The sequence below is a fragment of the Ranitomeya variabilis genome, chromosome 5 (genome assembly GCF_051348905.1).
Source record: "Ranitomeya variabilis isolate aRanVar5 chromosome 5, aRanVar5.hap1, whole genome shotgun sequence".
Taxonomy (NCBI): domain Eukaryota; kingdom Metazoa; phylum Chordata; class Amphibia; order Anura; family Dendrobatidae; genus Ranitomeya; species Ranitomeya variabilis.
This window is the reverse complement of record NC_135236.1, coordinates 527,743,789-527,815,877: the sequence shown is the minus strand read 5'-3', so window position 1 is coordinate 527,815,877 and position 72,089 is coordinate 527,743,789. Positions and strand designations below refer to the sequence as shown.

At 44.0% G+C, this 72,089-nt stretch overlaps 1 protein-coding gene across 1 annotated transcript; it reads left to right on the top strand.

Moving 5' to 3' along the window:
- The first annotated feature begins 35,350 nt into the window (after nucleotides 1-35,350).
- On the top strand, nucleotides 35,351-54,560 carry LOC143775085 (uncharacterized). The gene is made up of 3 exons (XM_077262923.1): nucleotides 35,351-35,621; nucleotides 40,829-41,991; nucleotides 54,524-54,560. Exons 2-3 carry the CDS (start codon nucleotides 40,835-40,837, stop codon nucleotides 54,558-54,560), a joined length of 1,194 nt encoding a protein of 397 aa, XP_077119038.1. The 5' UTR covers nucleotides 35,351-35,621; nucleotides 40,829-40,834.
- The last annotated feature ends 17,529 nt before the right edge of the window (nucleotides 54,561-72,089 follow it).

The following is a 72,089-nucleotide window of genomic DNA, read 5'->3' as shown; positions in this document are numbered from 1 at the left end:
TAAGGGTTTTTTATTGATCGCATAGACCCCTGCTCTATTTTCTGCTTTCTAGTACTAGTGGGCCTCTTTTGCTGAATCTGATTTCATCCCTACGTATGTGCCTTCTTCTTACTTCACCGTTAATATTTGTTGGGGGCTTCTATATCTTTGGGGATTATTTCTCTGGAGGCAAGCGAGGTCTTTCTTTCTCTTTAGGGGTAGCTAGTTCCTCTGGCTGGCTCGAGACGTCTAGGAATTTTTTAGGCACGTTCACCGGCTACCTCTAGTTGTGTTGGATAGGTTCAGATTTGCGATCAGTCCAGTTACCATCCCCCTAGAGCTTGTCCTTAGTTTATTCACTTGCTGGTCTATTCGTGATCCTCAGTCACTAGGGATCATAACAGTACAGCCGACCTCTAAAGTGTTAATTGCATGGCAGAAGCAGGAGAAAAGAAGCCTTGAGGATTTTTTTTTTTTTTTTGTTGCCGTGTGTCTAGCTGCTGTGGCTAGCTTCTCTCCTCCTCTTAATCTTGGTGTGGCTCTGAGTTCAGCTGCTGACATGGATGTCCAGAGCTTGGCTTCCAGTCTGGATCATCTTGCTGCTAGGGTTCAAAGTATTCAGGATTTTGTTGTTCACAGTCCTATGTCTGAGCCTAGAATACCTATTCCGGAGTTGTTTTCTGGAGATAGATCTAGGTTCCTGAATTTTAGGAACAATTGTAAGTTGTTTCTTTCTTTGAAACCTCGTTCCTCTGGTGATGCCGTTCAGCAATTTAAGATTATCATTTCCTTTTTGCGCGGTGACCCCCAAGATTGGGCCTTCGCATTGGCGCCAGGGGATCCTGCATTGCTTAGTGTAGATGCGTTTTTTCTAGCCCTTGGATTGCTCTGTGAGGAACCTAATCTTGAGAACCAGGCTGAAAAAATGTTATTGGCCCTCTCGCAGGGGCAAGATGAAGCAGAGGTGTACTGCCAGAAATTTCGGAAATGGTCGGTGCTTACTCAGTGGAATGAGTGTGCCCTGGCTGCAAATTTCAGAGAAGGTCTTTCTGAAGCCATTAAGAATGTCATGGTGGGGTTCCCTACGCCTGCAGGTCTGAATGAGTCAATGACTCTGGCCATTCAGATTGATCGGCGTTTGCGGGAGCGCAAACCTGTGCACCATTTGGCGGTGTCTTCTGAACAGACACCTGAATCTATGCAATGTGACAGAATTCTGACCAGAAGTGAACGGCAAAATTATAGACGGCAAAATGGGTTGTGCTTTTACTGTGGTGACTCAGCTCATGTTATCTCAGCATGCTCTAAGCGCAAAAAAAAGGTTGATAAATCTGTCACCATTGGTACTTTACAGCCTAAGTTCATTTTGTCTGTTACCCTGATTTGTTCCCTGTCATCTTACCCGGTTAATGCTTTTGTAGATTCAGGTGCCGCCCTGAGTCTGATGGATTGGTCATTTGCCAGGCGCTGTGGTTTTGATTTGGAGCCTTTAAAATTCCCTATTCCACTAAGGGGAATTGATTCTACACCATTGGCTACGAATAGACCTCAGTACTGGACACAAGTGACCATGTGCATGACTCCTGTTCATCAGGAGGTGATTCGCTTTCTTGTACTGCATAATTTGCATGATGTCATCGTGTTGGGTCTACCATGGTTGCAGACTCATAATCCAGTCCTGGATTGGAAAGCTATGTCGGTGTCAAGTTGGGGTTGTCAGGGAATTCATGGTGACGCTCCTGTGGTGTCAATTGCTTCGTCCACTCCTTCTGAAGTCCCTACGTTTTTGTCAGACTACCAGGATGTATTTGAGGAGCCCAAACTCAATTCTCTACCTCCTCATAGGGACTGTGATTGTGCTATAAATTTGATTCCTGGTAGTAAGTTTCCTAAGGGACGACTTTTCAATTTATCTGTGCCGGAGCATGCTGCCATGCAGAGTTATATAAAGGAGTCTTTAGAGAAGGGACATATTCGCCCGTCCTCATCCCCTCTTGGTGCAGGATTCTTTTTTGTGGCTAAAAAGGATGGTTCCCTGAGACCCTGTATTGATTATCGCCTTTTGAATAAAATCACGGTCAAATTTCAGTATCCTTTGCCATTGTTAACTGATTTGTTTGCTCGCATTAGGGGGTCTAGTTGGTTCACCAAGATAGATCTTTGTGGTGCGTATAACCTTGTGCGTATAAAACAGGGTGATGAATGGAAAACTGCATTTAATACGCCTGAAGGCCATTTTGAGTACTTGGTGATGCCTTTTGGACTTTCTAATGCTCCTTCAGTCTTTCAGTCCTTTATGCATGACATCTTCCGTGAATATCTGGATAAGTTTATGATTGTGTATCTGGATGATATTCTGTTTTTTTCGGATGATTGGGAGTCTCATGTTAAGCAGGTCAGGATGGTCTTTCAGGTCCTGCGTGACAATGCTTTATTTGTGACGGGCTCAAAATGTCTTTTTGGAGTCCAGAAGATTTCTTTTTTGGGTTTCATTTTTTCTCCTTCTACTATTGAGATGGACCCAGTCAAGGTTCAGGCTATTCAGGACTGGACGCAGCCTACATCTGTTAAGAGTCTTCAGAAGTTCTTGGGTTTTGCTAATTTTTACCGTCGCTTCATAGCTAATTTTTCTGGCGTTGTTAAGCCTTTGACGGATTTGACCAAGAAGGGTTCTGATGTGACTAATTGGTCTTCTGCGGCTGTGGAGGCCTTTCGGGAGCTGAAGCGTCGGTTTTCTTTGGCACCGGTCTTGTGTCAGCCAGATGTCTCACTTCCCTTCCAGGTGGAGGTTGATGCTTCCGAGATTGGAGCGGGGGCTGTTTTGTCGCAGAGAAGCCCCGATGGCTCTGTGATGAAGCCATGTGCTTTCTTTTCAAGAAAGTTTTCGCCTGCCGAGCGGAATTATGATGTCAGTAATCGGGAGCTGTTGGCTATGAAGAGGGCATTTGAGGAGTGGCGACATTGGCTCGAGGGAGCTAAACATCGTGTGGTGGTCTTGACTGATCACAAGATTTTGATTTATCTCGAGTCGGCCAAGCGGCTGAATCCCAGACAGGCTCGTTGGTCGTTGTTTTTCTCTCGTTTTGATTTCATGGTCTCGTACCTGCCGGGTTCGAAGAATGTGAAGGCTGATGCTCTTTCTAGGAGTTTTGTGCCTGACTCTCCTGGAGATTCAGAGCCGGCTGGTATCCTTAGAGAAGGGGTGATTTTGTCTGCCATCTCCCCAGATTTGCGACGTGTGCTGCAAGAGTTTCAGGCGGGTAGACCTGACCGCTGTCCACCGGAGAGACTGTTTGTCCCGGATAGATGGACCAACAGAGTCATCTCCGAGGTTCATTCTTCAGTGTTGGCGGGCCATCCTGGAATATTTGGTACCAGAAACTTGGTGGCCAGGTCTTTTTGGTGGCCTTCCTTGTCGCGGAATGTGCGTTCCTTTGTGCAGTCTTGTGGAATTTGTGCTCGGGCGAAGCCTTGCTGTTCTCGTGCCAGTGGTTTGCTGTTACCTTTGCCTGTCCCGAAGAGGCCTTGGACGCACATTTCCATGGATTTTATTTCAGATCTCCCTGTCTCTCAGAGAATGTCTGTCATCTGGGTGGTGTGTGATCGTTTTTCTAAGATGGTCCATTTGGTGCCCTTGCCTAAGTTGCCTTCCTCCTCCGAGTTGGTTCCACTGTTTTTTCAAAATGTGGTTCGTTTGCACGGGATTCCTGAGAACATTGTTTCGGACAGAGGATCCCAGTTTGTGTCTAGATTTTGGCGGACCTTTTGTGCTAAGTTGGGCATTGAATTGTCTTTTTCATCGGCCTTCCATCCTCAGACGAATGGCCAAACCAAGCGAACTAATCAGACCTTGGAGACTTATTTAAGATGTTTTGTTTCTGCTGACCAGGACGACTGGGTTACTTTTTTGCCGTTGGCCGAGTTTGCCCTTAATAATCGGGCTAGTTCTGCTACTTTGGTTTCTCCTTTTTTTTGCAATTCGGGGTTTCATCCTCGTTTTTCCTCAGGTCAGGTGGAGCCTTCTGACTGTCCTGGAGTGGATGTTGTGGTGGATAGGTTGCATCAGATTTGGAATCATGTGGTGGACAATTTGAAGTTGTCACAAGAGAAGGCTCAGCTCTTTGCCAACCGCCGTCGCTGTGTGGGTCCCCGACTTCGCGTTGGGGACTTGGTGTGGTTGTCTTCTCGCTTCGTTCCTATGAAGGTCTCCTCTCCTAAGTTCAAGCCTCGGTTTATCGGTCCTTATAAGATTCTGGAAGTCCTTGGCCCTGTGTCATTCCGTCTGGACCTCCCGGCATCATTTGCTATTCATAATGTGTTCCATCGCTCGTTGTTGCGGAGGTATGTGGTACCTGTGGTTCCTCCGGTTGAGCCTCCTGCCCCGGTGCTGGTTGAGGGAGAATTGGAATACGTGGTGGAGAAGATCTTGGATTCTCCTGTTTCTAGACGGAGGCTCCAGTATTTGGTCAAGTGGAAGGGCTATGGTCAGGAGGAAAATTCTTGGGTTGTCGCCTCTGATGTTCATGCGGCCGATTTGGTTCGTGCCTTCCATGTGGCTCATCCTGATCGCCCTGGGGGTTTTCATGAGGGTTCAGTGACCCCTCCTTAAGGGGGGGGTACTGTTGTGAACTCTGTTTTCAGGCTCCCTCTTGTGGTCACTGGTGGTATGGTGTGACTTTTGCTTTGGGCTCCCCCTGGTGGCTTTGTTTGTTATCCTGCTGGTCTCTGGCTATCAGCTGGTTCGTTATCCTCTGGGAGGTTCCTATATAGCTCTGTTTTGCTTTCACTTGTTGCCGGCTGTTGATGTAATCAGTGCTACTCAGATTCCTTCTGACTACCTTGCTCCCAGTCCATCCAGGACAAGCTAAGTTTTGTTTGCTCATTTTTTGATCAGCAGTGTTTATCATGTTTTCTTGTCCAGCTTGCTAAAATGTGATCCCCTCGCTTGCTGGATGCTCTAGTAGACTGAGTTTCTCCCCACACACCATTAGTTGGTGCGTGGGTTCTTGAAATCTCAGGATGGATATTTTGTAAGGGTTTTTTATTGATCGCATAGACCCCTGCTCTATTTTCTGCTTTCTAGTACTAGTGGGCCTCTTTTGCTGAATCTGATTTCATCCCTACGTATGTGCCTTCTTCTTACTTCACCGTTAATATTTGTTGGGGGCTTCTATATCTTTGGGGATTATTTCTCTGGAGGCAAGCGAGGTCTTTCTTTCTCTTTAGGGGTAGCTAGTTCCTCTGGCTGGCTCGAGACGTCTAGGAATTTTTTAGGCACGTTCACCGGCTACCTCTAGTTGTGTTGGATAGGTTCAGATTTGCGATCAGTCCAGTTACCATCCCCCTAGAGCTTGTCCTTAGTTTATTCACTTGCTGGTCTATTAGTGATCCTCAGCTACTAAGGATCATAACAGAGAACATCGATAAGGGAGGAAAAGTAGTTCGTAACCACACTGGACAAATGCTGTCTCCTGTCACTTTGAATCGATGCAGCAGTACCAGACGATGATGCTGGCTCAACACCTCCAGCCTTAGGTGCTATTGTGCTTTTGCCACTACCACCAGAGGCACCACCACCACCATCACCATCAGTACCAGCTGGCAACCACCACCCACGGGCTCTTTCACCAGACTTCCTCATTTTTTGGAAAATCTAACCAAAATAACAACCGTTATATGGTACTGTAAAACAAGGTAGAAGGTGTACATAAACTTGTTGAGAATTTAAATCTCCCTTTTTTGGGGGGGAGACTGAACCAAAACTCAGGCCCTGTGCATAAAACAACACAATGTAAGTGGCAGAAAGTGGCTGGCTGATATACGACAAACTAACAGGACTGAAATATATCCACTTTGTCAGAATTTGAATCTCACTTTTTTTTGGGGGGGAGACTGAAACAAAACCCAGGCCCAGTGTATAAAACAACACAATGTAAGTGGCAGAAAGTGGCTGGAAGATATATGAGAAAATACAAGGACTGTTGTTGTGAATTCTGTTTTTGGGCTCCCTCTGGTGGTTACTGGTGGTACTGGCTGACTTTTGTCTTGCACCTGTTTCCATCAGGAAACTGGGAGTTTCCTATTTAGTCTGGCTTCTCAGTCATTCTAGTGCCGGCAATAAATGTTACCAGAGCACCTCTGTTGCTTGCTACCTGCTCCAAGTCTGCAATTCAGCTAAGTTGGATCTTTGGCATTTTTTGTGTTTGTTTGTCCAGCATGCATTTATATTTCTCTTGCTGCTGGAAGCTCTAGTGATCTGAAATTACTACTCCGGTGTCATGAGTTGATAACGGAGTTAAGGTAATTTCAGGATGGCAGTTTAGGGTTTTGAGGTGACCGCAAAGTCCTCTTTTGTATTTTCTGCTATCTAGTCAGAGGGCCTCTCTTTGCTGAATCTATATTCATGCTGCGTACGTGTTTTCCTCTTACCTAACCGTTATTATATGTGGGGGGCTACTATCACTTTTGGGGTTTCCCTGGAGGCAAGCCAGGTCTGTGTATTCCTCTACTAGGGGTAAGCTAGATCTCCGGCTGGTGCGAGGTGTCTAGGGATAAAACGTAGGCACACCCCCTGGCTACTATTAGTTGTGTGTTAGGTTCAGCGTCGCGGTCATCTGAGATTCCATCATTCCTAGAGCTAGTCCGTTTTTGCCTGAGTCCCTGCCATTGGGAACCATGACAGACTGTAGTACAATTTCAATCTCCCTACAATGATCTCAGGACAAGTATGGCAGCAATAAAAAGGACTGCTGCACACAAAAGTGTGGACAAATAAACAAGATAACTGTGCAGAAAGGAGCAACAGGATTTTTGCTTTTAAAAAAGCAGTTGGTTTGCACAGCAGCGTGCAAACAGCAATGCAGCTATCAGGGAGCCTTATAAGGCAGCCTAATAAGCTACAGAGCTGATGCACAAAAATATAGCCTCCACTGTGCCTGCAAAAAAAAGGTGGTGTTGGACAGTGGAAATCGCTACAGCACAAGCAGTTTGGGGGTTAATCTTCCCTCCCTAACTATATCCCTTCTTCTGATGAAGCTGCAGCAACCTCTCCCTATGCTAAGATCGGCAGAAGTAAGATGGCGGTCGGCGTGCACGCCCCTTTATAGCCCCTGTGACGCAGCAGAAAGCAAGCCAATCAGTGTCATGCCCTTCTCTAAGATGGTGGGGACCGAGACCTATGTCATCACTCTGCCCACACTCTGCTTCCTCCTTCAATGGCTGAAAAATGGAGCTGAAAGCGCCGTATGAAACGCGACTTTTGCTCGCAGATCGCCGACCTCATGGCCGATCCCACACTAGGATCGGGTCGGGTTTCATGAAACCCGACTTTGCTGAAATTCGGCGATTTTTGAATTTGTCCGATCCGTTTCGCTCAACCCTATTCATGACGCCAGGTTATTTTGACCACACAATGTACAGTACAGACCAAAAGTTTAAAGACACCTTCTCATTTAAAGATTTTTCTGTATCTTCATGACCATGAAAATTGTACATTCACACTGAAGGTATCAAAACTATGAATTAACACGTGGAATTATATACAAAAAGTGTGAAACATCTGCAATTATGTCTTATATTCTAGGTTCTTCAAAGTAGCCATCTTTTGCTTTGATGACTGCTTTGCACACTCTTGGCATTCTCTTGATGAGCTTCAAGAGGTAGCCACTGGGAATGGTCTTCCAACAATCTTGAAGGCGTTCCCAGAGATGCTTAGCAGTTGTTGGCACTTTTGCCTTCACTCTGCGGTCCAGCTCACCCCAAACCATCTCGATTGGGTTCAGGTCTGGTGACTGTGGAGGCCAGGTCATCTGGCATAGCACCCCATCACTCTCCTTCTTGGTCAAATTGCCCTTACACTGCACGGAGGTGCGTTTGGGGTCATTGTCCTGTTGAAAGATGGTCCAACCAAATGCAAACCGGATGGAATAGCATGCCACTGCAAGATGCTGTGGTAGCCGTGCTGGTTCAGTATGCCTTCAATTTTTAATAAATCCCCCACAGTGTCACCAGCAAAGCACTCCCACACCATCACACCTCCTCCTCCATGCTTCACAGTGGGAACCAGGCATGTAGAGTCCATCCGCTCACCTTTTCTGCCTCGCACAAAGACACGGTGGTTGGAACCAAAGATCTCAAATTTGGACTCATCAGACCAAAGCACAGATTTCCACTGGTCTAATGTCCATTCCTTGTGTTCTTTAGCCCAAACAAGTCTCTTCTGCTTGTTGCTTGTCCATAGCAGTGGTTTCCTAGCAGCTATTTTACCATGAAGGCCTGCTGCACAAAGTCTCCTCTTAACAGTTGTTGTAGAGATGTGTCTGCTGCTAGAACTCTGTGTAGCATTGACCTGGTCTCTAATCTGAGCTGCTGTTAACCTGCGATTTCTGAGGCTGGTGACTCGGATAAACTTATCCTCAGAAGCAGAGGTGACTCTTGATCTTCCTTTCCTGGGGCGGTCCTCATGTGAGCCGGTTTCTTTGTAGCGCTTGATGGTTTTTGCCACTGCACTTGGGGACACTTTCAAAGTTTTCCCAATTTTTTGCACTGACTGACCTTCATTTCTTAAAGTAATGATGGCCACTTGTTTTTCTTTACTTAGCTGCTTTTTGCTTGCCATAATACAAATGCTAACAGTCTATTCAGTAGGACTATCAGCTGTGTATACACCAGACTTCTGCACAACACAACTGATGGTCCCAACACCATTTATAAGGCAAAAAATCCCACTTATTAAACCTGACAGGGCACACCTGTGAAGTGAAAACCATTCCCGGTGACTACCTCTTGAAGCTCATCAAGAGAATGCCAAGAGTGTGCTAAGCAGTCATCAAAGCAAAAGGTGGCTAATTTGAAGAACCTAGAATATATGACATAATTTCAGTTGTTTCACACTTTTTGTTAAGTATATAATTCCACATGTGTTAATTCATAGTTTTGATGCCTTCAGTGTGAATGTACAATTTTCATAGTCATGAAAATACAGAAAAATCTTTAAATGAGAAGGTGTGTTTTGGTCTGTACTGTATGTCATTAAAACAATTCCCAAAAAACAATGCTGGAATTGCAACTCTTTTTGAAATCTCATTTTCGAGTACGTTATTTGGTAAACTGAATTTTGTCTTTCAAAAGTACAACTCGTACTGGAAAATAAAAGTTCTCTTGCGGTTTTATGGACAGAAAAATATAAAGTTATGAAAGAACGGAAAGAACGAAAACTGTCCATGTTGGAAAGCAGTTAAAGAATATTATGGGAAAAAAAGTTGTGGATATATGGAAGGAATATATATGTAGGGCTAAAATCTGTCTATAGAGAATGAACAGATAAATGCAAATCATCCACAAAAATACTGATATTATATGTATCATATGATTTAAAAGCACACAGAAAATATAATGCAGTATTGGTCTTTTTAATACATATTCCGTATATCTGAACATACAGGAGTTTCTCGCAAAATTTCTTCAGCACCTCCTTATACCATACTTTTTCTTTCCACTTAACCTTCCATTAATATGCATGGATACAGCACTCTGTGAACAGCCAGCTTTTTTAACAATGACCTTTTATGGCTTCCCCTCCTTATGGAGTATGCCAATTACTGCCTTCTGGACATCTGTCAAGTCAGCAGTCTTCCCCATGATTGTGGAGCCTACTGAAACAGACTAAGGGACCTTTTTAAATGCTTAGGAAGCCTTGACAGGTTTTATTTTATTAATTATTCTAATTTACTGAGATTATGTCTTTTGGGTTTTCATTGGCTGTAAGCCATAATCATCAACATTAACAGAAATAAACACCTGAAATAGATCACTATATTTGTAATGACTCTATATAATATATGAGTTTCATTTTTTGTATTGAAGAACTGAAATAAATTTACTTTTTTATTTTAATTTTGTGAAAAGCACCTGTATTACTATCTCTGTGCCATTCTGGTTAAATCAAACGAAGCATCAAGATTTGTGTAAAAATTGGTCATAATTGCATTTTAGATTATTCTGTGCTGTTACATCTGTGGCCATCAGGTGGCTGCTATTTTATTGAGATGTGTCACAATAGATTAGCACAAGCCTTTAATGACATTTTCCCCTTTATCACGTCAATGGAATGTGTGATAGACATTGTCACAATAAATGCTTATCTTCTATCAAATATTGAATAGACCACATGGAAACAGGGTCACCAGGTTGAAGCGAGTAAAAAAAGCGTTCTTTATTGGTCCACAACATAAAAATCAGACAAGCCGGACAGAATGAATAACAACTAGGACACCGCAGTGAATATGCTGGAATGAAAATATAAGTGATCGATAATTCCAAGAATGTTTCACTCCAGTTTATCAGGTCAACCTGCTAACACGCCTGTGGGCAATTTCCTGATGAAAGGCCATAAAGTATGAACAAATGTAATTAAGAGAGCTGGTGATGGTAATGTGCTGTGAAAGATATGCCACTATGGTTGATTAAATATCAGCAGCTAATCAGCAGATTAAGGCCTACTGAAAACAAAACCAATAAAACTGGTTTATAATAAGAGAATAAAGACCATTTACGTGTCCATGTAATTTCATATACGCTTCTTTGACATGTAAAATCAATGCACATGCACTGATGAAAACTTAAAGGGAATCTATCAGTAACATTTGCCCTAGGCAAGCACAGGTACCGCAGGCTATGGAGGTCTAAAATCTTTCCAAACATACCCGTCTCATCGCTCTCTTGTGCTGAAATTCATCCCTTGTTTTTTCAAGATTTATTTTTATTTGCCTATAGGAATGTATAAAGGACTAAACCAATAATGGCAATCCAATAGTCCAATGCTGCCAAGGGCTCGTGCAAACAAGAATATAAATCAGGCATGCGCTATCTGATTTTTCATAAGGCAGCACACTGATCAATGTTATTCAATGGGTCAGTGCAGATAAACAATCATAGCAGGCTGCGATTTGAGTCTGAAATTTGATGAGACTCACCCATTCAAGTGTATGGGTGTGAGAAAAAAATTGGATGCCACAATATTACATCCAATATTGAAGGATACATTACAATTCTCTAACATAGGGAACTGTAAAGGGTTCTGTAAATGAATACTGTATTTTGCGGATTATAAGATGCACTGGTTTATAAGATGCACCCCAAATTTGGGGGAAGGAAAAATGGAAAAATATATATTTTCTAATAAAATGGTGCATGATGTAATCTGCTTTTGCTGTAGCTTATCTGGGGGGCAGCGGTGATGGAGCGAAGTCCCAGGTGGCAGGGTCGCTACTGGCGAAGGCAGGAGATCCTGTGTGCTCCAGGCTGGTAGGACGAGTTGTTCATCATCGGCAGGAGCTAGGCCATAGCTGCAGGCCTCACGCTGGTATGTCGAGGTGTTTAGTGGTACGGGGACTCCGCTGACATTTTGTATCAGCCCGGAGCCCCACACTTCCATAGTTGTCAATGCGGTGTACACCGGGAAAAAGGTCCCCGAATATGGCGCATGCGCCATTGAGATCTCAGGAGCCGAGATCTCGGGAGATGAAATCTCAGTGCCTAGATCTCATTTTGTGCATGCGCCGCCTCTGGTGGCCATTTTCCCAGAGTCCATTGCATATAAGAGTATGGAAAGTGCGGGTCTCCAGGCTTTCATAAAATGTTGGCGGAGCCCCCACGTCACAGGACACCATATCGTAACAGCCTGGTGCCCGCAGCCATCCCACGACTCCTGCTTCCATCGGCGGATGACTGTGGTACTGGGCAGTATATGTACATATATACAAACAGTAAATACACATATATAATGTGTATAGGTTCGCGCTGGAAACGTGACTATATATGATGGAAAAAAAGAAGAAAGTAGGGGGACTATTGGTGGTTTAGATATGGGAGAATATTCAATTAGTCCAAACACAGAGCTGTAAACAGCATAAAAAAAGCTAAACGCTCACCCGTCTTGTACAAATGGTTAGGAGCGTCTAGTAGTCCCAGCAGGTGCTAGAGGATGTCCGTCCAGAAGATCCTATCATGAAGGTAGATCCTGGTAGGATGAAGTCCGTAAATGCAGAGAAGATCGTGGCTACCCCGGCCGGTAGCAGCCACTGTTCACCTTGTGGCAGAGAGAGGCGGGGTCCAGTTGTGCCGGCGCCGCGTGAGTCGAGCGGTGCGTACGGCTAGACTGCAGGACCTGCGTGACGTAGCTATTCACGTGACCGCCGCTACTGCCCGGTGATAAGTGTACGGAGTGCGGTAAGGACCAATATCCAGGGATCCCTGAAGAAGGAGACAGGCGTCTCCGAAACGCGTAGGATATTGGTCCTTACCGCACTCCGTACACTTATCACCGGGCAGTAGCGGCGGTCACGTGAATAGCTACGTCACGCAGGTCCTGCAGTCTAGCCGTACGCACCGCTCGACTCACACGCGGCGCCGGCACAACTGGACCCCGCCTCTCTCTGCCACAAGGTGAACAGTGGCTGCTACCGGCCGGGGTAGCCACGATCTTCTCTGCATTTACGGACTTCGTCCTACCAGGATCTACCTTCATGATAGGATCTTCTGGACGGACATCCTCTAGCACCTGCTGGGACTACTAGACGCTCCTAACCATTTGTACAAGACGGGTGAGCGTTTAGCTTTTTTTATGCTGTTTACAGCTCTGTGTTTGGACTAATTGAATATTCTCCCATATCTAAACCACCAATAGTCCCCCTACTTTCTTCTTTTTTTCCATCATATATAGTCACGTTTCCAGCGCGAACCTATACACATTATATATGTGTATTTACTGTTTGTAATTTTACTTTACAATTCACTGTTGTGGGGAATTGTTGGTTTCGCTGCAGGACACCTCTGCTTGATACTTGGCGCCACTTTCTATATATATGTACATATATATCATAACTGAGCAGCACCAAATAGTAAGCAGTGGGTGAAAAACTTTTGTAACACATACTCATAAATCAAAGGGATTTCTGAAAAGAAATGAAGCAGCACTCTGATTAAATATGAAAAAAGTGGAGGATGCTTTTTTTAGACCATAACAGATAAATGTTCTATATTGGATCTGTAATATAGTCACATGGGCTAACAGAGTACCATACTTTTTTAACAATTAATCAGTGTTTCTTATTTTTCATATACACACACACTTAAATAATTAGAGCAGATACTGGGATGTACATCATTTATATAGGACATGAGAAGTATACACAATGTACACAGCTTGACAATATACAATGTGCTAAGCAATATAGAGTGCAGCTGTGTGTATACTATATATGTGCAGAGACATGGAAGTTAATATAGTGTGTATTCCACATTTTATACTATATATACAGGACCATACTATATATACATCTACACTCCCTGACAGACGTTATGTCGCTTATCCATGTTATCTAAATAAAAGCTTATAACCTGATGTTAAATTCATCCATTGGTTGTATAAATTATTCTTTTGAAAGCTGAAACCCTCTGAAATGTGGTTTAGGTTAAGAAAATAAATTGTCCATATAAAACTTGATGCTTTATTGAATTATCAAAAATACCCACATAAAAAAGAGAAAAAAACCCTATCAGAAAAGTCAGCTCAAAAAGAGGAGGAGTAAATAACCCCCCTACACAGATTATAAATATGTAATTAGGCAGTACACATACATTTAAATATCACAAATTGACGGTGATCAACACACGTGATAACTGATACTTGCTAGAAGGGTGTATAGATATACGTGGAGTATCCCTCCAATCTACAAAAATTACCCTAAGATTCAATATGCCTAGGTGCAGAGGTTGGCACCCTAAGAGGTAGCGAGAATGGCGCCCCCGCTCGTACGATGGCTATCCCTAATCTCCTACCTCTTCCCTATAAGGTAATAGGGCAGAAACAGAAGGCCAGATGGCTGATAATAACTTGAAGCAGTATGTGAATTAATCTACATAGCGTCTCAGGCCCTCCCCCTCCAATGTGCTGTAAGACAAAAAGACAGGGATGCTATATACACTGAGTATAGCCACCACAATATTTAGGGTAAAGCAGAACAGAATAATATGAATGTGCACCTAATCCTACTATACAGCTGACTGATAGTCTAGTATATTATAAAAGATATATTTACCATATATATACTAAGGTGCCACCACGCCTATCTAGAAAAGATAATGGCTAGACACAGCAGGGTAACCCAATGCCATAATTATAGATACAAATTGGAATGGTAGTATACTCATCTGCTGTATTCATGGTCCCTAGATGGATAACTAGTCCAGATACCGTGGTTCAAACACCAGTTAATAAACGAAGAAACCTTAAAAGACACTCTCGACGCGTTTCCCCCACATAACTGGGTTCATCAGGAGAGACTGGATAGAGATATGGCAGTATGGAGTTGTCCACGAAAATAGGGCTGCATTTAATTACCTGAGGGTCCCACTTAAATATCCGCGCTCACATACATTGATTTCCTGTTTAGTGATACATCATACCTCCGTCTTCATTATCCTGCAGAGAGGTTAAAGAAGCACAATACCCGCCCACGGCATCGCCATGATAATGAAGTCCGCACATGCCCCCATGCATAGAACAAGATACTCACATGCACTAGCCGCCGTAAAAGGCAGAAGTACGGAACACAGCCGTCTGGCAGAGCGCATGCGCTGATTACTGAAGGGCTGGTGAGACGGCAGGTAACTAAAGCGCACGCGCGACAAGCTCACCTGTGAAGAAAGGGCAATAACTATAACGCGCACGCGCTGCACAAATTCCGTCATAAAGCAAATGCGCAAAGAAAAGATAAACCAAAGCGCAAACGCACAGCAGCCATCTATAAAGAAAGAGCTATGGTATCTAACGCAAGCACTGCAGAATTTTAGCGCCTGCGTGGACGTAATAATATAATATATAAATGTGTTCAGAGAATGCAACACCAAAAAGCAGGAGACATCGCAAAAAATGCGATGTGTTATTAGGTATAACAGAAAAATATATAGATAGAAGCGTGTATTTACACAGGGTGCCAGATGAAAGACTATAGGCCGTCTATACAACATTGAATTCTGGTTGCCCAGAGCGGACTATTATATTAACAGCATACTGTTCAAGAGCACATGAAAAGTTGAGACCCAGTACGGGGCACTACAATTGAATACATATACACCATATGATAAAATACAAAAAATAAATAATAAAGGGACCGAGATAAAATAACTCGGTAAAAGGTCTGGCTAGTAATAGTGGATTACTGAATCATAGAAAACAGCAGAAATTTTGCTGTTCATTCAGACCATCCGGTACAAGAGTTCGCAGTTTGAAAATCTTTGGTAAACTGGTATTTTTCCCTTGATTTATATATTTCTTTAGTGAACTAAGAAAATAAATTGGCATCAATGCAGAAATATTGATCAGTTAATGGACACAGAATGGTCAAATTTTGGCAAGACAAAAGTTTTGTCGCCCACAGAAAGTAATGAGATATTCAAACAAATAATTAACTTAAAATACAAATATATGTTGCAAAACATAGGTGAATGAAGTTGTGGTGCTATTGGAGTCATATATAATATTTTGTGTGACTTCCATGAGCTTGAAGGACTGCATCCATGCGGTTCAACAATGATTCATACTATTTATTAATGAAGTCATCAGGAATAGCAAAGAATGCAGTCTTACATGCCTCCCAGAGTTCATCGAGATTCTTTGGTTTTGACTTCCAAGCTTCCTCTTTCATCCTACCCCAAACATGCTCAATGATATTTAACTGGTGACTTGGCTGGCCAGTCCTTGAGCATCTTGATCTTTTTTGCCTGGAGGAACTTTGTTGCAGAGATGGATGTATGAGATGGAGCATCATCCTCCTGCAGAATTTGACCACTTTTATGATTTGGAATATAAGAGGTAGCTAATACTTCTTGATATTTTAAGCTATTGATATTGCCTTCCACCTTGCAAATGTTTCTCACACCCCCATACTGAATGTATCCCTAGACCATGATATTTCCACCACCAAATTTAACTGTTTTCTGGGTGTATTTTGGATCTATACGGGCTCCAGTAGGTCTCCTGCAGTGGCTGTGGTGTAATTCTACTGAAGATTCATCAGAGAAATCCACCTTGTGCCACTTTTCCAGCATCCATCTGTTTAGCAGGCTGTGGGACTTTGCATATGCCACACGGTTTTCTATTAGCCTTTTGTTTTGTGCTGGTTTCTGGGCACTGATTCGACCATGGAGGCCATTTCGAGACAGAATCCTACAAACTGTTCTAGTTGACACAGGGACTTGAGGTGACCAGACTTTTTGGAGCTCTGCTGCAGTGGAAGAGGGGCTTGCTTTGGATTTTCTAACCAACAAACCTTCCTCCTGAGCAGTTGTCTTGCTTGGTCTGCCGGACCTGGGCTTGTCAAACACATCTCCAGTCTCTTCAAATCTTTTTTTAAACTCTTTGTACTTGACGCTGAGACACGTTAAAGGTGCCAGCCACCTCTGCAGTGGATCTGGTCTTCAGCCTCTTGATAATCCAGGCTTTGGTCGCAGGGTGGATTTTTGGCATGTTGTCAGAGCTCAAGTTGCAGTTCAAGTGAAGGTCTGGGCTGGGTTTCTTTTTATACACACACTAATTGACTGAGCATTTACTGAGCACAGGTGAGGATGTAAACTAGGGTTGGGTGCATTATATGACCAGGCGACAAAACTTTTGTCTTGCCAAAATTTGACCATTCTGTGTCCATTAACTGATCAATATTTCTGCATTGATGCCAATTTATTTTCTTAACTTAAACCACATTTTGGAGGGTTTCAGATTTCAAAAGAATAATTTATACAACCAATGGATGAATTTAACAACAGGTTATTGTTAGGGGTCGAGTTCCCACCTCTGCACAGGGGGAATCTCGAACCATCTCCGCTGCAGTCTCCCATTCTTCTCTACCCACAGTGGAGCCTGCTCAGTGGAGACAATGGTCCCAGCGTCTGGCTCAGCCTGATATGGTGCGGATAGTTACTGCTGCCTTTCCAGGCTCAGCCATTGTAGCCAGTACTGGTCAGCGGCGAGCAGACATCTCTGGGACTAAGTCCTGCTTTTCCCCTTCTGAGCATGGCCAGGGTAAGTCCTCTCATTGGAGGACAAGGTCACATGCTCAGGTACTGTAGCAGCCCCCATTGGTCCCCTAGGAAGGTCCTGTAGTTGCTGCAGCTATAAAAGGTTTGCATGGCCACACGGCCATGCGCTAGTATCCACTAAGCTGTGTGTTTTGAGCCAGTGTGGTCATGTGTATGTGGATTCAGGGCCCAGCTGAAATAAGCCCTTAGAATACGGGCACCTCCGGTGAGGAGTTTTGCGTGTGCTATTCTGACTGCATGACCACTGTTCGCTCTATTTGGTAGCTGTGTTCCTCTGTGAAGTTAACAGGGCACAGTGTTCTCTTGTCTTAAGTGACTCTGTGAAGTAACAGAGTTCACTTATACCGCCATATAGTACCGTCAGTTACTAGCAGCGGGTTTTACTCCTGCACGGTGGACCCCGGGTTGCGAACGCACCTATTACTCTATAAATATATATTTGGTGCGTTCCGCCAAACCCTAACAGTTATAAGCTTTTATATACATACAGTTATATGAAAAAGTTTGGGCACCCCTATTAATCTTAAGCTTAATGTTTTATAAAAAAAAATTTTTTGCAACAGCTATTTCAGTTTCATATATCTAATAACTGTTGGACACAGTAATGTTTCTGCCTTAAAATGAGGTTTATTGTACTAACAGAAAATGTGCAATCTGCATTCAAACAAAATTTCACAGGTGCATAAGAATGAGCACCTCACCAGAAAAGTGACAATATTTAGTAGATCCTCCTTTTGCAAAAATAACAGCCTCTAGTCACTTCCTGTTGCTTTTAATGAGTCCCTGGATCCTGGATGAAGGTATTTTTGACCATTCCTCTTTACAAAACAATTCCAGTTCAGTTAAGTTTGATGGTCGCCGAGCATGGACAGCCCTCTTCAAATGATCCCACAGATGTTCAATGATATTCAGGTCTGTGGACTGGGATTCCAGAACAGTGTAATTGTTCCTCTGCATGAATGCCTGAGTAGATTTGGAGCGGTGTTTTGGATCATTGTCTTGCTGAAAGATCCATCCCCTGCGTAACTTCAACTTTGTCACTGATTCATGAACATTATTGTCAAGAATCTGCTGATACTGAGAGGAATCCATGCATCCCTCAACTTTAACAAGATTCCCGATGCCGGCATTGGCCACACAGCCCCAAAGCATGATGGAACCTCCACCAAATTTTACTGTGGGTAGCAAGTGTTTTTCTTAAAATGCTGTGTTTTTTTGCCGCCATGCATAACGCGTTTTTGTATGACCAAACAACTAAATCTTGGTTTCATCAGTCCACAGGACCTTCTTCCAAAAAGAAATTGGCTTCTCCAAATGTGCTTTTGCATACCTCAGCCGACTCTGTTTGTGGCGTGCTTGCAGAAACGGCTTCTTTCGCATCACTCTCCCATACAGCTTCTCCTTGTGAAAAGTGCGTTGCATAGTTGACCGATGCACAGTGACACCATCTGCAGCAAGTTGATGCTGCAGCTCTCTGGAGGTGGTCTGAGGATTGTCCTTGACTGATCTCACCATTCTTCTTCTCTGCCTTTCTGATGTTTTTCTTGGCCTGCCACTTCTGGCCTTAACAAGAACTGTACCTGTGTTCTTCCATTTCCTTACTATGTTCCTCATAGTGGAAATTGACTGGTTAAATCTCTTAGACAGCTTTTTGTATCCTTCCCCAGAACAACTATGTTGAATAATCTTTGTTTTCAGATCATTTGACAGTTGTTTTGAGGAGCGCATGATGCCACTCTTCAGAGGAGATTCAAACAGGAGAACAACTTGCAAGTGGCCACTTTAAGTAGCTTTTCTAATGATTGCATACACCTGGCTATGAAGTTCAAAGCTCAATGAGGTTACAAAACCAAAAAAGGTGCTTTAGTAAGTCAGCAAAATGTAGGTAGGAGTATTTATAACAAGAAAATGATAAGGGTGCCCATACTTATGCACCTGTCAAATTTTGTTTGAATGCAGATTGCACATTTTCTGTTAGTACAATAAACCTCATTTCAAGGCAGAAACATTACTGTGTCCAACAGTTATTAGATATATGAAACTGAAATAGCTGTTGCAAAAAAACAATTTTTATAAAACATTAAGCTAGGGGTGCCCAAACTTTTTCATATAACTGTATATGCAGCACTAGCTTTATCACCTATATATTGTATATACAGCAGTCAATATATATTATACAGGTAAAACTGGAACTGCTGTACATGCATAAAAAGTGGAGTGGAGGAGGATGAAGAGCTATAGAGTGCCCTGCTGTATAGCGATGCTATTGAGATCCATCTGAGTCTGGCTGTATGCTTTTGATGCAAAACTGTGGCAATAAAAATAGCATATCTTATTTCCCTGTTCAAAAAAATTTGCAGGATTAAGAGCAAAAAGAATATTATTAGCCATGAGAAGGGGTTTTGTTATGAGTTGCAGACTGCAGTATAAAGGATATACAATTCACCGTATACTGTCCTACACTATACCTTCAGCACAATCTCTTCCTAAGTGCTGCTAACAGCAGTATGAGTTTTGATGATATTGATTATAGTTAACCTTAAGAAGGGCTATTGTACTTAAAAGAAATGTTAATGTGGTTGAATCTCTGGCTAACAAGCAGTTTCCATTATGTCCCTATTTAAGCAGCACCTCTTGCTAATCTACTTGTTTCTGGGGTACAGGGTGACGAGCATGATGTCACTGGTCTTATAAAAACCTAATGACGCTATGCGGCCAGCCAATCACAGTAATGCCACAAACAAGATGGCTACGGCATTACGCTGAGTGGCAGGCAATCCCCACAAGTTCATTGGCTGTCTAAAAAGCACCAAACATGGGGGTGAGGACTTGAGCTCCCGCTCAAACATTAGAGAAAATACTCACCGAGTAACAATCATCCCGAGCACACTGATGCTTGAGCGAGTAATGCATAGTGACGAGCACACTTTCTTATCACTACAGTGCATACATTTGCAATAATTGCAATGCCCACACTAGAAATTACCTTTCAGTTCATTTCTTGTCAGCCAGTCTGTTTTATGGGGTTGTGAAAATGTACTTTTAACTGAAATGTCTTTCAATTTTCTGTTCCTTCTACAGGATATTATCTTTTTTTTTAAAGCAATATTTGTCAGAATAACTATCATATATCAATTTCTATGTATGATGGTTTTGATGATGTTACGCTGTAAGAGGAATGGTTGATACCCTTGTGGAATACTGTGGGATGCGATCATAGTGAGGAAGGACCATCTTCTACTGGGTGGGCACAGGCAGGTGGAACCAACTTGTACCGGCAGGGTTTCATGTAGGGGCAGTTCCATATGCTGAACCTAGTCACGTGACTCACAGGGCGGTGCCCAGGGATATAAAAACCTTGCTCGCCAAACCTCGAAGAGCAGCAGAGAGGAGAGGCTGTCAAGAGGAAGCCTGTTTATTGGCAACACGGATCGGGCAGGCTCTGTGTCCGTCCACCCCTCTGTGACCTTTTCTTTTCCCAGCTCTATCCCGATATTTGATCTGCATTCACGGTGACTGAACTGCACATGGTAGGTGCATCTGAGGGCATTAGTAGCAGCATTGTACGTATAGTGATTTGTTCACACCCCTTGCTTTTTGATGTTCGCTTATTTGATTGCACTCATTAGGAGCTGTTATTCGGCTGCCTATTTGTCCTTTGTGCACACGTTTTCGGACACTTGATTTGGACATCTTCTTTGCATTGAACATAATTGATGCTGGTTCGCTACAGGCGCAGCTGCTTATGAGATATAATTTACATGTCCTAAATTTGGCAAACATCTACCATTGTGCATACTATATGTTTTATAGTGGATTGTAACAGGATATTGCTTATTAATCATTTATATATATATATATATATATATATATATATATATATATATATATATATATATATATATATATATATATATATATATATATATAAAAATATCTGTGTGCTGGGACAGGTCCATGAGTGTGGTGGACAGTTAGCCTTATTATAGGCTTGTTCTTGTTATGTAGGCTCTTATGGCTTTTTAAATGTTTTTATAATTGGAGTATTTTCTTGCAGATGAATAAAGGTACAAATATTTTATTTTCAATATTTCGGAGTGATCCCTGGTATTAGTTTGCCTCTTTCTCTTCTCTTGTATGCGGTCCCTTATGGCACGGGAGGCTCAGCGTACGTTAAAGACTACATCGAAGAGAGACTTGCAGCCTAATGGGAAACTCGATGTCTCAAGCTAGGGCCAGAATTCTTGAAAGAGAGCCAGAACAGCTACGTGATAACTCCCGTGAACAAGTGTATCACCTTCATGCTAGAGAACTTAAATTTTGTATGCTGAACAACTTTCGTTATTAATTAAGTTATAGCAGTCTCTGGTTTATTATTTTTTTTTTCTTGTTACAATGACTTACTATACAAGATTGCTGTAATATATTGTTTCATTTCAGCAAAGTTATATTGTTCACCCACTGTTCCCGCCATGTGTTCTCTGAACGTTGCATTGTGTCTCCTCCGTTACAACTCAGTGGACTATATTGGAATGATAACACAAATCTATTTGTCATTATCTTTCTTGCTACTATGAATCAGATGCTTGTCTATTTTTTTAATTCTCGGTGGAAACTGTTGTCAATAATGTCAGCAAGATAACCCTGCTGCTTTATTCTGTGTTTTAATCCTTTAGGTTGTTGTAGGAAATTACTTTAGGAGCTACTTATATGCCACAACCTTAAAAATTGACAATATGGCACAGATTTTTTATATGAAATCGATAGTAACTATTAAACCTCATTAAACTAGTTAGTGGCTGTAGGTTTTCAATATGCTGTATTATGAATAGAGCCCTCAATTATGTTTATTTCAAAATCCACACAGGGCCCCTCATAGTACGGCGGTGTGTTTGCACGGCGGGGGCGCCTCCCACCGGCAGCGACACTTTTGCGTACTATGAGGGGCCCTGTGCCAGTGACGTCGCTAACGAGTATGCCCCCCCACCTGATGAAGGAACCTGCACTTTCACCTGCACCTTCCTCTTTGTCCCCGTGTAAGGTGGTATAGTAAGCAGGAAGAGGAACCTGACTTTCAGCAGGGTCAGATTCTGGCTGTGTAGAGTGCAAGGGGAATGTAGTGGTCTGGGTCAATGTACCAGCGGACTCATCTAGCAGTGGCTGGGCAATGGGCAGGATGAGGAGGAAACACAGATCTAGGCCCAAATAATAAAGTGGGCTAAATGCAGTTCAAAATTGGTAACAGGACTAACCAGGCGGCATTGCTTTGTTCAGTGGAGGACAACTGTAATGAGAGGCTGACACAGTGAGTAGGGCCAAATAAGTAACTAGGCTAAATGCAGTTCTAAATTGGTAACAGTAGGAAACAGGCGGCACTGCTTTGTTCAGTGGAGGAGAACACCAAGCAGCGGCAGACACCGTTACTAGGCCCCAACCAAACTAGTAGGCCAACTGCAGTGTTACATTAACAACTATCTAATGAGAGCCTGAAGGTTGAAGCTCAAGAAAAACAAACAGGAGGAAACCCAGGAGCGGCAGACACCGTTAGAAGGCCCCAACCAAACTAGTAGTCCTGATGCAGTGTTATCTAAACAACTACTTAATGAGAGCCTGAAGGTTGAAGCTCAGACAAGGAAACCTGGAGGAGAACAGCAAGGAGGAGGAGAACACCAAGGAGTGGCAGACACCGTTACTAGGCCCCAACCAAAGTAGTAGGGCAACTGAAGTGTTACATTAAAAACTACTTAATGAGAGCCTGAAGGTTGAAGCTCAGACAAGGAAACCTGGAGGAGAACACCAAGGAGCGGCAGACACCGTTACTAGGCCCCAACCAAACTAGTAGTCCTGATGCAGTGTTATCTAAACAACTACTTAATGAGAGCCTGAAGGTTGAAGCTCAGACAAGGAAACCTGGAGGAGAACACCAAGGAGGAGGAGAACACCAAGGAGCGGCAGACACCGTTACTAGGCCCCAACCAAAGTAGTAGGGCAACTGCAGTGTTACATTAAAAACTACTTAATGAGAGCCTGAAGGTTGAAGCTCAGACAAGGAAACCTGGAGGAGAACACCAAGGAGTGGCAGACACCGTTACTAGGCCCCAACCAAAGTAGTAGGGCAACTGCAGTGTTACATTAAAAACTACTTAATGAGAGCCTGAAGGTTGAAGCTCAGACAAGGAAACCTGGAGGAGAACACCAAGGAGCGGCAGACACCATTACTAGGCCCCAACCAAAGTAGTAGGGCAACAGCAGTGTTACATTAAAAACTACTTAAGGAGAGCCTGAAGGTTGAAGCTCAGACAAGGAAACCTGGAGAAGAACACCAAGGAGCAGCAGACACCGTTACTAGACCCCAACCAAAGTAGCAGGGCAACTGCAGTGTTACATTAAAAACTACTTAATGAGAGCCTGAAGGTTGAAGCTCAGACAAGGAATCCTGGAGGAGAACACCAAGGAGGAGGAGAACACCAAGGAGCGGCAGACACCGTTACTAGGCCCCAACCAAAGTAGTAGGGCAACTGCTGTCTTATATAAACAACTACTTAATGAGAGCCTGAAGGTTGAAGCTCAGACAAGGAAACCTGGAGGAGAACACCAAGGAGCGGCAGACACCGTTACTAGGCCCCAACCAAAGTAGTAGGGCAACTGCAGTGTTACATTAAAAACTACTTAATGAGAGCCTGAAGGTTGAAGCTCAGACAAGGAAACCTGGAGGAGAACACCAAGGAGCGGCAGACACCGTTACTAGGCCCCAACCAAAGTAGTAGGGCAACAGCAGTGTTACATTAAAAACTACTTAATGAGAGCCTGAAGGTTGAAGCTCAGACAAGGAAACCTGGAGGAGATCACCAAGGAGGAGGAGAACACCAAGGAGCGGCAGACACCGTTACTAGGCCCCAACCAAAGTAGTAGGGCAACTGCAGTGTTACATTAAAAACTACTTAATGAGAGCCTGATGGTTGAAGCTCAGACAAGGAAACCTGGAGGAGAACACCAAGGAGGAGGAGAACACCAAGGAGCGGCAGACACCGTTACTAGACCCCAACCAAAGTAGTAGGGCAACTGCAGTGTTACATTAAAAACTACTTAATGAGAGCTTGAAGGTTGAAGCTCAGACAAGGAAACCTGGAGGAGAACACCAAAGAGGAGGAGAACACAAAGGAGCGGCAGACACCGTTACTAGGCCCCAACCAAAGTAGTAGGGCAACTTCTGTCTTATATAAACAACTACTTAAAGAGAGCATGATGGTTGAAGCTCAGACAAGGAAACCTGGAGGAGAACACCAAGGAGCGGCAGACACCGTTACTAGGCCCCAACCAAAGTAGTAGGGCAACAGCAGTGTTACATTAAAAAATACTTAATGAGAGCCTGAAGGTTGAAGCTCAGCTTTTTCAGTGGAGGACCGCGTGATTGAGTGGCGCAGACAGACAAAGGTAGTATGTGTTAACTCAAAAAGTTGGCTCTATGCAGTTTTAAATTGGTTACAGGGGTACACAGGCAACATTGGTGTGGTCAGCGGAGGACAATTGGAAGGAGGGACCGCAGACAGACTTCCTAGGCCTAAAATAAAATAGGCTCTATGCAGCTTCCTTTATGTGGCAGGGGTACACAGGCAGCATTGGTGTGGTCAGCGGAGGACAATTGGAAGGAGGGACCGCAGACAGACTTCCTAGGCCCAAAATAATAAAATAGGCTCTATGCAGCTTAAATTTGGCTACAGGGGTACACAGGCAACATTGGTGTGGTCAGCGGAGGACAATTGGAAGGTGGGACGGCAAACAGACTTCCTAGGCCTAAAATAATAAAATAGGCTCTATGCAGCTTCCATTATGTGGCAGGGGTACACAGGCAGCATTGGTGTGGGCAGCAGAGTACAATTGGAAGGAGGGACCGCAGACAGACTTCCTAGGCTTAAAATAATAAAATAGGCTCTATGCAGCTTAAATTTGGCTACAGGGGTACACAGGCAACATTGGTGTGGTCAGCGGAGGACAATTGGAAGGAGGGACCGTAGACAGACTTCCTTGGCCTAAAATAATAAAATAGGCTCTATGCAGCTTCCATTATGTGGCAGGGGTACACAGGCAGCATTGGTGTGGGCAGCGGAGGACAATTGGAAGGAGGGACCGCAGACAGACTTCCTAGGCCTAAAATAATAAAATAGGCTCTATGCAGCTTCCATTATGTTGCAGGGGTACACAGGCAGCATTGATGTGGGCAGCGGAGGACAATTGGAAGGAGGGACCGCAGACAGACTTCCTAGGCCTAAAATAATAAAATAGGCTCTATGCAGCTTCCATTATGTGGCAGGGGTACACAGGCAGCATTGGTGTGGTCAGCGGAGGACAATTGGAAGGAGGGACCGCAGACAGACTTCCTAGGCCTAAAATAATAAAATAGGCTCTATGCAGCTTAAATTTGGCTACAGGGGTACACAGGCAACATTGATGTGGTTAGAGGAGGACAATTGGAAGGAGGGACCACAGACAGATTTCCTAGGCCTAAAATAATAAAATAGGCTCTATGCAGCTTCCAATATTGGGCAGGGGTACACAGGCAGCATTGGTGTGGGCAGCGGAGAACAATTGGAAGGAGGGACAGCAGACAGACTTCCTAGGCCTAAAATAATAAAATAGGCTCTATGCAGCTTAAATTTGGCTACAGGGGTACACAGGCAACATTGGTGTGGTCAGCGGAGGACAATTGGAAGGAGGGACCGCAGACAGACTTCCTAGGCCTAAAATAATAAAATAGGCTCTACACAGCTTAAATTTGGCTACAGGGGTACACAGGCAACATTGATGTGGTCAGCGGAGGACAATTGGAAGGAGGGACCGCAGACAGACTTCCTAGGCCTAAAATAATAAAATAGGCTCTATGCAGCTTCCATTATGTGGCAGGGGTACACAGGCAGCATTGGTGTGGGCAGCGGAGGACAATTGGAAGGAGGGACCGCAGACAGACTTCATAGGCCTAAAATAATAAAATAGGCTCTATGCAGCTTCCATTATGTGGCAGGGATACACAGGCAGCATTGGGGTGGGCAGTGGAGGACAATTGGAAGGAGGGACCGCAGACAGACTTCCTAGGCCTAAAATAATAAAATAGGCTTTATGCAGCTTAAATTTGGCTACAGGGGTACACAGGCAACATTGGTGTGGTCAGCCTAGGACAATTGGAAGGAGGGAAAGCAGACAGACTTCCTAGGCCTAAAATAATAAAATAGGCTCTATGCAGCTTCCATTATGTGGCAGGGGTACACAGGCAGCATTGGTGTGGGCAGCGGAGGACAATTGGAAGGAGGGACCGCAGACAGACTTACTAGGCCTAAAATAATAAAAAAGGCTCTATGCAGCTTCCATTATGTGGCAGGGGTACACAGGCAGCATTGGTGTGGGCAGCGGAGGACAATTGGAAGGAGGGACCGCAGACAGAATACCTTGGCCTAAAATAATAAAATAGGCTCTATGCAGCTTAAATTTGGCCACAGGGGTACACAGGCAACATTGGTGTGGTCAGCGGAGGACAATTGGAAGGAGGGACCGCAGACAGACTTCCTAGGCCTAAAATAATAAAATAGGCTCTATGCAGCTTCCATTATGTGGCAGGGGTACACAGGCAGCATTGGTGTGGTCAGCGGAGGACAATTGGAAGGACGGACCGCAGACAGACTTCCTAGGCCCAAAATAATAAAATAGGCTCTATGCAGCTTAAATTTGGCTACAGGGGTGCACAGGCAGCATTGGTGTGGTCAGCGGAGGACAATTGGAAGGAGGGACCGCAGACAGACTTCCTAGGCCTAAAATAATAAAATAGGCTCTATGCAGCTTCCATTATGTGGCAGGGGTACACAGGCAGCATTGGTGTGGGCAGCGGAGGACAATTGGAAGGAGGGACCGCAGACAGACTTCCTAGGCCTAAAATAATAAAATAGGCTCTATGCAGCTTCCATTATGTTGCAGGGGTACACAGGCAGCATTGATGTGGGCAGCGGAGGACAATTGGAAGGAGGGACCGCAGACAGACTTCCTAGGCCTAAAATAATAAAATAGGCTCTATGCAGCTTCCATTATGTGGCCGGGGTACACAGGCAGCATTGGTGTGGTCAGCGGAGGACAATTGGAAGGAGGGACCGCAGACAGACTTCCTAGGCCTAATATAATAAAATAGGCTCTATGCAGCTTAAATTTGGCTACAGGGGTACACAGGCAACATTGGTGTGGTTAGAGGAGGACAATTGGAAGGAGGGACCACAGACAGATTTCCTAGGCCTAAAATAATAAAATAGGCTCTATGCAGCTTCCAATATTGGGCAGGGGTACACAGGCAGCATTGGTGTGGGCAGCGGAGAACAATTGGAAGGAGGGACCGCAGACAGACTTCCTAGGCCTAAAATAATAAAATAGGCTCTATGCAGCTTAAATTTGGCTACAGGGGTACACAGGCAACATTGGTGTGGTCAGCGGAGGACAATTGGAAGGAGGGACCGCAGACAGACTTCCTAGGCCTAAAATAATAAAATAGGCTCTACACAGCTTAAATTTGGCTACAGGGGTACACAGGCAACATTGATGTGGTCAGCGGAGGACAATTGGAAGGAGGGACCGCAGACAGACTTCCTAGGCCTAAAATAATAAAATAGGCTCTATGCAGCTTCCATTATGTGGCAGGGGTACACAGGCAGCATTGGTGTGGGCAGCGGAGGACAATTGGAAGGAGGGACCGCAGACAGACTTCATAGGCCTAAAATAATAAAATAGGCTCTATGCAGCTTCCATTATGTGGCAGGGATACACAGGCAGCATTGGGGTGGGCAGTGGAGGACAATTGGAAGGAGGGACCGCAGACAGACTTCCTAGGCCTAAAATAATAAAATAGGCTTTATGCAGCTTAAATTTGGCTACAGGGGTACACAGGCAACATTGGTGTGGTCAGCCTAGGACAATTGGAAGGAGGGAAAGCAGACAGACTTCCTAGGCCTAAAATAATAAAATGGGCTCTATGCAGCTTCCATTATGTGGCAGGGGTACACAGGCAGCATTGGTGTGGGCAGCGGAGGACAATTGGAAGGAGGGACCGCAGACAGACTTACTAGGCCTAAAATAATAAAATAGGCTCTATGCAGCTTCCATTATGTGGCAGGGGTACACAGGCAGCATTGGTGTGGGCAGCGGAGGACAATTGGAAGGAGGGACCGCACACAGCATACCTTGGCCTAAAATAATAAAATAGGCTCTATGCAGCTTAAATTTGGCCACAGGGGTACACAGGCAACATTGGTGTGGTCAGCGGAGGACAATTGGAAGGAGGGACCGCAGACAGACTTCATAGGCCTAAAATAATAAAATAGGCTCTATGCAGCTTCCATTATGTGGCAGGGATACACAGGCAGCATTGGGGTGGGCAGTGGAGGACAATTGGAAGGAGGGACCGCAGACAGACTTCCTAGGCCTAAAATAATAAAATAGGCTTTATGCAGCTTAAATTTGGCTACAGGGGTACACAGGCAACATTGGTGTGGTCAGCCTAGGACAATTGGAAGGAGGGACCGCAGACAGACTTCCTAGGCCTAAAATAATAAAATGGGCTCTATGCAGCTTCCATTATGTGGCAGGGGTACACAGGCAGCATTGGTGTGGGCAGCGGAGGACAATTGGAAGGAGGGACCGCAGACAGACTTACTAGGCCTAAAATAATAAAATAGGCTCTATGCAGCTTCCATTATGTGGCAGAGGTACACAGGCAGCATTGGTGTGGGCAGCGGAGGACAATTGGAAGGAGGGACCGCAGACAGAATACCTTGGCCTAAAATAATAAAATAGGCTCTATGCAGCTTAAATTTGGCCACAGGGGTACACAGGCAACATTGGTGTGGTCAGCGGAGGACAATTGGAAGGAGGGACCACAGACAGACTTCCTAGGCCCAAAATAATAAAATAGGCTCTATGCAGCTTAAATTTGGCTACAGGGGTGCACAGGCAGCATTGGTGTGGTCAGCGGAGGACAATTGGAAGGAGGGACCGCAGACAGACTTCCTAGGCCCAAAATAATAAAATAGGCTTTATGCAGCTTAAATTTGCCTACAGGGGTGCACAGGCCTCATTGGTGTGGTCAGCGGAGGACAATTGGAAGGAGGGACCACAGACAGACTTCCTAGGCCTAAAATAATAAAATAGGCTCTATGCAGCTTCCATTATGTGGCAGGGGTACACAGGCAGCATTGGTGTGGGCAGCGGAGAACAATTGGAAGGAGGGACCGCAGACAGACTTCCTAGGCCTAAAATAATAAAATAGGCTCTATGCAGCTTAAATTTGGCTACAGGGGTACACAGGCAACATTGGTGTGGTCAGCGGAGGACAATTGGAAGGAGGGACCGCAGACAGACTTCCTAGGCCTAAAATAATAAAATAGGCTCTACACAGCTTAAATTTGGCTACAGGGGTACACAGGCAACATTGATGTGGTCAGCGGAGGACAATTGGAAGGAGGGACCGCAGACAGACTTCCTAGGCCTAAAATAATAAAATAGGCTCTATGCAGCTTCCATTATGTGGCAGGGGTACACAGGCAGCATTGGTGTGGGCAGCGGAGGACAATTGGAAGGAGGGACCGCAGACAGACTTCATAGGCCTAAAATAATAAAATAGGCTCTATGCAGCTTCCATTATGTGGCAGGGATACACAGGCAGCATTGGGGTGGGCAGTGGAGGACAATTGGAAGGAGGGACCGCAGACAGACTTCCTAGGCCTAAAATAATAAAATAGGCTTTATGCAGCTTAAATTTGGCTACAGGGGTACACAGGCAACATTGGTGTGGTCAGCCTAGGACAATTGGAAGGAGGGAAAGCAGACAGACTTCCTAGGCCTAAAATAATAAAATGGGCTCTATGCAGCTTCCATTATGTGGCAGGGGTACACAGGCAGCATTGGTGTGGGCAGCGGAGGACAATTGGAAGGAGGGACCGCAGACAGACTTACTAGGCCTAAAATAATAAAATAGGCTCTATGCAGCTACCATTATGTGGCAGGGGTACACAGGCAGCATTGGTGTGGGCAGCGGAGGACAATTGGAAGGAGGGACCGCAGACAGAATACCTTGGCCTAAAATAATAAAATAGGCTCTATGCAGCTTAAATTTGGCCACAGGGGTACACAGGCAACATTGGTGTGGTCAGCGGAGGACAATTGGAAGGAGGGACCGCAGACAGACTTCATAGGCCTAAAATAATAAAATAGGCTCTATGCAGCTTCCATTATGTGGCAGGGATACACAGGCAGCATTGGGGTGGGCAGTGGAGGACAATTGGAAGGAGGGACCGCAGACAGACTTCCTAGCCCTAAAATAATAAAATAGGCTTTATGCAGCTTAAATTTGGCTACAGGGGTACACAGGCAACATTGGTGTGGTCAGCCTAGGACAATTGGAAGGAGGGACCGCAGACAGACTTCCTAGGCCTAAAATAATAAAATGGGCTCTATGCAGCTTCCATTATGTGGCAGGGGTACACAGGCAGCATTGGTGTGGGCAGCGGAGGACAATTGGAAGGAGGGACCGCAGACAGACTTCCTAGGCCTAAAATAATAAAATAGGCTCTATGCAGCTTCCATTATGTGGCAGGGGTACACAGGCAGCATTGGTGTGGGCAGCGGAGGACAATTGGAAGGAGGGACCGCAGACAGAATACCTTGGCCTAAAATAATAAAATAGGCTCTATGCAGCTTAAATTTGGCCACAGGGGTACACAGGCAACATTGGTGTGGTCAGCGGAGGACAATTGGAAGGAGGGACCGCAGACAGACTTCCTAGGCCCAAAATAATAAAATAGGCTCTATGCAGCTTAAATTTGGCTACAGGGGTGCACAGGCAGCATTGGTGTGGTCAGCGGAGGACAATTGGAAGGAGGGACCGCAGACAGACTTCCTAGGCCCAAAATAATAAAATAGGCTCTATGCAGCTTAAATTTGCCTACAGGGGTGCACAGGCCTCATTGGTGTGGTCAGCGGAGGACAATTGGAAGGAGGGACCGCAGACAGACTTCCTAGGCCTAAAATAATAAAATAGGCTCTATGCAGCTTCCATTATGTGGCAGGGGTACACAGGCAGCATTGGTGTGGGCAGCGGAGAACAATTGGAAGGAGGGACCGCAGACAGACTTCCTAGGCCTAAAATAATAAAATAGGCTCTATGCAGCTTAAATTTGGCTACAGGGGTACACAGGCAACATTGGTGTGGTCAGCGGAGGACAATTGGAAGGAGGGACCGCAGACAGACTTCCTAGGCCTAAAATAATAAAATAGGCTCTACACAGCTTAAATTTGGCTACAGGGGTACACAGGCAACATTGATGTGGTCAGCGGAGGACAATTGGAAGGAGGGACCGCAGACAGACTTCCTAGGCCTAAAATAATAAAATAGGCTCTATGCAGCTTCCATTATGTGGCAGGGGTACACAGGCAGCATTGGTGTGGGCAGCAGAGGACAATTGGAAGGAGGGACCGCAGACAGACTTCATAGGCCTAAAATAATAAAATAGGCTCTATGCAGCTTCCATTATGTGGCAGGGATACACAGGCAGCATTGGGGTGGGCAGTGGAGGACAATTGGAAGGAGGGACCGCAGACAGACTTCCTAGGCCTAAAATAATAAAATAGGCTTTATGCAGCTTAAATTTGGCTACAGGGGTACACAGGCAACATTGGTGTGGTCAGCCTAGGACAATTGGAAGGAGGGAAAGCAGACAGACTTCCTAGGCCTAAAATAATAAAATGGGCTCTATGCAGCTTCCATTATGTGGCAGGGGTACACAGGCAGCATTGGTGTGGGCAGCGGAGGACAATTGGAAGGAGGGACCGCAGACAGACTTACTAGGCCTAAAATAATAAAATAGGCTCTATGCAGCTTCCATTATGTGGCAGGGGTACACAGGCAGCATTGGTGTGGGCAGCGGAGGACAATTGGAAGGAGGGACCGCAGACAGAATACCTTGGCCTAAAATAATAAAATAGGCTCTATGCAGCTTAAATTTGGCCACAGGGGTACACAGGCAACATTGGTGTGGTCAGCGGAGGACAATTGGAAGGAGGGACCGCAGACAGACTTCATAGGCCTAAAATAATAAAATAGGCTCTATGCAGCTTCCATTATGTGGCAGGGATACACAGGCAGCATTGGGGTGGGCAGTGGAGGACAATTGGAAGGAGGGACCGCAGACAGACTTCCTAGGCCTAAAATAATAAAATAGGCTTTATGCAGCTTAAATTTGGCTACAGGGGTACACAGGCAACATTGGTGTGGTCAGCCTAGGACAAGTGGAAGGAGGGACCGCAGACAGACTTCCTAGGCCTAAAATAATAAAATGGGCTCTATGCAGCTTCCATTATGTGGCAGGGGTACACAGGCAGCATTGGTGTGGGCAGCGGAGGACAATTGGAAGGAGGGACCGCAGACAGACTTACTAGGCCTAAAATAATAAAATAGGCTCTATGCAGCTTCCATTATGTGGCAGGGGTACACAGGCAGCATTGGTGTGGGCAGCGGAGGACAATTGGAAGGAGGGACCGCAGACAGAATACCTTGGCCTAAAATAATAAAATAGGCTCTATGCAGCTTAAATTTGCCTACAGGGGTGCACAGGCCTCATTGGTGTGGTCAGCGGAGGACAATTGGAAGGAGGGACCGCAGACAGACTTCCTAGGCCTAAAATAATAAAATAGGCTCTATGCAGCTTCCATTATGTGGCAGGGGTACACAGGCAGCATTGGTGTGGGCAGCGGAGGTCAATTGGAAGGAGGGACCGCAGACAGACTTCCTAGGCCTAAAATAATAAAATAGGCTCTATGCAGCTTCCATTATGTGGCAGGGGTACACAGGCAGCATTGGGGTGGGCAGTGGAGGACAATTGGAAGGATCGACCGCAGACAGACTTCCTAGGCCCAAAATAATAAAATAGGCTCTATGCAGCTTAAATTTGGCTACCGGGGTACACAGGCAACATTGGTGTGGTCAGCGGAGGACAATTGGAAGGAGGGACCGCAGACAGACTTCCTAGGCCTAAAATAATAAAATAGGCTCTATGCAGCTTCAATTATGTGGCAGGGGTACACAGGCAGCATTGGTGTGGGCAGCGGAGTACATTTGGAAGGAGGGACCGCAGACAGACTTCCTAGGCCTAAAATAATAAAATAGGCTCTATGCAGCTTCAATTATGTGGCAGGGGTACACAGGCAGCATTGGTGTGGGCAGCGGAGGACAATTGTAAGGAGGGACCGCAGACATACTTCCTTGGCCCAAAATAATAAAATAGGCTCTATGCAGCTTAAATTTGGCTACAGGGGTACACAGGCAACATTGGTGTGGTCAGCGGAGGACAATTGGAAAGAGGGACCGCAGACAGACTTCCTAGGCCTAAAATAATAAAATAGGCTCTATGCAGCTTCAATTATGTGGCAGGGGTACACAGGCAGCATTGGTGTGGGCAGCGGAGTACATTTGGAAGGAGGGACCGCAGACAGACTTCCTAGGCCTAAAATAATAAAATAGGCTCTATGCAGCTTCCATTATGTGGCAGGGGTACACAGGCAGCATTGGTGTGGGCAGCGGAGGACAATTGGAAGGAGGGACCGCAGACAGACTTCCTAGGCCTAAAATAATAAAATAGGCTCTATGCAGCTTCCATTATGTGGCAGGGGTACACAGGCAGCATTGGGGTGGGCAGTGGAGGACAATTGGAAGGATCGACCGCAGACAGACTTCCTAGGCCCAAAATAATAAAATAGGCTCTATGCAGCTTAAATTTGGCTACAGGGGTACACAGGCAACATTGGTGTGGTCAGCGGAGGACAATTGGAAGGAGGGACCGCAGACAGACTTCCTAGGCCTAAAATAATAAAATAGGCTCTATGCAGCTTCCATTATGTGGCAGGGGTACACAGGCAGCATTGGTGTGGGCAGCGGAGGACAATTGGAAGGAGGGACCGCAGACAGACTTCCTTGGCCTAAAATAATAAAATAGGCTCTACGCAGCTTAAATTTGGCTACAGGGGTACACAGGCAACATTGATGTGGTCAGCGGAGGACAATTGGAAGGAGGGACCGCAGACAGACTTCCTAGGCCTAAAATAATAAAATAGGCTCTATGCAGCTTCAATTATGTGGCAGGGGTACACAGGCAGCATTGGTGTGGGCAGCGGAGTACAATTGGAAGGAGGGACCGCAGACAGACTTCCTAGGCCTAAAATAATAAAATAGGCTCTATGCAGCTTCAATTATGTGGCAGGGGTACACAGGCAGCATTGGTGTGGGCAGCGGAGGACAATTGGAAGGAGGGACCGCAGACAGACTTCCTTGGCCTAAAATAATAAAATAGGCTCTATGCAGCTTAAATTTGGCTACAGGGGTACACAGGCAACATTGGTGTGGTCAGCGGAGGACAATTGGAAGGAGGGACCGCAGACAGACTTCCTAGGCCTAAAATAATAAAATAGGCTCTATGCAGCTTCCATTATGTGGCAGGGGTACACAGGCAGCATTGGTGTGGGCAGCGGAGGACAATTGGAAGGAGGGACCGCAGGCAGACTTACTAGGCCTAAAATAATAAAATAGGCTCTATGCAGCTTCCATTATGTGGCAGGGGTACATGTAAAATCCAATAATAATATATATAATCACTTACATATGGATAATTACATGAAATCAAATAAAGAACCAAGGGTATAGGGAAAGTGTATGATACAGTTTCTGAAGGTCTTGTCATTGACCATCTGTCCTCTGCATGTCAAAAGCTAGAGGGTGTTTGTGAAGCCCAACCTATATTTGGATGTCTAGCGTTATTTCTAGCCGGTAAACAAGTGTAACTAAGCAACCTAACATGAGGTAATGCATAGGATCATCTACTTTTATGGTATAGACCATTGGCATGGAACTGGGTTACCTTATATGGATATTATGTAGGCGAAAATAGAAACCCATGAAAGTCTATGGGACGGATTTGTATATAAACCGTCTCTTCTCAGCATATGTTAGACTTCTCATACCTTGAGACTCTCTACATGGACGAACACATCATCACACAAGACCATATGTAAGATCAATGCTTGCTTTCATTTTCTTTTTAACCTAATACTTGAATTTGTGTGCAATGAACTTATAATTTACTTTTTCTTCATTTTTGTAATCACTCTTTTTGAATGGACATTAAATGAGTTCTGTTTTATCCAAACAATTCTATTTTTACTTTTCTTCCCAATCCTCACTAAGATACATTTTTTCTAACATTTTGGCGAGCCTTAGCCAGATCTGATTTTTTGTCTTTTCTGTGAGGAATTTCAGCCTTTTCAGGGGGGAGGTTGCTAAAACACCTGTTTTGAGTTGTTAAAAGGCACAGAAATTCTACTATATCGTGTTACAAAAGTCAGACTGAACCTACACACAGAAGTGAGGATACGTGATGCAAGTCCCATATACGGAGCTCTGAAGGATCCATAAAGACAGAGGATCTTCCATTGACTATTGGACCAATCCAGGAGGAAAAGAATTTCCATAGGTAAGAGAAATGGAGTTTATCCATGAATACTCTAAGAAGAGTAATATACAGTTTCAGTTTGTTCATAGCCATACAAATGCACAATTATGGTCTAGTCTGTATAACCAATGTGAAGCAGAGAATCTTAAAATTGATAAGAAGTTTTTTTCTGTAAAAAAGTTGCAAAGGAAGCTGCAGAATGTAATGCACATGGTCCGAGTGTACAATAATTTAGTTTTTGATAAAACTGAAACACAGACACAAATATGTACTATTACACAAGACATTGATCATACTGACATACAAGGTGTCACACAAGAAGCTGATGGAGATTACTTTGACTGTCCAAATTGTTTGATATTGTCTGAACATATTGAACAATTGGAAGATCAAATTGATACCAGAACAGAATTATTGTCCAAATTGAGACAAGATATTAAAAAAGCTTCTGTTGTTACACGATCAAAAGACCAAGAAGACAATGCTGCCGCATCATTTATACCTGACACACAAGAATTAGATGAATCAGTAGATTTACATGCAGAAGAATTGCAACGGAAAAAATTCCATGACAGAGCTGCACGCATTAATCTAAAAATACACGATCAGTTAATGAAAATTGCAAAAGACATTCCAAAATTCAATGACAAGATGGATGCCTTTTACAATGCAGACATTTTTGAATCAAACACAGACAAATACAATCTTAATGATGAACAGAAAAACAAGATTTTCAAAGTATGGTTACCCTCACATATGGGAAGAAGGTTACAGACCACACCCAGATTAAATGAGAATCATGAATTGACACATAGTACAAGAGAGGACAGACTTAGGCAATTAAATTCTTACATCACAGGAGAGGCCACTCCGAATGCTGAAATTTTGGAACAATTAAAAACTAATATTAATGAGGATCCATTTGTATTTTTGGTAAAATTTGAGCAGGCCTATAGAATGGTGATGGAAATTGGGCCTAATCAGTAACCAACATCCATGATCAGATTTTTTGTGAAAAAGTTCAAATGTTTGGATCCTGCCTCAGAACAGATGGCTAGTACTCAGCCATCATTGCAAGAAGCAACAGTTTTTATCGACAGAGTAAGGAGATCCATGAAGGCTAAAATAGCTGTAATTCATGAAAAAGAGGATAGTCAGCTGAAACCTAGACCCACAGTAACATTCAAGAGCAGAGATTACAACAAAGAACAAAGAGGTAAAAATACTACACAAAGAAACAATATCCATTGTTATTTCTGTGGTATACCTGGACACTTAAAGTGGCAATGCAGAAAATTCTTGAGAGCAGAATCAGAGACAGGTACACAAGGGACAGGTAATCTTGGAAGGGAAAATGGTCTCATGCCAAAATTATCCACCAGACCTTCTGCACCTCCATTACAGTCTAATGCCCCCACTCACACTGACAACAGACAAACGCAGTCTCCATATGCACCATTAATCAGACAGATCCGAGAGATGACAGTTAAGGAGACTGAGTCCAGAAATAGAATGCCGAGTGCTCTCAAAAAGGACACTGGACTTCTCCCATCTCCTTCATCCTTCTGACAATCACAGACAATTCCAACACCTCATCCACTGGAATTTGTGACTCGAGTTACATTAGATGAATGTGGAAGACCATTTGTCAAGGTAAATCTAGCAGGACAGAATGTTGTATTTCTCATTGATACAGGAGCTCAGTTAAGCGTCACAAATCTTGATCTGAAGCTACAACCAGATTCACCAGTTTGTACAATTGTTGGTTTTAGTGGAAAAGGTGGAACTAGAGCAACCTTAGTTACTGGTGTGATATTGGAAATACCTAGTTCTTTCAAAACAGGAATTGACATTTGGTATTGTCGTGACTCTGAAAATATACTTGGCACGGATTTTATGCAGAAATTTGGATGGGTTGTTGATCTAGGAAATCAGGTGATCTGGAAGGATTCTAATGGTTGTAAACCTGTAGTCATTGATCCTAGTGATTATAGCCATGTTGGAAGTATTTGCTTAAATGATGTTGTGTCAACAGATCATCTGTGGCCTGAAACTGGTGGTGATGAGGTATTGACAGAAATTGTACAGCTTTTTCCTTCTCTTTGGGCTCAGTTCAGGAATGAAGTAGGGACCATGAAAGATGTAATTGTAAATGTCGAGGGGCGTGATCCCCCACCTCAGCGTCAGTATAAATTGCCTCCAGAATCAATTGAGTCTATGTCAAAGATCATACAGGAATTGTTAAAACAAGGTGTCATCCGAAAGGCTAATTCTGTAAGTAACAATCCATTGTGGTGTGTTTTGAAATCTGATGGTTCTTATCGGATGATATTGGATCTGCGGATGTTTAATAAATATACTCCCAATGTAGCACCCATTGTTGCAGATACTCATGACATGATGGCAAGGTTGAATGCAAAGGCAAAATACTTTTCTGTACTAGACATCAGTAATGGTTTTTTCAGTATACCTCTTGAAAAGAGTTGTCAATACAAGTTTGCTTTTACTTTCTTGGATGAGCAATACCTGTTTTGCAGGTTACCTCAGGGAGCTCATTTGTCACCGAGCATCTTTCATCAGGCATTGGCAAAGGTATTGTCTAAATTTTCAAGGCCGGACTGTATTTTACAGTATGTGGATGATATTTTGCTATCCACAGAAGATAAGGAGTCACATGTTTCACTTCTGAAAGAGTTGTTTGAGCTGCTGCATGATGCAGGGTTGAAATTGAACACAAAAAAGGTCAAATTGCTGCAGACTGAGGTCAGATTCTTAGGGGTATTGTTGAGCCCAGGTAAAAGACAACCATTGCAGGAATGGATCGATGCAATTGCTTCTTTGCCAGTTCCAACATCACACAAGGCAGTACGACATTTCTTGGGTCTTATAAATTTTTCAAGGGAGTTCATTGAGAATTTTGCAGACAAAGCCAGGCCTTTGTATGCTCTTTTAAAAAATGAAAACAGTGAGTATTTTGGTCCTTGGGGTGATGAACAACAAACCTCATTTGAACAATTGAAAATGAATTTACAAACTGCACCTGCTTTGTCCACAGTAGATCCTACGGCTCCATTTGCTTTGCAAGTGCACACATCAGAGACTTCTGTGTCTGCTGTGCTGCTGCAGTTGCAAGGAGAAGAGTGGAGAATTTTGGGCTATTTTTCTAAGCTTCTCTCACCTGTTGAAAGAGGGTTTGAGACATGTGCAAGACACCTGGTAGGTGTGTACTTTGCAGTCAAAGCAACTGAACACATTGTTGGGTTCAACAAAATTACTTTGCAAACTCCTCATTCTACACTAAAACTTCTCTTTGAGAATAATATCCCAGGTGTGTCACATCAGAGATTTGCTCATTGGTTATTGTCATTGTCTCCCAAACAAATTGAGGTAGATTACAAAGCCAAATATGTTCTTCCTCAGTTGATGCAATATGAAGGACAAACTCATGATTGTTTGCAGTCTTTTCAGGATCCATGTCCATCGCTTTTCAGACGGAAGGCAGAGGCAACAGATGAACCAATTTTTGTTGATGGTTCCAGATTTTATGCAGATGGACATTACTATGCAGGATATTCCATTTTTTATCCTAAAAGAGAACAGGTAGTAAAACACAAATTACCAAGTCATTTTTCAGCTCAAAGGGCAGAGCTAGAAGCAGTGAAAATGGTGCTACAGCTGAACGAAGCTGATGATCAGTGTCCCATTGTAATCTACAGTGATAGCTCCTATGTTGTTAGATCACTGACAGATTATTTGCCAGTTTGGGAAAAAAGAGGCTATGTAGATTCTTCAAATAAGACTCTTGTACATAGTGACACACTGAAAACAATTTTCAAAATAGCATCAAAAACCCCTAATGGTTTTGCTATTGTCAAAGTACCAGCCCATAAAAAAACTGATGATGAATTATCTGTAGGAAATGCTACTGCAGATAGGTTAGCCAAAGAGGCAGCCCTGACAGGAGAAGAAGTGTTTCAACCAGAGACTATTGAGCTTTTAGCAGTTCAAAGAACGGACACGCATATCCCTTCTTTTGCGGAAGAACAGGAGAAAGACACATCTCTTGTTGCTTCCCGGGTTGATCCAAAACCTCCCTTTGTTTGTGAAAACGGGGTTTTGTGTCATGACTTAAACGGGGAGTTGCGTCCTGTTGTACCAAAACATCTACAGGCTGAGTTCACAAAATATAATCATGAAAGTTTGGGTCATTTGGGCCAACAGAAATTGTTAGACATTCTCAGAGAGAAATTTTACTGGGAAAAGATGGAAGAGACAGTACAAAGTATTGTCCAATCATGTCTCATTTGTGCCCAAATTAATCCAAGACCAAAAAGACAGAAACCGCCACTACTCCGAACCGCACCTGCAGATGGTCCATGGTGTACACTACAAATCGACTACATTGGTCCGTTACCATCAGGTAAAAATGGTCTCAGGTATGCATTGGTTGTGGTAGATGTTTTTTCCAAAAGGGTTGAAATTTTACCTGTCAGAAAAGATGATGCTTTGTCTACAGCTAGAGCATTAGTTAATCATGTCTTTTGTACTTGGGGGATCCCAAGAATGATCTCCTCTGATCGAGGAAGTCACTTTACAGGAAAAATCATGCAAGCCGTTTGTACTATTCTAGGGGTACAACAACAGTTCCATGTACCTTACCATCCACAGTCTGCTGGTATTGTGGAAAGGATGAATAGGACAATAAAATCCAGAATTGCCAAGATGCTATTGGACAAAGGCAATACTTGGGTTGATGCCGTACCTTTTGTATTGTTGAGTGTGAGAGGAACAACTTCTTCCACAACTCAGTTCACTCCTTTTGAACTAATGACAGGAAGAAAAATGCCATTGATTTTTCCACATGAACCATTTTTGTCTACATCTCAAAAAGATGCTGTTGCAAGGTCCGAATGGTTGCAATTGTTGCAGGAAAATTTGAAAACAATTCTTCCTCATGCTGCATCAAGAATGCAGAGAATGGAGCCACCATATGAGTCTAAATTCAAAAAAGGGGCTCAGGTGATGATCAAAACTTTCAGGAAGAATGGACCTTGGGAAAGTAACTGGGAAGGTCCCTTTGATATCATTGAAACCATGGGACAAGTTATGATTCTTGTGCAACGAGCATCAAACGTGGTTAAAAATACCCGCAGGCAACAAAGAGTGTGGGTACATGTTGATCAATGCAAATTGTATATTGCAAAATAATGATACTGCATTTCTTTTAGGAAGAAATGAATTCCAATAAGAGCTGGAATACGGAACACCATGACCTTGATGGAAGGGATTCAACACCAATCCTTCGAGAAAAGACGACAGTTCCCAGGAAAAGTTACTATCTGATGGGAATCGCATTTCTGCTGCTATGTACTATTTCAACTGTGATCTACGCAGAAGACATCTTACATCGTGAAACAGACACTAGTGAAGTGAATGAACCTTTCAGAAGAACTCTACATTCGAGGAAACCAAGAGGATCAAGTTTACAAAACCTTAAAGATGAAGACATACCGGACAATTCAGTAGATATTACTGGAAACATCTGCATGGGTTATGGGGTGAAATGCTGTATTGAGCTACACTTCATACACGACACTGACATAATATTACATGCTACTACAGGACCTAAGGCTGGGTTTATACAGTTACAAGGAGATTATGTACACAATAATAAGACGGGTACATGGGAATGTAATCCTACAGATGTGTTATACTGGAATATAGAGATAAGAGGTGAAGAGAAAGCTGTGTGGTCAGGAGATATTACAAATGATATGATCACAAAAGGGAAAGTTGGAACATCCAAAACAGATATTTGGTTGAAAACACAACTTTTTGGGAAAACTTTAGATCCTTCATTACTTTCTATTACAGAAGGAGATGAAGATTGGGTAAAAACATGGAACTTCCAGATAACTAGAGAACCAGTACAAGTACAGGTATCTGTAATTTTTACAGTAACAAATACTATAGTTCCAGAAGTAAGGGTTACACCACAAACAGTACATAGCCAAGAAAATATGTCTCCTTTGTCATTAAAATGCAACACAAGGTTAGAGTTACCTTCGGAATCTCTGTTAACCTGGACCAAAGATAATTTATTTTTGGGAAGTTTTGCAAGTGGTCCAACAAATGTTATACACAGAGGTCAATCCGGAAATGTGAGATGGTTGAATAAGAATTTTATTTTTTCTGTAGATAATCCATCTCCTAAGGATTCTGGACTTTACCAATGTTGCGTTTTAACGAAAAATAATTACAAACAATGCAAAAATGTAAATGTAAATATATGGTCAGCAGTAGATAATGTTTGCACACAGACAAGATTTCAACTATCTACTCCTTTCCAAATTAACCAATTCCAATCTAAACCTATATTACGAGATGGAATGTTTATGACTATGATATGGACTTTTAACATGTCTAATTGGAAAATTTCTTCTAGATATCCTCAATGTCAATCACATCTCATTAATATGGAAATGGGAATAGAACAATGGTTTGGGAAAAGAACTCCAACACAAGTTAGAAGTAAGAGGGGAGTGTTGGAAGGAATTTTGGGGGGATTAGGTACAGTAGGAAGTCTAATTAACACTATGGACATACATACACTTAAATCAGATTTGGAAAATATTGGGTATATCGGAGGTAAAGGAGTAAAGATTCAGAAAAGTTTGAATCAAGTTCTTGAGAAAATGGTTTTGACTACTGCTTCTGTATTGGGGTCTTCTGTCTCACATCTACAAGATTCTACTTTAGCATTAATAGAAAGTGAACAGGAATCTCAAGTGGCCAAAACATGTCTAGAAATTCAGATTGAATATTCCACCAATCTAAAAATGATTGCACAAGCCTTACAAAGTGGAATTACTCCTTTAGGACTAATGAGAAATTTGCCTACAGAATATAGTTTTGCATTAAATCATACAGATTTGTGGGTAAATAAGTGGTTAGGATGTGACCAGGATATTTGTGTAGGAACATCACTGATTCCAGTGTCGGGAAGAGAAGAAACCCTAGTTCCTATAACTGTTCTGGGAATTCCTGTTAGTCACACACAATTGCTATATTATCAATTACAGTACACAGATTTTGCATTTGACGGAACAAACACTGAACAATTAGACATTTCTTCATTTTTAAATTTTGTTTCTAAGGTAATGTGTTTACCTGGACAGGATAAAGTCATTTATCATTCATGTTTCAATAATCATACCTCATGTCATGCCAGAGTTGAGAATGTACACACGATCCATGACTTGGTGACACCAGTAAGCGCTAATAAGATTTGTTTCCAAGTTATGTCAGAGAAAGAAGTTGTTTCTGCATACTTTCCATCTTGTGTACATGCTGAAAATCTGACAATAGGTTTATATTGTATCGAGGGAAATGTGAAAACTCTCTCAAAGAAGGAAGGAAGTATTAATATTACGTTAATAGATTCAAGAAACCTAAAAATCCTTCCAATACAGTTCAATTTGTCCCAAATAAATAATTTTCCTTGGAATATGTGGACAAATGAGATAAAGAAAGACAAGGGTTTGTTAAATTTGTTAACAAAACAATTAAAAGAAGCTGAAATTGTATTCAGACATGAGCAAGGTAATTTAAATGATATTGAACATGAATGGACAAGTATGTCAGGCTCATCTTGGTGGAAAAATTTAGGAAAATCAGTAACTAGTTGGTCACAGTCTTCAACGAAGATGGCAGTAGGAAATGTATTATCTAATCCGATTTTTATTATATTTATTATAGTTTTGCAGTGTATAATATATCAAATAGTTATTATGTGTAAAATTAAGAACATTTATAAAAAGATAAAGACAGAAATGAAAAAGGAAGATGACATTTTAAGAGAAATGCTGAAAAGAAAAATATAATTCTCTAATCTAATTTTAGTTTTCAAAACTCAGGTGACATTCGAGACAGATGTTAGTACAAGGTTTTCAGAATAAAGAATGAATGTGATACGAATGGTGAGAGAAAGATTTTAGGGTTAATTATGATATTCTCAAATCATAATCAGGGGGGAATGTAAAATCCAATAATAATATATATATAATCACTTACATATGGATAATTACATGAAATCAAATAAAGAACCAAGGGTATAGGGAAAGTGTATGATACAGTTTCTGAAGGTCTTGTCATTGACCATCTGTCCTCTGCATGTCAAAAGCTAGAGGGTGTTTGTGAAGCCCAACCTATATTTGGATGTCTAGCGTTATTTCTAGCCGGTAAACAAGTGTAACTAAGCAACCTAACATGAGGTAATGCATAGGATCATCTACTTTTATGGTATAGACCATTGGCATGGAACTGGGTTACCTTATATGGATATTATGTAGGAGAAAATAGAAACCCATGAAAGTCTATGGGACGGATTTGTATATAAACCGTCTCTTCTCAGCATATGTTAGAGTCCTCATACCTTGAGACTCTCTACATGGACGAACACATCATCACACAACACCATATGTAAGATCAATGCTTGCTTTCATTTTCTTTTTAACCTAATACTTGAATTTGTGTGCAATGAACTTATAATTTACTTTTTCTTCATTTTTGTAATCACTCTTTTTGAATGGACATTAAATGAGTTCTGTTTTATCCAAACAATTCTATTTTTACTTTTCTTCCCAATCCTCACTAAGATACATTTTTTCTAACAGTACACAGGCAGCATTGGTGTGGGCAGCGGAGGACAATTGGAAGGAGGGACCGCAGACAGAATACCTTGGCCTAAAATAATAAAATAGGCTCTATGCAGCTTAAATTTGGCCACAGGGGTACACAGGCAACATTGGTGTGGTCAGCGGAGGATAAATGGAAGGAGGGACCGCAGACAGACTTCCTAGGCCTAAAATAATAAAATAGGCTCTATGCAGCTTCCATTATGTGGCAGGGGTACACAGGCAGCATTGGTGTGGTCAGCAGAGGACAATTGGAAGGAGGGACCGCAGACAGACTTCCTAGGCCCAAAATAATAAAATAGGGTCTATACAGCTTAAATTTGGCTACAGGGGTGCACAGGCAGCATTGGTGTGGTCAGCGGAGGACAATTGGAAGGAGGGACCGCAGACAGACTTCCTAGGCCCAAAATAATAAAGTAGGTTCTATACAGCTTAAATTTGGCTACAGGGGTACACAGGCAACATTGGTGTGGTCAGCCTAGGACAATTGGAAGGAGGGAAAGCAGAAAGATTTCCTAGGCCTAAAAAAATAAAATAGGCTCTATGCAGCTTCCATTATGTGGCAGGGGTACACAGGCAGCATTGGTGTGGGCAGCGGAGGACAATTGGAAGGAGGGACCGCAGACAGACTTCCTAGGCCCAAAATAATAAAATAGGCTCTATACAGCTTAAATTTGGCTACAGGGGTACACAGGCAACATTGGTGTGGTCAGCCTAGGACAATTGGAAGGAGGGAAAGCAGAAAGATTTCCTAGGCCTAAAAAAATAAAATAGGCTCTATGCAGCTTCCATTATGTGGCAGGGGTACACAGGCAGCATTGGTGTGGGCAGCGGAGGACAATTGGAAGGAGGGACCGCAGACAGACTTACTAGGCCTAAAATAATAAAATAGGCTCTATGCAGCTTCCATTATGTGGCAGGGGTACACAGGCAGCATTGGTGTGGTCAGCAGAGGACAATTGGAAGGAGGGACCGCAGACAGACTTCCTAGGCCCAAAATAATAAAATAGGCTCTATGCAGCTTAAATTTGGCTACAGGGGTGCACAGGCAGCATTGGTGTGGTCAGCGGAGGACAATTGGAAGGAGGGACCGCAGACAGAATACCTTGGCCTAAAATAATAAAATAGGCTCTATGCAGCTTAAATTTGGCCACAGGGGTACACAGGCAACATTGGTGTGGTCAGCGGAGGACAATTGGAAGGAGGGACCGCAGACAGACTTCCTAGGCCTAAAATAATAAAATAGGCTCTATGCAGCTTCCATTATGTGGCAGGGGTACACAGGCAGCATTGGTGTGGTCAGCAGAGGACAATTGGAAGGAGGGACCGCAGACAGACTTCCTAGGCCCAAAATAATAAAATAGGCTCTATGCAGCTTAAATTTGGCTACAGGGGTGCACAGGCAGCATTGGTGTGGTCAGCGGAGGACAATTGGAAGGAGGGACCGCAGACAGACTTCCTAGGCCCAAAATAATAAAATAGGCTCTATGCAGCTTCCATTACGTGGCAGGGGTACACAGGCAGCATTGGTGTGGGCAGCGGAGGACAATTGGAAGGAGGGACCGCAGACAGACTTCCTAGGCCTAAAATAATAAAATAGGCTCTATGCAGCTTCCATTATGTGGCAGGGGTACACAGGCAGCATTGGGGTGGGCAGCGGAGGACAATTGGAAGGAGGGACCGCAGACAGACTTCCTAGGCCTAAAATAATAAAATAGGCTCTATGCAGCTTCCATTATGTGGCAGGGGTACACAGGCAGCATTGAGGTGGGCAGTGGAGGACAATTGGAAGGATCGACCGCAGACAGACTTCCTAGGCCTAAAATAATAAAATAGGCTCTATGCAGCTTAAATTTGGCTACAGGGGTACACAGGCAACATTGGTGTGGTAAGAGGAGGACAATTGGAAGGAGGGACCGCAGACAGACTTCCTAGGCCTAAAAAAATAAAATAGGCTCTATGCAGCTTAAATTTGGCTACAAGGGTACACAGGCAACATTGGTGTGGTCAGCGGAGGGCAATTGGAAGGAGGGACCGCAGACAGACTTCCTAGGCCTAAAATAATAAAATAGGCTCTATGCAGCTTAAATTTGGCTACAGGGGTACACAGGCAACATTGTTGTGGTCAGCGGAGGACAATTGGAAGGAGGGACCGCAGACAGACTTCCTAGGCTTAAAATAATAAAATAGGCTCTATGCAGCTTAAATTTGGCTACAGGGGTACACAGGCAACATTGGTGTGGTCAGCGGAGGACAATTGGAAGGAGGGACCGCAGACAGACTTCCTAGGCCTAAAATAATAAAATAGGCTCTATGCAGCTTAAATTTGGCTACAGTGGTACACAGGCAGCATTGGTGTGGGCAGCGGAGGACAATTGGAAGGAGGGACCGCAGACAGACTTCATAGGCCTAAAATAATAAAATAGGCTCTATGCAGCTTCCATTATGTGGCAGGGGTACACAGGCAGCATTGGGGTGGGCAGTGGAGGACAATTGGAAGGAGGGACCGCAGACAGACTTCCTAGGCCTAAAATAATAAAATAGGCTTTATGTAGCTTAAATTTGGCTACAGGGGTACACAGGCAACATTGGTGTGGTCAGCCTAGGACAATTGGAAGGAGGGAAAGCAGAAAGATTTCCTAGGCCTAAAAAAATAAAATAGGCTCTATGCAGCTTCCATTATGTGGCAGGGGTACACAGGCAGCATTGGTGTGGGCAGCGGAGGACAATTGGAAGGAGGGACCGCAGACAGACTTACTAGGCCTAAAATAATAAAATAGGCTCTATGCAGCTTCCATTATGTGGCAGGGGTACACAGGCAGCATTGGTGTGGGCAGCGGAGGACAATTGGAAGGAGGGACCGCAGACAGAATACCTTGGCCTAAAATAATAAAATAGGCTCTATGCAGCTTAAATTTGGCCACAGGGGTACACAGGCAACATTGGTGTGGTCAGCGGAGGATAATTGGAAGGAGGGACCGCAGACAGACTTCCTAGGCCTAAAATAATAAAATAGGCTCTATGCAGCTTCCATTATGTGGCAGGGGTACACAGGCAGCATTGGTGTGGTCAGCAGAGGACAATTGGAAGGAGGGACCGCAGACAGACTTCCTAGGCCCAAAATAATAAAATAGGCTCTATGCAGCTTAAATTTGGCTACAGGGGTGCACAGGCAGCATTGGTGTGGTCAGCGGAGGACAATTGGAAGGAGGGACCGCAGACAGACTTCCTAGGCCCAAAATAATAAAATAGGCTCTATGCAGCTTCCATTATGTGGCAGGGGTACACAGGCAGCATTGGTGTGGTCAGCGGAGGACAATTGGAAGGAGGGACCGCAGACAGACTTCCTAGGCCTAAAATAATAAAATAGGCTCTATGCAGCTTCCATTATGTGGCAGGGGTACACAGGCAGCATTGAGGTGGGCAGTGGAGGACAATTGGAAGGATCGATCGCAGACAGACTTCCTAGGCCTAAAATAATAAAATAGGCTCTATGCAGCTTAAATTTGGCTACAGGGGTACACAGGCAACATTGGTGTGGTAAGAGGAGGACAATTGGAAGGAGGGACCGCAGACAGACTTCCTAGGCCTAAAACAATAAAATAGGCTCTATGCAGCTTAAATTTGGCTACAGGGGTACACAGGCAACATTGGTGTGGTCAGCGGAGGGCAATTGGAAGGAGGGACCGCAGACAGACTTCCTAGGCCTAAAATAATAAAATAGGCTCTATGCAGCTTAAATTTGGCTACAGGGGTACACAGGCAACATTGTTGTGGTCAGCGGAGGACAATTGGAAGGAGGGACCGCAGACAGACTTCCTAGGCTTAAAATAATAAAATAGGCTCTATGCCGCTTAAATTTGGCTACAGGGGTACACAGGCAACATTGGTGTGGTCAGCGGAGGACAATTGGAAGGAGGGACCGCAGACAGACTTCCTAGGCCTAAAATAATAAAATAGGCTCTATGCAGCTTAAATTTGGCTACAGTGGTACACAGGCAGCATTGGTGTGGGCAGCGGAGGACAATTGGAAGGAGGGACCGCAGACAGACTTCATAGGCCTAAAATAATAAAATAGGCTCTATGCAGCTTCCATTATGTGGCAGGGGTACACAGGCAGCATTGGGGTGGGCAGTGGAGGACAATTGGAAGGAGGGACCGCAGACAGACTTCCTAGGCCTAAAATAATAAAATAGGCTTTATGTAGCTTAAATTTGGCTACAGGGGTACACAGGCAACATTGGTGTGGTCAGCCTAGGACAATTGGAAGGAGGGAAAGCAGAAAGATTTCCTAGGCCTAAAAAAATAAAATAGGCTCTATGCAGCTTCCATTATGTGGCAGGGGTACACAGGCAGCATTGGTGTGGGCAGCGGAGGACAATTGGAAGGAGGGACCGCAGACAGACTTACTAGGCCTAAAATAATAAAATAGGCTCTATGCAGCTTCCATTATGTGGCAGGGGTACACAGGCAGCATTGGTGTGGGCAGCGGAGGACAATTGGAAGGATGGACCGCAGACAGAATACCTTGGCCTAAAATAATAAAATAGGCTCTATGCAGCTTAAATTTGGCCACAGGGGTACACAGGCAACATTGGTGTGGTCAGCGGAGGATAATTGGAAGGAGGGACCGCAGACAGACTTCCTAGGCCCAAAATAATAAAATAGGCTCTATGCAGCTTCCATTACGTGGCAAGGGTACACAGGCAGCATTGGTGTGGTCAGCGGAGGACAATTGGAAGGCGGGACCGCAGACAGACTTCCTAGGCCTAAAATAATAAAATAGGCTCTATGCAGCTTCCATTATGTGGCAGGGGTACACAGGCAGCATTGGTGTGGGCAGCGGAGGACAATTGGAAGGAGAGACCGCAGACAGACTTCCTAGGCCTAAAATAATAAAATAGGCTCTATGCAGCTTCCATTATGTGGCAGGGGTACACAGGCAGCATTGGCATGGGCAGCGGAGGACAATTGGAAGGAGGGACCGCAGACAGACTTCCTAGGCCTAAAATAATAAAATAGGCTCTATGCAGCTTCCGTTATGTGGCAGGGGTACACAGGCAGCATTGGTGTGGGCAGCGGAGTACAATTGGAAGGAGGGACCGCAGACAGACTTCCTAGGCCTAAAATAATAAAATAGGCTCTATGCAGCTTCAATTATGTGGCAGGGGTACACAGGCAGCATTGGTGTGGGCAGCGGAGGACAATTGGAAGGAGGGACCGCAGACAGACTTCCTTGGCCTAAAATAATAAAATAGGCTCTATGCAGCTTAAATTTGGCTACAGGGGTACACAGGCAACATTGGTGTGGTAAGAGGAGGACAATTGGAAGGAGGGACCGCAGACAGACTTCCTAGGCCTAAAATAATAAAATAGGCTCTATGCAGCTTAAATTTGGCTACAGGGGTACACAGGCAACATTGGTGTGGTCAGCGGAGGGCATTTGGAAGGAGGGACCGCAGACAGACTTCCTAGGTCTAAAATAATAAAATAGGCTCTATGCAGCTTAAATTTGGCTACAGGGGTACACAGGCAACATTGTTTTGTTCAGCGGAGGACAATTGGAAGGAGGGACCGCAGACAGACTTCCTAGGCTTAAAATAATAAAATAGGCTCTATGCAGCTTAAATTTGGCTACAGGGGTACACAGGCAACATTGGTGTGGTCAGCGGAGGACAATTGGAAGGAGGGACCGCAGACAGACTTCCTAGGCCTAAAATAATAAAATAGGCTCTATGCAGCTTCCATTATGTGGCAGGGGTACACAGGCAGCATTGGTGTGGGCAGCGGAGGACAATTGGAAGGAGGGAGCACAGACAGACTTCCTAGGCCTAAAATAATAAAATAGGCTCTATGCAGCTTCCATTATGTTGCAGGGGTACACAGGCAGCATTGGTGTGGGCAGTGGCGGACAATTGGAAGGAGGGACTGCAGACAGACTTCCTAGGCCTAAAATAATAAAATAGGTTCTATGCAGCTTAAATTTGGCTACAGGGGTACACAAGCAACATTGGTGTGGTTAGAGGAGGACAATTGGAAGGAGGGACCACAGACAGACTTCCTAGGCCTAAAATAATAAAATAGGCTCTATGCAGCTTCCAATATTGGGCAGGGGTACACAGGCAGCATTGGTGTGGGCAGCGGAGAACAATTGGAAGGAGGGACTGCAGACAGACTTCCTAGGCCCAAAATAATAAAATAGGCTCTATGCAGCTTAAATTTGGCTACAGGGGTGCACAGGCAGCATTGGTGTGGTCAGCGGAGGACAATTGGAAGGAGGGACCGCAGACAGACTTCCTAGGCCCAAAATAATAAAATAGGCTCTATGCAGCTTCCATTACATGGCAGGGGTACACAGGCAGCATTGGTGTGGTCAGCGGAGGACAATTGGAAGGAGGGACCGCAGACAGACTTCCTAGGCCTAAAATAATAAAATAGGCTCTATGCAGCTTTCATTATGTGGCAGGGGTACACAGGCAGCATTGGTGTGGTCAGCAGAGGACAATTGGAAGGAGGGACCGCAGACAGACTTCCTAGGCCTAGGCCCAAAATAATAAAATAGGCTCTATGCAGCTTCCATTATGTGGCAGGGGTACACAGGCAGCATTGGTGTGGTCAGCGGAGGACAATTGGAAGGAGGGACCGCAGACAGACTTCCTAGGCCTAAAATAATAAAATAGGTTCTATGCAGCTTAAATTTGGCTACAGGGGTACACATGCAACATTGGTGTGGTTAGAGGAGGACAATTGGAAGGAGGGACCACAGACAGACTTCCTAGGCCTAAAATAATAAAATAGGCTCTATGCAGCTTCCAATATTGGGCAGGGGTACACAGGCAGCATTGGTGTGGGCAGCGGAGAACAATTGGAAGGAGGGACCGCAGACAGAGTTCCTAGGCCTAAAATAATAAAATAGGCTCTATGCAGATTCCATTATGTGGCAGGGGTACACAGGCAGCATTGGGTGTGGGCAGCGGAGAAAAATTGGAAGGAGGGACCGCAGACAGACTTCCTAGGCCTAAAATAATAAAATAGGCTCTATGCAGCTTAAATTTGGCTACAGGGGTACACAGGCAACATTGGTGTGGTCAGCGGAGGACAATTGGAAGGAGGGACCGCAGACAGACTTCCTAGGCCTAAAATAATAAAATAGGCTCTATGCAGCTTCCATTATGTGGCAAGGGTACACAGGCAGCATTGGTGTGGGCAGCGGAGGACAATTGGAAGGAGGGACCGCAGACAGACTTCCTAGGCCTAAAATAATAAAATAGGCTCTATGCAGCTTCCATTATGTGGCAGGGGTACACAGGCAGCATTGGTGTGGTCAGCGGAGGACAATTGGAAGGAGGGACCGCAGACAGACTTCCTAGACTAACGAGATTAGTCTAGCAATGTAGGTGTTCAAACCGTGTGTACGCGGATGCGAGGATGAGTACTTCCTTTTCCTAACGAGAGTCTCATGTAGGGTGAGCTGGACTGGAGAGCTGCATAGCGTGGAACTAGCGGGGGTGCCGGTGGACATGGGTGACTGAGAGAGGGTTGGTGATGGTATTCTTGCTGTTGCCCTACATACAGTTTTTCCTACCACAAACCTGGTGATTTCCTGACTGCTTTGGCCTTGCGACGAAACCGCCACATTACCGGCAGGTGGTGTTTTAAACGGTGGGCTTACAGTGAGGAAAGGGATGTCACGTTGCTGACTAGCTTCATTGTGAGAGGGTGCTACAACGTTAAGGGACGTTTGGTAGTTTGTCCAGGCTTGCAAGTGCATGGTGGTTAAATGTCTACGCATGCAACTTGTATTTAGATTTTTAACATTTTGACCTCTGCTGAAGGTCCTTGAGCATTTCTTACAGATGACTTTGCACTGATCATTGGGATCTTGGTTAAAAAAAAATCCAGACTGCACTCTTCCTACTATCGGATACCTTTTCAGGCATTGCACACTGAGCTACTTTAACCGGATGGCCACGCTGTCCTACAACTGGTTTTGGTTTTGCCACACGTTTTTGGCCAGATACGGGCCTGCCAGATGGAACCTGTTGCGATGTTGATGCCTGCTGCGGCTCCTCCTCCTCCGCTTCAGAGCTACTGCCGCCTCCACCCTGTTCCCCCAATGGCTGTCAATTGGGGTCAACAACTGGGTCATCTATGACCTCCTCTTCTATGTCCTGTGCACCTTCCTCTGGGTCACCGTGTAAGCCGGTGCTATAGCGTTGGTGACGGGGCTCCATAGTCTCATCGGGGTCAGATTCTGGATCATTACACTGCGAGGGCAATGTTCTGATCTGAGTCAAAGGAATAGCATAATAATCTGGCTGTGGCTGTGCATCTGTGCACTCCATGTCCGATTCATCTTGTAATGGGCATGGCCTGTTAACAATTTCCCTTTCTAACCCAGGCATGGTATGTGTAAAGAGCTCCATGGAGTAACCTGTTGTGTCGCCTGACGCATCCTTCACTGTTGTTCTGGGTGAAGGACACAAGGAAGCAACTTGTTCCTGACTGGGAGCATCCACTGACGACGCACTGCTCTGACATTTGGCACTTTCCGAGGAGGAGGCGAAAGAGCTAGAGGCAGAGTCAGCAATGAAAGCCAATACTTGTTCCTCCTGCTCCGGCTTCAAAAGCGGTTTTCCTACTCCCAGAAAAGGGAGCCTTCAAGGTCTTGTGTAGACAGACAATGACGCTGGCTCAACAACTCGAGACTTAGGGGCTATATTGCTTTTCCCACGACCACCTGATGCTCGACGATCACCACCACTAACATCATTACCAGCTGGCAATGAACGCCCACGGCCATGACCTCTTCCACCAGACTTCCTCATTCTCGGAAAAATGTAATCAAACTAACAACCGTTATGTGGTCCTGTAAAACCAGGTAGAAGGTGTACGTGAACTTGTTGTGAATTTAAATCTCCCTTTTTTATGTGTGGGAGAATGCAGGAAAAAATCAGGCCCATTGTATTACACTACACAGTTTGATTGGCAGAAAGAGGCTGGCAGATATGGCACTAACAGGACTGACGCAGATGCACACACTGGCAATAGAAATGTCCCTCTTTATGTGTGGGAGAATGCAGGGAAAAATCAGGCCCACTGTATTGCACTACACAGTTTGATTGGCAGAAAGAGGCTGGCAGATATGGCACTAACAGGACTGACGCAGATGCACACACTCGCAATAGAAATGTCCCTCTTTATGTGTGGGAGAATGCAGGGAAAAATCAGGCCCACTGTGGCCCACTGTATTACACTACACAGTTTGTTTGGCAGAAAGAGGCTGGCAGATATGGCAATAACAGGACTGACGCAGATGCACACACTGGCAATAGAAATGTCCCTCTTTATGTGTGGGAGAATGCAGGGAAAAAATCATCAGGCCCACTGTATTGCACTACACTGTTTGATTGGCAGAAAGAGGCTGGCAGATATGGCACTAACAGGACTGACGCAGATGCACACACTGGCAATAGAAATGTCCCTCTTTATGTGTGGGAGAATGTAGTGAAAAATCAGGCCCACTGTATTACACTACACAGTTTGATTGGCAGAAAGAGGCTGGCAGATATGGCACTAACAGGACTGACGCAGATGCACACACTGGCAATAGAAATGTCCCTTTTTATGTGTGGGAGAATGCAGGGAAAAATCAGGCCCACTGTATTACACTACACAGTTTGATTGGCAGAAAGAGGCTGGCAGATATGACACTGACAGGACTGACGCAGATGCACACACTGGCAATAGAAATGTCCCTCTTTTTTTGATATGGGAGACAAGGGATTTAATCAGGCCCACTATATCACGGTATAGTTCCTGTGGCACAAAATGACTGACAGATACCACAGACAGCACTGGCACAGATGCACAGATTTGGCAAGATTATTCTCCATTTATTTTAAATTTTTTTGGGGATATGGGAGATAAGTGATTTAATCAGGCCCACTGTTATACATTTGAAGAAGCTATTATGGCGAAACGGCGCTGTCGGGGTCACTGACGGACACTCTGGAAAGGACACACATATATATGTGAGTAATATAGGTCTTCTGCTGTTACTACCTTTTGCACTAGACACCTCCAGTTTACTCTGAGTGGTACGGGCACATTGACACTTTGTCTTTTGAGAGTTTAAACTACTATGGAAATGACCTTCTTTGATTACCGCAATACCTCAGCACTAGGCACTTTGTAAGCTGTCATTACTTATTACTATATTTGCAGGTTACCTTTTGCACTGGACACTTTCAGTTTACTCTGAGTGGTACAGGCACATTGGCACTTTGTTTTATGATAGTTTGGACTGCTATAATTATGACTTTTTGAGTACTGCAGTACTTTAATACTAGGCACTTTGTAGCTTGTAACTTGATATGTGTTAGCCTACAAAGTAGTCTTTGGATGTTACTTGCAATATAGAGATGCGGTTTCTTTTAGTCACAACTCTTCTGTGTGCACGTGCCACTTTATATTTCTTTAGGGCTGGTTCCCAAGAATATAATTAAATCTTTGGAAGGTGTTATAATGTTATGCAGTTTTGTCCTTTTTTCCTTTTTTGATGTATGATCCATCAGTATTCTTTTTGAATTTCCTTGTCTTGTGTTTTTATTTATAAAAATGTTTTTTGTTTAATAAAAGTATCATGTCTTAATTATATTTGCTTATGCCTCTCTTTCACCTTTTATCATTTGGGTGCTTTTCTTGGTGCCACTGTTATACTGTAGGTTTTCTGTGGCAGAAAAAGAAAGACAGATGCCACACACAGGACTGGCACTGATGCAGATTTGCCAATCTTAATCTCCCACTTGTTTTATTTTTTTCTGGGAGAATTGTGAAGAAATCAGGCCCACTGTTATACAGTAGGTTTTCTGTGGCAGAAAAAGAAAGACAGATGCCACACACAGGACTGGCACTGATGCAGATTTGCCAATCTTAATCTCCCACTTGTTTTTTTTTTCTGGGAGAATTGTGAAGAAATCAGGCCCACTGTTATACAGTAGGTTTTCTGTGGCAGAAAAAGAAAGACAGATGCCACACACAGGACTGGCACTGATGCAGATTTGCCAATCTTAATCTCCCACTTGTTTTTTTTTTCTGGGAGAAGTGTGAAGAAATCAGGCCCACTGTTATACAGTAGGTTTTCTGTGGCAGAAAAACAAAAACAGATTCCATACACAGGACTGGCACGGATGCAGATTTGCCAATCTTAATCTCCCACTTTTTTTTTTCTGGGAGAATGGTGAAGAAATCAGGCCCACTGTTATACAGTAGGTTTTCTGTGGCAGAAAAAAAACACAGATGCCACACACAGGACTGGCACTGATGCAGATTTGCAAATCTTAATCTCCCACTTGTTTTTTTTTTCTGGGAGAATTGTGAAGAAATCAGGCCCACTGTTATACAGTAGGTTTTCTGTGGCAGAAAAAGAAAGACAGATGCCACACACAGGACTGGCACTGATGCAGATTTGCCAATCTTAATCTCCCACTTGTTTTATTTTTTCTGGGACAATTGTGAAGAAATCAGGCCCACTGTTATACTGTAGGTTTTCTGTGGCAGAAAAACAAAGACAGATTCCATACACAGGACTGGCACTGATGCAGATTTGCCAATCTTAATCTCCCACTTTTTTTCTTTTTTCTGGGAGAATGGTGAAGAAATCAGGCCCACTGTTATACAGTAGGTTTTCTGTGGCAGAAAAAAAAGACAGATGCCACACACAGGACTGGCACTGATGCAGATTTGCCAATCTTAATCTCCCACTTGTTTTATTTTTTATGGGAGAATTGTGAAGAAATCAGGCCCACTGTTATACAGTAGGTTTTCTGTGGCAGAAAAAGTAAGACAGATGCCACACACAGGACTGGCACTGATGCAGATTTGCCAATCTTAATCTCCCACTTGTTTTTTTTGTTCTGTGAAAATTGTGAAGAAATCAGGCCCACTGTTATACAGTAGGATTTCTGTGGCAGAAAAACAAAGACAGATGCCACACACAGGACTGGCACTGATGCAGATTTGCCAATCTTAATCTCCCACTTGTTTTTTTTTTTTCTGGGAGAATTGTGAAGAAATCAGGCCCACTGTTATACAGTAGGTTTTCTGTGGCAGAAAAAGAAAGACAGATGCCACACACAGGACTGGCACTGATGCAGATTTGCCAATCTTAATCTCCCGCTTGTTTTATTTTTTCTGTGAGAATTGTGAAGAAATCAGGCCCACTGTTATACAGTAGGTTTTCTGTGGCAGAAAAACATAGACAGATGCCACACACAGGACTGGCACTGATGCAGATTTGCCAATCTTAATCTCCCACTTTTTTTTTTGTTCTGTGAAAATTGTGAAGAAATCAGGCCGACTGTTATACAGTAGGTTTTCTGTGGCAGAAAAACAAAGACAGATGCCACACACAGGACTGGCACTGATGCAGATTTGCCAATCTTAATCTCCCACTTGTTTTATTTTTTCTGGGAGAATTGTGAAGAAATCAGGCCCACTGTTATACAGTAGGTTTTCTGTGGCAGAAAAACAAAGACAGATGCCACACACAGGACTGGCACTGATGCAGATTTGCCAATCTTAATCTCCCACTTTTTTTTTTGTTCTGTGAGAATTGTGAAGAAATCAGGCCCACTGTTATACAGTAGGTTTTATGTGGCAGAAAAACAAAGACAGATGCCACACACAGGACTGGCACTGATGCAGATTTGCCAATCTTAATCTCCCACTTTTTTTTTTTCTGGAAGAATTGTGAAGAAATCAGCCCCACTGTTATACAGTAGGTTTTCTGTGGCAGAAAAACAAAGACAGATGCCACACACAGGACTGGCATGGATGCAGATTTGCCAATCTTAATCTCCCACTTTTTTTATTTTTTCTGGGAGAATTGTGAAAGAATCAGGCCCACTGTTATAACAGTAGGTTTTCTGTGGCATAAAATGAAAGACAGATGCCACACACAGGACTGGCACTGATGCAGATTTGCCAATCTTAATCTGCCCCCTTTTTTTTTTTCAGGGAGACTAGTGAATAAATCTGGGCCACTGTATTAGAGTATATTTTCTGTGGCAGAAAGTGGCTTGAAGAGATATAACAAAAAAAAAACAAAAAAAGGGACTGTACTACAATTACTATCTCCCTACAGTAATCTCAGAAAAGTATGGCAGGCAGCAATAAAAAGGACTGCTGCACACAAAAGTCAAAAGTGTGGACAAACAAACAAGATAGGCTACGTTCACATTTGCGGCCAGTGCCGCAGCGTCGGGCGCCGCAGCGGCGCCGCATTCGTCATGCGCCCCTATATTTAACATGGGGGCGCATGGACATGCGGCGCACTTGCGTTTTGCGCCGCATGCGTCGCTGCGGCGCCCGCGTCGGGGCGCAGAGGACGCAGCAAGTTGCATTTTTGCTGCGTCCAAATTCAATGAAAAAAACGACGCATGCGGCGCAAAACGCAGCGTTGTGCATGCGTTTTGCTGCGTTTTTGTTTGCGTTGTGCGCTGCGGCGCCGACGCTGCGGTGCACAACGCAAATGTGAACGTAGCCATAGCTGTGCAGAAAGGAAGGAGCAACAGGATTTGTGCTTTGAAAAAAGCAGTTGGTTTGTACAGCGGCGTACACACAGCAACGCAGCTATCAGGGAGCCTTATAACCTACAGAGCTGTGGCACAGAAATCTAGCCTCCACTGTCCCTGCAAAGAAAAGGTGGTGTTGGACAGTGGAAATCTCTACAGCACAAGCGGTTTTGGGGTTAATTTACCCTGCCTAACGCTATCCCTGCTTCTGACGAAGAGGCAGCATCCTCTCCCTATGCTCAGATCAGCAGCAGTAAGATGGCGGTGGGCGGGAACGCCCCTTTATAGCCCCTGTGACGCCGCAGAAAGCAAGCCAATCACTGCCATGCCCTTCTCTAAGATGGTGGGGACCAGGACCTATGTCATCACGCTGCCCACACTCTGCGTGCACCTTCATTGGCTGAGAAATGGCGCTTTAAGCGTCATAGGAAACGCGACTTTGGCGTGAAAATCGTGTACTGCATGGCCGATCCCGCGCTGGGATCGGATCGGGTTTCGTGAAACCCGACTTTGCCAAAAGTTGGCGACTTTTGAAAATGACCGATCCGTTTCGCTCAACCCTACACCACAGTCTTCATCCCAACTCTAACCCATCTCTTCAATGTATCACTAACAACTGGTGTTTTCCACCCAAGCTTTAAACATGCCTCAATCACACCTATCCTCAAAAAGCCCTCTCTTGACCCATCCTCTGTATCTAGCTATCGCCCTATATCACTTCTCCCCTATGCCTCAAAACTACTGGAACAACACGCCTATCTTGAACTGTCCTCCCATCTATCTTCCTGCTCCCTCTTCGACCACTTACAATCAGGCTTCCAGTCACACCACTCCACTGAAACTGCCCTAACTAAGGTCATCAATGACCTATTAATAACCTAGAATGCGTACCTGGGGCCTCGCAGGCCTGCTAGGTTAATTGATTCCTATTTTCTGCAAGATTACTTTAGTTAGAATTCTGAAACTCTCGGTATTCCTCAGGTATATAGTTGTTAGTAATTTCCAGTTGTTCATATATTTTTATGTTACAGGCATTTCGGTATAACAACTCTTTTTTGGGAATACCCCATATTCACATACCTGGGGCCTTTTAGGCCTGTACTAGGTTCACATGTGATTACAAGAAATGGTTTCTGTAAATTATTTTTTAAATTATATTGTAGATGAGGTAGTTTTGTGTACTAACTTAGAAGGAAAACGTATCGCTTCAGTAAAATAAAAAAACATGGAAAAATATAACAAAAGAGGAACTGTATACTTATATTGCCCTTATAGTGAAACTCATACAGAATTCCATTCCAACAGGAAGGACAAGAGACGTCTATTCTTGATGGAACTTTGCTATGTACTTTTAATGCCTACCGTGATGGAGTGAAGCAACACAAAATGCTTGCCAAGGCAAACTACGGAAGCTATGATCCGATGTGGTATAGATTTTCAGGAACATCCAGAGCCAAGAGAAAAAAAAAATAAAGCGTTGTTATATTTGTCCAGGAAAGGAAATCTGCGCGTATCTGTACACTCCTTAGCTGGGGTCACCAGGAGGTCAGATCCATTACGGATCCCCTCCTGGCGGACCCCAGCACCGCTAATGGGAATGCATCCTTATTTTGCAATTTCAAATAAACTTTGAAAAGTATTTTTATTTGAGTTATTCCATGTTATTTGCACACAGGCCTAAAAGACCCCAGGTACGTGAAAGTGTAGATTTCTATGGTTGCGCGTTCTAGGGTTAACCGTCAAGAGCAAGCAACACTACTCTATCCTCCTCCTCCTGGACCTGTCCTCTGCCTTTGACACAGTGGACCATTCCCTATTACTACAGACCCTCTCATTCCTTGGCATCACAGACTTGGCCCTATCCTGGATCTCGTCATACCTAATTGACCGAACATTCAGCATCTCCCATTCACACACCACCTCCTCACCTCGCCCCCTATCTGTCGGAGTCCCGCAAGGTTCAGTTCTAGGGCCCCTGCTCTTCTCCATTTACGCTTTTGGCCTGGGACAGCTCATAGAATCTCACGGTTTTCAGTATCATCTCTATGCTGATGACACACAGATCTACATCTCTGGACCAGATATCACCACCCTACTAACCAGAATCCCTCAATGTCTATCCGCTATTTCATCCTTCTTCTCCGCTAGATTTCTAAAACTTAACATGGACAAAACAAAATTCATTGTCTTTCCCCATCTCGCGCGACCCCCCCAACGAACCTATCCATTACAGTAAACGGCTGCCCACTCTCCCCAGTCCCACAAGCTCGCTGCCTCGGGGTAATCCTTGACACTGATCTCTCTTTTAAACCGCATATCCAAGCCCTTTCCATTTCCTGCCGCCTTCAACTCAAAAATATTTCATGGATCCGTACATTCCTAAACCAAGAATCTGCAAAAACCCTGGTCCATGCCCTCATCATCTCCCGCCTCGACTACTGTAACCTCCTGCTCTGTGGCCTCCCCTCTAACACTCTCGCACCCCTCCAATCTATTCTAATCTCAGCTGCCCGACTAATCCACCTGTCCCCCCACTATTCCCTGGCCTCTCCCCTCTGTCAATCCCTTCACTGGCTCCCCATTACCCAGAGACTCCAGTACAAAAGCCTAACCATGACATACAAGGCCATCCACAACCTGTCTCCTCCATACATCTGTGACCTCGTCTCCCGGTACTTTCCTGCACGCAACCTCCGATCCTCACAAGATCTCCTTCTCTACTCCCCTCGTATATCCTCTTCCCACAATCGCATACAAGATTTCTCTCGCATCACCCCTACTCTGGAAATCTCTACCACAACATATCAGACTTTCACCTTCCATTGAAACCTTCAAAAAGAACCTGAAGACTCACCTCTTCTGGCAAGCCTACAATCTGCAGTAACCATCGATCGACCAAACCACTGCACGACCAGCGCTATCCTCCCCTACTTTATCCTCACCCATCTCTTGTAGATTGTAAGACCTCGTGGGCAGGGTCCTCTCTCCTCCTGTACCAGCTGTGACTTGTATTGTTCAAGATTATTGTACTTCTTTTTATTATGTATACCCCTTCTCACATGTAAAGCGCCATAGCGCTATAATAATAAATAATAATAATAATTTAGCGTTTCCTATTTCCACACTACCTCCTTATCTCACCCTCTCTCTCTGTTGGTGTCCCTCAAGGCTCTGTCCTAGGACCCCTTCTCTTCTCAATCTATACCTTTGGCCTAGGACAACTCGTAAAGTCCTATGGCTTCCAGTACCATCTATAGTGGGTACGGAAAGTATTCATACCCCTTTACATTTTTCACTCTTTATTTCATTGCAGCCATTTGGTAAATTCAAAAAAGTTCATTTTTTTATCATAAATGTACACTCTGCACCCCATCTTGACTGAAAAAAAACAAAAATGTAGTAATGTTTGTAAATTTATTAAAAAAGAAAAACTGAAATATCACATGGTCAAAAGTATTCAGACCCTTTGCTCAGACTCTCATATTTAAGTTGCATGCTGTTCATTTCCTTGTGATCCTCCTTGAGATGGTTCTACTCCTTCATTGGAGTCCAGCTGTGTTTAATTAAACTGATAGGACTTAATTTGGAAAGACACACACCTGTCTATATAAGACCTCACAGCTCACAGTGCATGTCAGACCAAATGAGAATTATGAGGTCAAGCGAACTGGTCAAGGAGCTCAGAAACAGAATTGTGGCAAGGCACAGATCTGGCCAAGGTTACAACAGAATTTCTGCAGTATTCAAGGTTCCTAAGAGCACAGTGGCCTCCATAATACTTAAATAGAAGAAGTCTTCCTAGGTCTGGCTGTCCAGCCAAACTGAGCAATCGTGGGAGAAGAGCCTTGATGAGAGAGGTAAAGAAGAACTCCAAGATCACTGTGGATGAGCTCCAGAGATGCAGTAAGGAGATGGGAGAAAGCTCCACAAAGTCAACTATCACTGTAGCCCTCCACCAGTCAGGCCTTTATGGCAGAGTGGCCCAACTTAAGCCTCTCCTCAGTGCAAGACATATGAAAGGCCGCATATAGTTTGCTAAAAAACACATGAAGGACTCCCAGACTATGAGAAATAAGATTCTTTGGTCTGATGAGACAAAGAGAGACCTTTTTGGTGATAATTCTAAGCAGTATGTGTGGAGAAAACCAGGCACTGCTCAATACAATCCCAATAGTGCAACATGGTGGTGGCAGCATCATGCTATGGGGGTGTTTTTCATCTGCATGCACAAGGCGACTGGTTGTCATTGAAGGAAACATGACATGATACAGAGATATCCTGGAAGATTACCTCTTCCAGAGTGCTTTGGACCTCAGACTTGGCCGAAGGTTCACCTTCCAACAAGACATTGACCCTAAGCACACAGCTAAAATAACAGAGTGGCTGCAGAACAACTATGTGACCATTCTTGACTGGTCCAGCCAGAGCCCTGACCTAAACCCAATTGAGCATCTCTGGAGAGACCTAAAAATGGGTGTCCACCAATGTTCACCATCCAAAGTGACAGAACTGGAGAGGATCTGCAAGGAAGAATGGCAGAGGATCCCCAAATCCAGGTATGGAAAACTTGTTGCATCATTCTCAAGAAGACTCATGGCTGAACTAGCTCAAAAGGGTACTTCTACTCAATACTCAGCAAAGGGTCTGAATACTTAAGACCATGTGATATGTCAGTTTTTCATTTTTAATAAATTTGCAAAAATTACTACATTTCTGTTTTTTTCAGTGAAGATGGGGTGCAGAGTGTATATTAATGAGAAAAAAATTATCTTTTTTAAATTTACCAAATGGCTGCAATCAAAGAGTGAAAAATTTAAAGGGGTATGAATACTTTCCGTATCCACTGTATATGCTGATGACACTCAGATCTACCTCTCTAGCCCAGATGTCACCTCTCTGCTGTCTAGAATCCCAGAGTGTATATCAGCCATATCCTCCTTCTCCTCTCACTTCCTTAAGCTCAATGTGGACAAATCTGAACTAATTATCTTTCCTCCATCTCGCATAACTTCGTTACCTGATCTATCTATCAAAATAAATGAAATCACACTTTCCGCTGTCTTGCAAATCTGCTGCCTCAGAGTAAACATTGACTCTGCCCTGTCCTTCAAACCACACATCCAAGCTCTCGCCACCTCCTGTCGCCTCCAGCTCAAAAATATTTCCAGGATCCGTCCTTTCCTCAACCCTCACTCTACCAAAATGATTGTGCAAGCCCTAGTCATCTTCTGCCTCAACAACTGCAACATCCTCCTATGTGGCCTACCTTCTAACACTCTCGCACCCTCCAGTCCATCCTTAACTCTGCTGCCTGACTAATTAATCTCTCTCCTCGCTACACTCCAGCTACTCCTCTTTTTGCAAATCCCTTCACTGGCTCCCAATGTCCTTGTGTATCCAGTTAAAACTACTAACACTGACCTACAAAGCCATCCATAACCTTTCTCCTCCATATATTTCCGAACTAATCTCCCAATATCTTCCCTCACATAATCTCCGGTCCTCCCAAGACCTCTTTCTCTCCTCCATGCTTATTTGCTTCTCACCCAAATGCCTCCAAAATTTCCCCCGAATTTCACCATTCTCTGGAATTCTGTTCCAAAACACATCCGGTTATCCACCACATATCGATCCTTCAGACAGAACCTGAAAGCCCATCTCTTCAAAAAAGCTTACAACCTACTATGACCGTGCGGCCATCTCAACAGCATCGGAGTTATTGTAACCCCCTACCTACTGTCTCCTTCCACATAATCCTGTAGAATGTAAGCCCGCAAGGGCAAGGTTCATATCTCTCTGTACCAGTCTGTCATTGTTAGTTTGTTTGCTGTAAGTGATATTTGTATTTTGATGTAACCCCTTCTCATGTACAGCACCATGGAATCAATGGTGCTATATAAATAAATAATAATAAAAAAAATAATAGTCAGGTTAGATCTCAACCATTACATTGCTTGGTGCTCATTATTTACATTTGAAACATCTTGTGGATAGATCAATGACTTCACCTCTTTAAGTAACTGTTTAGAGAACAGCTCAAAAGCACCTATGACAGACAGGGGGACAGATGAAGGTATTCCCCCCCCAAAAAAAATAAAAAAATCTTTGTCAGATACATTTGTACTATCAAGTTCTTTGCTAGTGATGAGCGAGCATGCTCGCCACTACTCGGTACTCGCCCGAGTATCACTGTGCTCTTCCACTTTTTTGTGTGCTACCTTTGGTCTACACAGTATTTTGTGGTTAAAAAAATTAAAATAATCCTGTCCATGTATTGAAACAGTCTGTTATCTCAGTCAGACACCCGGTCTATCTGTGGTCTCCAAATACTTGTGTTTCAGGCATACATTCCACTTTTTTGTCTGCTACCCTTGGTTTATACAGTATGTTGTGGTTAAAAAAATTAAAAAAACTCCAGGCCACATATTAAACAGTCTGTTATCTCCGTCAGATGCCTGGTCTATCTGTGCTGTACAAATACTTGCTTTCAGGCATACATTCCACTTTTTTGTCTGCTACCCTTGGTTTATACAGTATTTTGGGTTAAAAAATGTAAAACACTCCAGGCCACATATTACAACAGTCTGTTGTCTTAGTCAGATGCCTGGTCTATGTGTGGACTCCAAATACTTGCTTTTCAGGCATACATTCCACTTTTTTTTCTGTTGGCTACCCTTGTTCTATGCAGTATTTTGTGGTTAAAAAATGTAAAACACTCCAGGCCACATATTACAACAGTCTGTTATCTCAGTCAGACGCCTAGTCTATCTGTGGTCTCCAAATACTTGCTTTTCAGGCATACATTCCACTTTTTTGTCTGTTACCCTTGGTCTTTACAGTATTTTGTGGTCAAAAAAATGTAAAAAAAATCCAGGTCACATATTGAAACAGTCTGTTATCTCAATCAGAAGCTTGGTCTATCTGTGGTCTCCAAATACTTGTTTTTCAGGCATACGTTTCACTTTTTTGTCTGTCTGCTACCCTTGGTCTATACAGTATTTTGTGGTTAAAGAATGTAAAACACTTCAGGCCACATATTACAACAGTCCGTTATCTCCGTCCGATGACTGGTCTATATGTGCTGTACAAATACTTGCTTTTCAGGCATACTTTCCACTTTTTTGTCTGCTATCCTTGGTCTATACAGTATTTTGTGGTTAGGATTTAAAAAAAAAACTCCAGGCAACATATTACAACAGTCTGTTATCTCAGTCAGACGCCCGGTCTATCTGTGGGCTACAAAACCTTGCTTTTCAGGCATAAATTCCACTTTTTTGGCGTTATGTTACTTTATGACAGTAATTTTGTTTTAAAAAAATAAAAAAAAGACCACATATTGAACATTGTGGTTTATCTGTCAGACACCTCCTCTATATGCTATTTAAAAATTGTTGCATTTGAGAGCTCCTTCGAACTGGTTTTGGTGTGTCCTACCCTAGTTATTAATTAAATTTGCTAAAAACAAAATAAAAAAATTGCCGACTTTACATTGAATTAAAAGTGTGTTTTTTCGGCACATTGATCACATACAAGTTTTCCCCAAATTAATCCATTTGTATTGAACTTTTAAAATATTTCAGTAGTCCATTTAAAATGGGCAAGGCAAGGGGCAAGGGAAGGGAAAGTGGATGTGATGCTGATGGTGCATGCAGAGTCCATGCCAATCCCCAGTCCACAGCGCATGCAAAAATGCCTTGTGCCCTGTACCTGTTGTTGCCCGCAGTAAATTAGCACTGTCATCAAGCCTGTCCACGTCCTTGTCCCAGCGCAGCCTTCAGTTGTCTATACCCCAGTCTTTGGAACGCAAGCAGAAATATGCAGCCAACGCCCCACAGGCCAAAGTACAAAATTCTCACATTCCTTATCTGCTTGCGCTCGAAATGTTGCCTTTTAGGCTCGTTAAGATGGAAGCTGTTAGGGTTGGCGGAACGCACCGAATATATTTATTAGATGGGATTGGTGTGTTCGCAACCCGGGATCCACCGTGCAGGAAAGAACCTGCTGCTAAGTAAATGGCGGCACTATATGGCGGTATGAACCAGCTCTGTTAGCTTCACAGAGCGGCCGAGAAAGCAAAGCTCTGTGCCGTGTTAGAATTTCACAGAGGCACAGGCTTACTACCCAAATGAGAGCAGTCAGTGGTCATGCATGCACACAAAACTCCTCGCCGGTAGTGTTGAGCGATACCGTCCGATACTTTAAAGTATCGGTATCGGATAGTATCGGCCGATACCCGAAGAGTATCAGATATCGCCGATACCGATACCCGATACCAATACAAGTCAATGGGACACCAAGTATCGGAAGGTATCCTGTATGGTTCCCAGGGTCTGAAGGAGAGGAAACTCTCCTTCAGGCCCTGGGATCCATATTAATGTGTAAAATAAAGAATAAAAAAAGAAAATATTGATATACTCACCTCTCCGACGCAGCCTGGACCTTACCGATGTAACCGGCATCTTCCGTTCCTAAGAATGAGCGCTTGAAAGACCTTAGATGACGTCGCGGCTTGTGATTGGTCGTGTGGCGGTCACGTTACATCGGTAAGGTCCAGGCTGCGTCGGAGAGGTGAGTATATCAATATTTTTTATTTTTATTCTTTATTTTACACATTAATATGGATCCCGATACCGATTCCCAATATCACAAAAGTATCGGATCTCGGTATCGGAATTCCGATACAGCAAATATCGGCCGATACCCGATACTTGCGGTATCGGAATGCTCAACACTACTCGCCGGAGGTGCCAGCGTTCTAGGGGCTTATTTCAGCCGGGTCCCTGAACACATACAAACACATGACCACACTGGCGCAAAGCACATAACTTAGGAAGATACTAGCGCATGGCCGTGCAGCCATGCGAGCCTTATATAGCTGCAGCACGTACAGGACCTTCCTAGAAGGACCAATGAGAGGCTGCCACAAAGCCTGCGCACCTACAGGACCTTCCTAAAAGGACCAATAGATTTGGCTGCAGTACCTGAGCATGTGACCCTTGATCTCCACTGAGAGATCTTTGTTATGGTTTCCAATGGCAAGGAAACATCAGAAGCATAGAATAAACGGACAAGCTCTCGGGTGATGGAAACTAGAGCTGACCGCGATGCTAAACCTACACACCACACTAGAAGTAGCCAGGGGGCATTCCTGCGTTGTCTCTAGATGCCGCGCGCCAGCCGGAGAACTAACTACCCCTGGTAGAAGAAAACACAGTCCTGGCTTGCCTCCAGAGAATGTCCCCACAGGAGATAGCAGCCCCCCACATATAATATCGGTGAGAGCAGATGAAAAGACACACGTAGTATGAAAGCAGATTTAGCACACAGAGGCCCGCTAACTAAATAGCAGAAAGATACAACAGAGGACTTCGCGGTCAGCTGCAAAACCCTTCAAAACACCATCCTGAAATTACCTTAACTCATGTGACAACTCATGCCACTGGAGTGGTAATTTCAGCCCAACAAGAGCTTCCAGCTGCAGAGATTCACATAAGTGCAAACTGGACAAAACATACAAAAATAGACTTAAGGACTAAAGTGTCCAACTTAGCTGAGCAGAAAACTGGGAGCAGGAACATGCAACAGAATCACTCTGGATACATTGATGGCCAGCATTAGAATGACTGAGGAGCAAGGTTAAATAGGATACTCCCACATCCTGATAGGAACAGGTGAACTGAGAAGGCAAAGCTTGCAGGACACCAGTACCACAAGAGACCACCGGGGGAGCCCACGAACTGAATCACAACAGTACCCCCCCCTTAAGGAGGGGGCACCGAACCCTCACAAGAACCACCAGGGCGATCTGGATGAGCCCTATGAAAGGCACGGACCAAATCAGAAGCATGAACATCAGAAGCTGTAACCCAAGAATTATCCTCTTGACCGTAGCCCTTCCATTTCACCAGATATTGAAGTCTCCGTCTGGAAACACGGGAGTCCAAGATTTTCTCCACCACGTACTCCAATTCACCCTCAACCAGCACAGGAGCAGGAGGCTCAACAGAAGGCACAAGTGGTACCTCATACCTCCGCAATAATGACCGATGGAAGACATTATGGATAGCAAAGGATGCTGGGAGGTCCAAACGAAAAGACACAGGGTTAAGAATTTCCAAAATCTTATAAGGACCGATGAACCGAGGCTTAAACTTAGGAGAAGAGACCCTCATAGGGACAAAACGGGAGGACAACCACACCAAGTCCCCAAACACGAAGACGAGGACCAACACGACGATGGCGATTAGCAAAACGTTGAGTCTTCTCCTGGGACAACTCCAAATTGTCCACCACCTGCCCCCAAATACGATGCAACCTATCCACCATGGTATCCACTCCAGGACAATCCGAAGACTCCACCTGACCAGATGAAAAACGAGGATGGAACCCTGAATTGCAAAAGAAAGGGGAGACCAAAGTGGCAGAACTGGCCCGATTATTAAGGGCAAACTCAGCCAACGGCAAAAAGGAGACCCAGTCATCCTGATCAGCAGACACGAAACACCTCAAATAAGTCTCCAAGGTCTGATTAGTACGTTCCGTCTGGCCATTTGTCTGGGGATGAAATGCAGATGAAAAAGACAAATCAATGCCCATCCTGGCACAAAACGCCCGCCAAAATCTGGACACAAACTGGGATCCCCTGTCGGAAACGATATTCTCCGGAATACCATGCAGCCGAACCACATTCTGAAAAAAACAGGGGCACCAACTCAGATGAGGAAGGCAGCTTGGGCAAGGGCACCAAATGAACCATCTTAGAAAAGCGGTCACACACCACCCAAATGACGGACATCTTCTGAGAAACAGGGAGATCAGAAATAAAATCCATAGAGATGTGTGTCCAAGGCCTCTTAGGAACAGGCAAGGGCAACAACAACCCACTAGCCCGAGAACAACAAGGCTTAGCCCGAGCACAAACATCGCAAGACTGCACAAAAGTACGCACGTCCCGAGACAGGGAAGGCCACCAGAAGGACCTAGCCACCAAATCTCTGGTACCAAAAATTCCCGGATGACCTGCCAACGCAGAAGAATGAACCTCCGAGATGACTCTATTGGTCCACTCATCCGGCACAAACAATCTACCAGGCGGACAACGATCAGGCCGATCCGCCTGAAACTCTTGTAAAGCACGTCGCAGGTCTGGGAAGACAGCAGACAATATCACCCCATCCTTAAGTATACCCGTAGGTTTAGAATCACCAGGGGAATCAGGTTCAAAACTCCTAGAAAGGGCATCCGCCTTCACATTCTTAGTACCTGGCAGATACGAAACCACAAAATTAAACCGGGAGAAAAACAACGACCAGCGCGCCTGTCTAGGATTCAGACGTCTGGCCGACTCAAGATAAATCAAATTTTTGTGATCAGTCAAGACCACCACCTGATGTTTAGCACCCTCAAGCCAATGACGCCACTCCTCGAATGCCCACTTCATCGCCAAAAGCTCCCGATTACCGACGTCATAATTTCGCTCGGCGGGCGAAAATTTTCGAGAAAAGAACGCACAAGGTCTCATCACTGAACAATCTGAACTTTTCTGCGACAAAACCGCCCCCGCTCCGATCTCGGAAGCATCAACTTCCACCTGAAAAGGAAGAGAAACATCAGACTGGCACAACACCGGAGCAGAAGAAAAACGGCGCTTAAGCTCCCGAAAGGCCTCCACAGCAGCAGGAGACCAATCTGCAACATCAGCACCCTTTTTAGTCAAATCAGTCAAAGGCCTGACAACGCTAGAAAAACCAGTTATGAATCGACGATAAAAGTTAGCAAAGCCCAAAAATTTCTGAAGGCCCTTAAGAGAAGTCGGTTGCGTCCAGTCACAAATAGCCCGAACCTTCACAGGATCCATCTCAATAGAAGAGGGGGAAAAAATGTACCCCAAAAAAGAAATCTTCTGAACCCCAAAAACACACTTTGAACCTTTAACAAACAGAGAATTGGTCCGCAAAACCTGAAAAACCCTCCTAACTTGTTGAACATGAGATTCCCAGTCATCCGAAAAAATCAAAATATCGTCCAAATACACAATCATAAATTTATCCAGATATTCACGGAAAATATTGTGCATAAAAGACTGAAAGACCAAAGGGGCATTTGACAGACCAAAAGGCATCACCAAATACTCAAAATGGCCCTCGGGCGTATTAAATGCAGTTTTCCACTCATCCCCCTGCTTAATTCGCACCAAATTATACGCACCGCGAAGATCAATCTTAGAGAACCACTTCGCCCCCTCAATGCGAGCAAATACATCTGTCAGCAATGGCAAAGGATACTGATACTTGACTGTGATCTTATTCAAGAGTCTATAATCAATACAAGGTCTCAAAGAACCATCGCTTTTAGCTACGAAAAAGAACCCCGCTCCAAGAGGAGACGAAGAAGGACGAATATGTCCCTTTTCCAAGGACTCCCTAATATACTCTCGCATGGCAGCATGTTCAGGTACAGACAGATTGAATAGACGACCCTTAGGAAATTTACTGCCAGGGATCAAATCTATGGCGCAATCGCAATCTCTGTGAGGAGGAAGAGAATTAAGAGTAGATTCCTCAAAAACCTCACGATAATCAGACAAAAACTCAGGAATTTCAGAGGGAATAGATGAAGCAATGGAGACCAAAGATGTGTCCCCATGATTTCCCTGACATCCCCAGCTTAGTACAGACATTGTTTTCCAGTCAAGGACTGGGTTATGAGTTTGCAACCATGGCAATCCCAGCACCAACACATCATGCAGATTATACAGTACAAGGAAGCAAATCACCTCTTGATGGTCTGGAGTCATACGCATAGTCACTTGTGTCGAGTATTGTGGTTTATTACTAGCCAATGGTGTAGAATCAATACCCTTTAAAGGTATAGGAACTTCCAGAGGCTCTAGATCAAACCCACAGCGCCTGGCAAAGGACCAATCCATAAGACTCAAAGCGGCGCCAGAATCCACATACGCATCCGCAACAATAGAAGATAACGAACAAATTAGAGTTACAGACAAAATAAACTTGGACTGCAAAGTGCCAATAGCAGAGGATTTATCAACTTTCTTTGTTCGCTTAGAGCATGCTGATATAACATGAGTAGAATTTCCACAATAGAAGCACAAATGATTTTTGCGCCTATAAATCTGTCGTTCGCTTCTGGACAGAAAGCTATCACATTGCATACTCTGTGGTGCCTCTTCAGAAGACACCGCCAACTGGTGCACAGGTTTGCGTTCCCGTAAACGCCGATCAATCTGAATTGCCATTGTCATGGACTCATTCAGACCCGTAGGCGCAGGAAACCCCACCATGACGTCTTTTACAGCATCAGAGAGACCTTCTCTGAAAATTGCCGCCAGAGCGCACTCATTCCACTGAGTAAGCACAGACCATTTTCGAAATTTTTGGCAATATATTTCGGCTTCATCTTGCCCCTGAGAGAGGGCTATTAGGGCTTTCTCAGCCTGAATCTCCAAATTTGGTTCCTCATAAAGCAACCCCAAAGCCAGAAAAAACGCATCCACATTGAGCAACGCAGGATCCCCTGGTGCCAATGAAAATGCCCAATTTTGGGGGTCACCCCGCAGTAAAGAAATAACAATTTTTACTTGCTGGGCAGGATCTCCAGCAGAATGAGATCTCAGCGAAAGAAACAATTTACAATTGTATTTAAAATTTAGAAAACAAGATCGATCTCCAGAAAAAAACTCCGGTATAGGAATTTTAGGTTCAGACCGAGGAGCATGTAACAAAAAATCTTGTATATTCTGAACTTTAGAGGCAAGATTATTCAAATTGGTAGCCAGACTCTGGGGATCCATATTTCAACAGATAAAGTCTGAGCCATTCAGGGGTTAAGAGGAGAGGAAAACAGGAGACTGCAATTAGAGCTGGAGTGCAACTTCAGAGGAAGGAAAAAAAAAAAAAAAAAGGTTTCACACAGTTCCTTTTCTCTCCTGCTTCAGCCTATAGATTAAACATTTTGGCTGGCCATACTGTTATGGTTTCCAATGGCAAGGAAACATCAGAAGCATAGAATAAACGGACAAGCTCTCGGGTGATGGAAACTAGAGCTGACCGCGATGCTAAACCTACACACCACACTAGAAGTAGCCAGGGGGCATTCCTGCGTTGTCTCTAGATGCCGCGCGCCAGCCGGAGAACTACTACCCCTGGTAGAAGAAAACACAGTCCTGGCTTGCCTCCAGAGAATGTCCCCACAGG

Excerpts from the sequence above, each read along its gene's own strand:
- LOC143775085 (XM_077262923.1), top strand. The coding sequence starts at position 40,835 with ATGAATTCCAATAAGAGCTGGAATACGGAACACCATGACCTTGATGGA. Across the intron at positions 41,992-54,523 it reads CCTATATTACGAGATGGAAT|GTTACCTTTTGCACTGGACA; the intron begins GTTTATGACTAT and ends CTATATTTGCAG.